General features: G+C 46.0%; 1 pseudogene; it reads left to right on the top strand.

Moving 5' to 3' along the window:
* Positions 1–31,169: 31,169 nt before the first annotated feature.
* Positions 31,170–69,993, top strand: LOC148506731 (putative serine/threonine-protein kinase DDB_G0277449; annotated as a pseudogene).
* Positions 69,994–72,089: the final 2,096 nt, after the last annotated feature.

Raw genomic sequence — 72,089 nt, 5'->3', positions numbered from 1 at the left:
CACATACACACGTACGTACTTACGTACGTACGTACGTACGTACGTACGTACGTACGTACGTACATACATACATGCATACATACATATACATACCAGGGCCTGGGCTAGTGATGTTTTGGAAGGGCACCCTTGAAGCATTCATAAGCAATCACTCTAGAAACCATGAAGGTTTTCAAAGGGTTAACTCACCATCGTGCCTGTCCGGGCTGTGGAGAGCTCCCGTGCAGCAGCGTGTGTAGAGGGGGATGGTTTTGAACGTACAGCAACGTGAGTGCAGAGAGAGGGTTCCCTTCCCTGCCTCAGCTGAAATAACAGAAGGGCTAGTTTTCTGACAGCCGGTGCAGAAGAAGGCTCGGGCTGTCCGTGTGTGTGTGTGCAGGGGGGGTTTCTAGGTACTCAGAAACCCCCCATGCGTGCGCTACTGATTCCAGAGGGTGCTGCGCATGGAGCTGCATACCCTGACAGGACCCTCTATTACTCACAGTCTCTCTCAGGGCTGCTGACTCTACTTCTCTTTCTCCAGCTCTTCTCAGACGTGTCAAACACTGATCATTTTCATTTTAAATGCCAAACTCCTGACTGAGCTTCTTTAGCCCCAAGGTCCAGTCCTAGATCCTCAGACCATGGTGACATCGCTGGAGTTGATAATTTTGGAGGTGCTGCTGGTAACTTGCAGCAATCGTCATGCTATGGCCATTTTTAAACCAAATGGATTCAAGTTTAACCAAGCCATTTTGATATTGGTATTGCCAATAGGAAGAATCTTGGCTAGCCACTCGCAGCTAGGTGTGCCAGAGCACCACCCCTTTGTGCAGACATATTTTAGGTGTGGAATGCGGGAATAGCTCAGTCTGCAGGCAGCAGTGGAGGGAGAACTATAAGAAAGCATGAAGACCGGCACAGATGGAATCCAGGACTAGAAAGTGGCAATATAGAAGATGGCGAGGTTAAGCCAGAAGACTTCAGAGCTGTGGCAGAGCAATGAGGATGGCAGTTTTTGGCAAGAGGGTAGTTGAGAATTAAAGCCCAAAGAAGGCCTGCAGTTGTGGAAGGCAAGAGAGATATGTGAATCCCCCACTGCAGCCTCTCCCAACAGACCAGGTGGGTGCCCTTGGGCCCTGACTTCTTAACTTTAATTTCCAATAGATCTTCTTCCCCACTTTTCCTTCTAAATATGTCCTGCCATCGCCTCTCAATAGATGTGCTGCATATTGGGCAGAAGACCCTTCATATTGCCCCACTTCATAGTTTACAACATTAATTAGGCTGGTTGCACATTGGTATTTATCTCTAGTTAGGATTGCTGCATATTGGGCACTTGGCTCTGATATTGCCATTTAATTAGCGTACTGTATGTATAGGCATTCTGCACTGCCTGTGTCTTATACAAGCATCAATTTCATAAGAAAAACCCAAGAGTAGGTAGAAATGGTGGGTATGTAGAAGGGGAGGAGTGTCAGTGATAGTTTTCGTGTTAAATGCCAAACTCCTGACTGAGCCTCTATAGCCCCAATGTGTATCCCCCCTACATCATGATAGAGAAATAATAATTAAGGAGTGTGAATGGCTGGCTAGTGAGGGGAGGTGGTGGCCAGAATTTTAATTAAACGATTTAATTCAGAAGTCTATTTATTTTGCACATAAGTGCCCAGGTTGCCATTATGGTTCTACATTGGTGTGATAGGTATTATTTCAGGTCTACATGGCATTTAGGTTCTGCCCATATTGGGAGATGACCCCACATTTCATCAGCAACTAGGGTTCTATGGAGTGGGTTTGGCTTGGTAACATACATACTTATATATGTAGCCCAGAGTGTGCTTGTTATTATACCTTGCTGTGCTCATTTTTTATTTGCTGATAAATTCACTTATGCGGGTATTGTAGTAGTAGCAGAGGAGTAGCAACCATGGCGCCTGGAGAAAGCGCATATCATAGCGCCCCCCCCCCCCTTTCCTTCCTCCCTGTACTGAACTGTGCCATTGGGGTATGGCCAGCCTGCGGGTGGAATACTGAAGTGAAGAGAAAACCAGCAAACAGTGGCAGTATCATGTTGGGGCATGGAGGCCCCACTGGTGGAATAGAGTGCTCTGGTGAGCTCCTTTGGCCCTGCTTTATTTATGTATAGCACCTAGGATCTGACTTTTATCTCCTTTGAATCATTGTTATTAGTCAATAGAGGAGATTGTATTATATATTCTGATCATTTTACTTAAATTGACAGAGTACATGTTCTAGAGTGAGATTCCACAGGGTGCACAGCGTATTACTGCAATTACTGCCCCAAGCAGCTTTCACTGGAGAGGGAACACCTATGGGAAGCTCCATTCTCAGCTATGCTCTTACTTCACAAATATACATTGCACCTATAGTACTACTAACCATGACATGTTCTGTCTACCACCATTTTCTTATTTCAGGTCTCCTAATATTTTTTAAAAGACCTTTAAAATAACACTTTGCGGTCATGCCTGGGAACACTTCCATTACATTAAATAGCAATGCAGTGACTTTTTTAAAACTCATAACTTATAATTGAAGTTTAGGATTTTACCTCAGATGTGTCACTTTTTAAAGTCCATTGAAACACAATGAATGCATGAGGAAAGTAGTGGGAGATCAAAGAGGAGAGGGGAGAGGAAAGTGCCATCAGAGAGGGAATGTGACAGAAGCCAGTAAGAAATGAGAGGGGAAGGGCAAAGAGTCGATGAGAGAAGGGAGCTGACAGAAGCCAATAAGAAAAGGAGAGGAGAGAGGTAGTGACAGAAGCCAATAAAAAAGGATCGGGGAAGGACAATAAGTCGATCTGAGTGCGGAGGTGACAGAAATCAATAAAAAAGGAGAGGGGAAGGGCAAAGAGTCGGTCAGAGAGGGGTGGTGACAGAAGCCAATAAGAAATGGAGAGGGGTGGTGACAGAAGCCAATAAAAAAGGAGAAGGGAAGGGCAAAGCCAAGCAGAGAGGGGAGGTGACAGAAGCCATTAAGAAAGGAGAGGGCAGGGGCAAAGAGCACAGGGTAGAGGGGAGGGAATTAAAGAGGTGCATGTAATCAATCTGAAAGAAAAGGGAGGTGAGAGAAGATGATCACAGAGGAGGGAGGGCCGGAGGGGAGGCAATGTGGGCAGCTTGAGGGAGCATGAAATGTAGAAACAGATCTCAGATCCGTAACTTATTTAGGATATAAAGAAAACAAACCGAGATAAAATAACAGACGCTGTCATACTGTGCAGTGCCCCATGAATTCTGGAACCCTGAATGGCGCCCCCTCTGTCCATTTTGGAGTCTGCAGCTCATACTCCACTGGAACCACCCTCGCTACACCCCTGAGTAGTAGACATTATAGTTAAGTACTGTTGTGTAAGTTTAGTATAGTATTGTGTAAGTTTAGGATAGTTAGTGCAGCACAATCATTGGTTAGTGCAACACATTCATTGGTTAGTGGTTATTGTTTGCACTAGGCCATTTGTTAGTTGTAGGGTCAGTGTATTGTTATATAGTAAGATGTTTAGGTGGGTGGGCACATCAGTAGACCAAGTGAATAGACTAGCTGTGTGGGTGGGCATATTGTATCTTCATACAGGGTGCTGTGCGGGCGATCAACCAGCAAGGTGACAAGTGACCAACCGGTGAGTATGTTTTCCTACCTTTCTCTATCCCTTAATCCTACTGGGCTTTAGCAATCCTTGTACACTAGTGCATGGACAAAGTGCATCACCTGGTGTGTGAGTGCTCGAAGCTGAACTGAGGGTGGCTGAGGTGCTTGTGATGACCATTTACCCATCTTGGTTAAGGATGCCATCACCCAGGGGTTTCTTCCTATCCGCAAAGAAAGCAGCAGCACTGAATTTTTTTTTTAATTCTTATTCCAGTGATGACAATCCTGTGTGTTCTCAGAGGGTCATTATGCTGTTCCATAGCTAGCTATACATGGAGGTGCATATCCTCACAGGACTCTCTACTACTTACACAGTCTCTTTTAGGACTGCTGTCTCTCATTCTATTTCTTCAGCTCTTCTCAGACCTGTCAGTTCCTTACAGGGTGGGTATGTAGAAGGGGAGAAGTGTTCAACAGTGATCATTTTCATTTGAAATGCCAAACTCATGACTGAGTCTCTTTAGCACCAAGGTTCAGTCCCCCCATGTTATGATAGAGAAAAAATAACTAAGGAGTGTGATTGGCCGGCTCGTGACGGGAGGTGGAGGCCAGAATTTAAATTAATATATTTAAATTAAAAAGTCTATTTATTTTGCACATATGTACAATAGGGATGCAATCAAGCTCTCTGTCCTACCAGAATAAGCCCTAGGTTTTACATAGAACACTAATCATTCAACACATTGTATATCAAAAGGGACACTGAATATTTAGTTATTTAGATACACCACACTAAGAAATATATTTATTGTATAATGAACCTCGAACCGTGAGATATAAAGATTTGAGACACTACCTCACTCCTTTAACCCTCTCTATAAAGTGCAGCTACTCTGTTTAGCAATAATTACAAAAAATTGGGTATGTGCGCTCTAATTATCAGAACTAGGTAAAATGTATAGGAGCAGCTAAATGGTCAGGTCACCACTTAACCCTATCATCAATAAATAAGTAAGCATAAAGCTAGGACCAGCAAGCGCTCACAGAAGCGCAGCTTGTCAGCCTGTGATAGACGAGCAAAGGACACTCTCCAACACCCGCCCCGCCACCTCCAGCGCTGATCCGGACAGCAGTGAAGCAGTCTGTGCGGGCCTTGGCTACTGCAGAGCCAGGGTTTCTTCAGTCCTACCCCTCAGATCCAACCATCTTAACAACATATGCCTTTCAAGACTGATACTGTACTGTGTTATAAACTAATTGATCCATCTCAATATACAGGACACGGTATATCCATGGTGCATCAGGATTTGCACATCATTATTAACTTTACCTTTTAACTTTCAAGTATATGGTCCACTATCATTTTACAAGACTCTGCTATAAATTTTGCCTACTACAACCACTTACCAAGCGATTGGAATACACCACTACATTATTTTGAAGTCACAAGATTGACCATTTCTTTACTTTAAGATTTGCGCATAATCAACACTACAACCGCTCGTCTATTATACAGACTATTAAACAGTTTCACTAAGATAGTGGACTACATTATAGTGATCTATTGTAGGAGCTTTTTTATTGTCCAATCTATGTGGATACAGCGCAATCCATTTTATTTTTGTTTAGTCCATTACATTCAGTTAGACAATTCATGTAGTTGGACTGATCTATCTACAACTTATTAAAATACCATTTATGTTTTTTATATGAACATTGATTCTCGTTTATATATCTTATAAATTTTATCAATGGTTTACATTGATTGATGTGGGGTACCGCAACGTGCATATTTATTGTATACAGTATCATTTAGTTGATTGTTTGTGAGTGCTTGTTGTTCCTAGCTTTATGCTTACTTATTTAATCTGTTTAGCAGCCTCTCTCAGGACTACTGTCTCTTAGTCTGCCTCTGGAATTCTGTCCATCAGTCTCCTTTAGGACTGTTGTCTCTTATTTGTAAAGTGGGAACCAGCGCTGAACCTCAGAAGCCCAGCGCAGCACACTGAGGAACTGGTGGTAAAGGGAAGCCCAGCCACCAGATATCTTACCCAGCAAGATTTTGCTAGAGGCTTAGGCCATGGTGACATCGCTGGAGCTGATAACTTTGGAGGTGCTGCTGGTAAGTTGAAGCAATCGTCATGCTGTGGCCATCTCGAATCTAACTGGATTCAAGTTTAACAAATCCATTTTGATATTGGCCAATAGGAAGAATCTTGGCTAGCCACTCACGGCTAGCTGTGTCATAGCACCACCCCCTTGTGCAGACATATTTTAGGTGTGGCATGCGGGAGTAGCTCAGTCTGCAGTCAGTGGTGGAGGGAGAACTTCAAGCAAACATGAAGACTGGCAGCCCTTCATGAGCCCAGCTGCACTTTTATATGGCTGAACATCAGTTCTCTGAGGCCCATGTAAACCAGAACGTGTACCATCTAACATCCCCAGGAATAAGGTAAGACCAAGGTAACATGTTTACTATGTGTCCTCTATATTTACACTCTGGACCAAGCACCCAGCTACATCTCTATAACACCTTAGCCCCAGTATCCCTCAGAGGATGATAGAAAAATAAGAACTAAGGAGTGTGTTGGTCGGCTAGTGAGGGGAAAAGGTGGAAGCCGGATTTAATTTTAAATAAATTATTTTATTTAAAAAAAGAAAAATGTATTTTCTAAAAAAAAAAATATTATTATGTAGGTCAGGCTTGGTAACACTCATACCCATATATAGACTTCTGGGATATTGGTAACCCACAGTGTACTTATTACCATACCTTGCTCTGCTCATCATTTATTTGCTAATAAAGTAACTTATGCGTGTATTGTAGTACAGGTTGAGTCTCCCATATCCAAATATTCCGAAATACGGAATATTTTTAGCATGACTGAGATAGTGAAACTTTTGATTTTTGATGGTTCAATGTACACAAACTTTATTAAGGCACACAATTATTAAAAATAAAGTATAAAATGACCTATAGGCTGTGCGTATAAGGTGTATATGAAACATAAATGAATTTCATGTATGTACACAAACTTTGTTTGAGCCACAAAATTATTGAAAATATTGTATAAAATAACCTTCAGGCTATGTATATCAGGTGTATATGAATCATAAATGCATTCTGTGTTTAGATTTCCGCCCTATTCCAAAGACATTTCAATATGGTATGCAATTATTCCAAAATACGGAATATTCCGATATCCAAAATACCCTTGGTCTCAAGCATTTTGGATATGGGAGACTCAATCTGTAGTAGATATTGTATTTAAGTACTGTTGTGTAAGTTTAGTATATTGTTGTGTAAGTTTAGGATAGTGCATCACATCCAGGGGCCAGAGGTTATTATTACAATAGGCCAGTTGTTAGTTGGAGGGTCAGTGTATTATTATATAGTTAGTTACCTAGCTGGGTGAGCACATCACTTGGGCTAGTGAATAGACTAGCTGTGTGGATGGGCATATTGTATCTCCATACAGGGTGATCAACCAGCAAAGTTACAGGTGTCCAGCTGGTGAGTATACACTCCATGTTTTCTTGCCTTTTTCTTTCCCCTGGCTTTGGCAGCCCATGCACACTTGTGAAAGTACAATGTACGTCACCTGAGTGTGTGAGCACTCAATAGGTGAAATGAGGGTGACTGAGGTTCTTGTGATGACCATTTATCCATCCTTGTGAAGGGCACCATCAACCCAGAGATTTAATTTAATTCAGAAGTATATTTATTTTGCATATAAGTGCACAGGTTGCCATTATGGTTCTACATTGGTGTGATAGGTATTATTTCAGGTCTACATGGCATTTAGGCTCTGCCGAAATTGGGAGATGACCCCACATTACATCAGCAGCTAGGGTTCTATGGAGTGGGTTTGGCTTGGTCACATACATACTTATATATGTAAACTTCTGGGAAATTAATAACTCAGAATGTGCTTGTTATTATACCTTGCTGTGCTCATTATTTATTTGCTTATAAACTCACTTATGCAGGTATTGCAGTAGTAGACATTATAGTTAAGTACTGTTGTGTAAGTTTAGTATAGTGTTGTGTAAGTTTAGGATAGGTAGTACAGCACATTCATTGGTTAGTGGTCATTGTTTGCACTAGGCCAGTTGTTAGTTGTAGGGTCAGTGTATTGTTATATAGGGCTCTATTTACTACAATCCCCATATTGAATGCAGATTGTAGTGTGATATTACTGAGTGAATATGCGAATTCAGGCAATATCACAGGGATTTACTACAAATCCCTTACTGGGACAGAGCTTGCGATAAAGTTCTGTCCCTGCAAATCCCCTTCGGAGCCTTATCATCGTATTTTCGCAAAAAGTACCGTGATTAAGTGCCCGCACATGCGCCGACCGGTCGCCGCTGCTACCCCCCTCGATGCTAAGCCCCGCCCCCGATGCTAAGCCCCGCTCCCACAATCATGGACCCCCCCCCGCGACCCCCCTCTCCCTTAATTACACTTACCTGCATGTTCCGGGCCTCCGGTGATGTTCTCCATTCCTCCAGGCAGGTGATCTCCCATACTGCACTGTGGCCCCATCACCTGTTGACCGGGCAGCAGTGCACTATGGGATACCAGCTGACTGGAGGGGTGTCATCACCGGAGGCTCGATCACCAGTCCCTGGAGTCAGGTAAGTAAATTTTTTTTTTTACTATTTTTTTTTTCTTTTTTTTACAGTAATCAGCTTGCGGTCTGTTTAGACCACACAGCTGATTATTGGGACCGACTCCCGGCTCTCCTCTCCCCGTTAGAGCAGGGCAGGAGGCCGGTAACCGGGGGAGACCCTGGATAATGCCACCTACATGTGGCGTTATTATCATAGGGCTTTCCCCGATATTTTTTCACATTTTATTTTTAGTAACTCTGGTCGGATCACATTTCCCATTACAATTATGGGAAATGCGATCTGCTTTACTAAAAATAAGTGATACTTAGGGGTTGGAGTAGAATTTTACGAATTCTACTCCAATTGCCCTGTAATAGCTATAGGTGATACTAAAATAATGTGAAAATGGTGTGAAAACACCCTTTTTCACTTTATTTTAGTCAAAATAATGTTAATAAATAGAGCCCATAGTAAGATGTTTAGGTGAGTGGGCACATCAGTAGACCAAGTGAATAGACTAGCTGTGTGGGTGGGCATATTGTATCTTCATACAGGGTGCTGTGCGGGCGATCAACCAGCAAGGTGACAAGTGACCAACTGGTGAGTATGTTTTCCTACCTTTCTCTATTCCTTAATCCTACTGGGCTTTAGCAATCCTTGTACACTAGTGCATGGACAAAGTGCATCACCTGGTGTGTGAGTGCTCGAAGCTGAACTGAGGGTGGCTGAGGTGCTTGTGATGACCATTTACCCATCTTGGTTAAGGATGCCATCACCCAGGGGTTTCTTCCTATCTGCAAAGAAAGCAGCAGCACTGAATTTTTTTTTTAATTCTTATTCCAGTGATGACAATCCTGTGTGTCCTCAGAGGGTCATTATACTGCCCCATAGCTAGCTATACATGGAGGTGCATATTCTCACAGGACTCTCTACTACTTACACAGTCTCTTTTAGGACTGTTGTCTCTCATTCTATCTCTTCAGCTCTTCTCAGACCTGTCAGTTCCTTACAGGGTGGGTATGTAGAAGGGGAGGAGTGTCCAACAGTGATCATTTTCATTTGAAATGCCAAACTCATGACTGAGCCTCTTTAGCACCAAGGTTCAGTCCCCCCACGTTATGATAGAGAAAAAATAACTAAGGCGTGTGATTGGCCGGCTCGTGACGGGAGGTGGAGGCCAGAATTTTAATTATAATATTTAAAATAAAAGTCTATTTATTTTGCACATATGTACAATAGGGATGCAATCAAGCTCTCTGTCCTACCAGAATAAGCCCTAGGTTTTACATAGAACACTAATCATTCAACACATTGTATATCAAAAGGGACACTGAATATTTAGTTATTTATACACAACACTGAGAAATATATTTATTGTATGATGAACCTCGAACCGCGAGATATAAAGATTCGGGACACTACCTCACTCCTTTAACCCTCTCTATAAAGTGCAGCTAATCTGTTTAGCAGCCTCTCTCAGGACTGCTGTCTCTTAGTCTGCCTCTGGAATTCTGTCCATCAGTCTCCTTTAGGACTGTTGTCTCTTATTTGTAAAGTGGGAACCAGCGCTGAACCTCAGAAGCCCAGCGCAGCACACTGAGGAACTGGTGGTAAAGGGAAGCCCAGCCACCAGATATCTTACCCAGCAAGATTTTGCTAGAGGCTTAGGCCATGGTGACATCGCTGGAGCTGATAACTTTGGAGGTGCTGCTGGTAAGTTGAAGCAGTCGTCATGCTGTGACCATCTCGAATCTAACTGGATTCAAGTTTAACAAATCCATTTTTATATTGGCCAATAGGAAGAATCTTGGCTAGCCACTCATGGCTAGCTGTGTCATAGCACCACCCCCTTGTGCAGACATATTTTAGGTGTGGCATGCGGGAGTAGCTCAGTCTGCAGTCAGTGGTGGAGGGAGAACTTCAAGCAAGCATGAAGACTGGCAGCCCTTCATGAGCCCAGCTGCACTTTTATATGGCAGAACATCAGTTCTCTGAGGCCCATGTAAACCAGAACGTGTACCATCTAACATCCCCAGGAATAAGGTAAGACCAAGGTAACATGTTTACTATGTGTCCTCTATATTTAGACTCTCGACCAAGCACCCAGCTACCCCACGTCAAGCGGGGGTATGCTGCTTTGCATGCAGGGCTGTGTTGGCCGGCTAGTGAGGGGAAAAGGTGGAGGCCGGATTTAATTTTAAATAAATTATATTATTTAAAACAGAAAAATGTATTTTCTAAAAAAAAAATATTATTATGTAGGTCAGGCTTGGTAACACTCATACCCATATATCTATAGATTTCTGGGATATTGGTAACCCACAGTGTACTTATTACCATACCTTGCTCTGCTCATTATTTCTTTGCTATTAAAGTCACTTATGCGGGTATTGTAGTACAGGTTGAGTCTCCCATATCCAAATATCCCGAAATATGGAATATTCCAAAATACAGAATATTTTTAGCATGACTGAGATAGTGAAACTTTTGATTTTTGATGGTTCAATGTACACAAACTTTATTAAGGCACACAATTATTAAAAATAAAGTATAAAATGACCTATAGGCTGTGTGTATAAGGTGTATATGAAACATAAATGAATTTCATGTATGCACACAAACTTTGTTTGAGCCACAAAATTATTGAAAATATTGTATAAAATTACCTTCAGGCTGTGTATAAGGTGTATATGAATCATAAATGTATTCTGTGTTTAGATTTGCGCCCTATTCCTTAGACATATCAATATGGTATGCAATTATTCCAAAATACGGAGTATTCCGATATCCAAAATACCCTTGGTCCCAAGCATTTTGGATATGGGAGACTCAATCTGTAGTAAATATTGTATTTAAGTACTGTTGTGTAAGTTTAGTATATTGTTGTGTAAGTTTAGGATAGTTGTATCATTTAGGATAGTGCATCACGTCCAGGGGTCAGAGGTTATTATTACACTAGGCCAGTTGTTAGTTGGAGGGTCAGTGTATTATTATATAGTTAGTTACCTAGCTGGGTGGGCACATCACTTGGGCTAGTGAATAGACTAGCTGTGTGGGTGGGCATATTGTATCTCAATACAGGGTGATCAACCAGCAAAGTTACAGGTGTCCAGCTGGTGAGTATACACTCCATGTTTTCTTGCCTTTTTCTTTCCCCAGGCTTTGGCAGCCCATGCACACTTGTGAAAGTACAATGTACGTCACCTGAGCGTGTGAGCACTCAATACATGAAATGAGGGTGACTGAGGTTCTTGTGATGACCATTTATCCATCCTTGTGAAGGGCACCATCAACCCAGAGATTTAATTTAATTCAGAAGTATATTTATTTTGCACATAAGTGCATAGGTTGCCATTATGGTTCTACATTGGTGTGATAGGTATTATTTCAGGTCTACATGGCATTTAGGCCCTGCCGAAATTGGGAGATGACCCCACATTACATCAGCAGCTAGGGTTCTATGGAGTGGGTTTGGCTTGGTCACATACATACTTATATATGTAAACTTCTGGGAAATTAATAACTCAGGACCTCATTCAGAGTCGGTCGAAGCGGCCGCACGGTCGTACGCCACCGATGTTCACTTAAGTGCGCATGCGTAAAGTTTGCAATACGCGTGCGCAAACTAGCCGCTACAATCAGAAATTTCTCTCTCCTTGAGCACAGCCAGGTCGGTAGTTTGAGTGACAGATTGAGGCGTTTGTGGGTGGTAACAGGGGAAGGTGCTTGAAAACGGGGGAGTGGAGATCCGAACGCAGGCGTGCCTAATTATGCGAACGGGAGTGCATAATTAACAAAGTAGTGTCATGGCACACGTGACATGGGAGGTTTTTACACTGACATGATCGTAGAGCTTAAGAGAGGGTATGGTCAACCTTAAGCTCTACGACCAGTTCCGATGGAGCCCGATGGTCTCGATTAATCCTTATATGCCCAGAGATGACGTGTAATGCGTACGAGAAAGGGGCGTATTTTTTGTCTTCCGGCCGCTTCCTCCCCTTGGTCGGCCAGCTGCCGATCCGATCTTAGGGACGCAACATGCGAGTGCATCATTTGCATATCCGGCCCCTTTTCCTGTACGACCGTGGCCACTTCGACCGACTCTGAATGAGGTCCTCAATGTGCTTGTGTGCTTGTTATTATACCTTGCTGTGCTCATTATTTATTTGCTGATAAATTCACTTATGCAGGTTTTGTAGTAGTAGACATTATAGTTAAGTACTGTTGTGTAAGTTTAGTATAGTGTTGTGTAAGTTGTTGTATAGTGTTGTATAAGTGTTGTGCAGCACGTTCATTGGTTAGTGCAGCACATTCATTGGTTAGTGGTTATTGTTTGCACTAAGCCAGTTGTTAGTTGTAGGGTCAGTGTATTGTTATATTGTTAGTTGTTTAGGTGAGTGGGCTCATCAATAGACCAAGTGAATAGACTAGCTGTGTGGATGGGCATATTGTATCTTCATACAGGGTGCTGTGCGGGCGATCAACCAGCAAGGTGACAAGTGACCAACCGGTGAGTATGTTTTCCTACCTTTCTCTATCACTGCTACAGTGTCTTTGTCTCTCTGAGGATGATGTCTCCCAGCCTCCCTCAGGGCTTCTATCTCTCAGTCTCTTTTAGGACCGCTGTCTTTCAGTCACCCTCAGAACTGGCTTGGACTGGACTGCTTGTAAATCGGATTATTTCCCTGTGGGCCCCACTGTACTGTGACCATGCCTCTTTCTGTGAGGGGATGGGGCTTAGCGGGCCATGCCAAGCGGGGGTACGCTGCTTTGCATGCAGGGCTGTAACTAGGGTGGTGTGACATATGCCACTGCAAAGAGCACCGCAGGGCAGGGGGGCACTGTTTGGGCCTGGCAATTTTTCAATTATAAACATTTTCACTAGTAGCTTCCTATTTTTTTATCCCACGGCATCTCCTGGGCACCCCTATCCCCTCTCTGGCCAACTCCCCCTACCATTGTCCACCTCTCCAAACACCTTCAGTCACATCTTCTTTTATTTAACACACACATTTCAAAATACTATCATACCCGGGACTCAAACCCGTCAGTCAGACACCTTACACATGACTATCTACCCCACAATTTCCTATTGGAACCTCAGCACAGAGCCACCGATTCCCGATCCAGATGTTACCAGCACACCTTGAGTACCCTTGCTGGTGAGTTCAGCTGCAGGCGCAGGGTACATACACAGATCTCCTCGGCGCTATTTGCTGCATACACACTACAAGTAGCACACTTTCTATACCGTCAGTCGGTGATCTACATTGGCATGTGCAGCTTCACCTGCACTCTCCGACATCTAGAGCTGGTAAGTTATACTGCATAATTATTATCAATGCAGCCATTGGATTCACACTGTATTTGACAGGGACACCTAGATAATAGTGGTACAGCGGGATCGGTACCACCTCATCATAGTACGGGACAAATCAGATTTGTCATTGCCATTCCCAATAAGACCACACCCCATTTTACAGGTGCACAACTTATGTGCCTATTTGAAAAATGGGAGGGGGGCGCCAATGCTCTTCACCAAACAATCTAGTTACAGCTCTGCTTGCATGTTTGGGTCATAGACAAGTCTAACTGTGAGACACAGTGGGTCACTTGGAGCTGCCCTGTGCATGGAGTGGGACTAGGGAACTCAAGAGAAACTTCTGCCAACTTGAATGTGGAGCATATGGCGCCAGCCCCAACACTGTGACACACAGTCACACAGGTACACTCCTCGCTTTCGTTATGAATAGCCGGCTGCCGCATGACCCGCAGTTTGACTCCCAACTGCGGCAGCCCGACAAAACAGCAGAGCCTGGCAACGGAAGCCCGACAGCGCTGGAAATCCCGATCATCTCTAAGGTAAGTACTTACTAACCTAACCAACCCCCCTAACCCTAACCCTCCTTAGGGGTGCCTAACCATAACCTCCCCCCCAAAGTGCCTAACCCTAACCTCCCCCCTCTAAGTGCCTAACCCTAACCCCCCCTTCCCTGCTGCCTAAACTTAAGTCCCCCGGGGGGGTGCCTAACCCTGAGTCCCCCCCGGGGGTGCCTAACCCTCCCTCCCCCTAGTATAACCCTAATCCTCCTGGGGGGTGCCTAGCCCTAATTCCCCCCCTGGTGCCCTAAACCTAACTCTCCCCCCCCCGCAGCTGTCAGCTCGCGGCGTCGGGCATCCCTTCGATCAGGATGCCGGGCGCCTGTCTCCCGGCGCCGGGAAAATGACAGGCATCTAGATTTTAGACGCCGGTCATTTATCCCTAGGCGGGATAGAGGATTCGGGAAGCTGGCGGTCGGGATTGCAGCCGCCGGCTTCCTAAACGTATCCCACACTCCTCCCTCACTGCACTCTCATTAGCGCTGCTCTCCAGTCACAGCCCTGCTATGCCTCAGTACCAGGGCATTGTCGGCACCACCTAGCTGAAATCAGATGTGCTGTACATGGACTGACATTTTGACCTGTATTTGGATATTCAATGCAACAAATAATCTATTGTAGTGAGTACTGAAAAAGTTGTTAATCACACTCCCCTTCTTTCCTTGAAAAGCAGCAGGCATTCCTTTATGGCGCGAGCATGCTTTTCTGAGCAGTGTGTGTCCTACAAGGGCTGGGAGCTAGCAGCAAACCTTCACGGAACTAGCTGTTGTAAGGATACATTACCTGGCTGCTATAATCATGGCAGCCCTTTTTTGAGCTGCTGGTCAGACAAGAGAGCCACAACATCATTGTGTTCCCATCTTGCCCACTTCTTATCTCATGTTCTCCTCTGTCTTGCAGCAGGGAAGGCTAAAAACCAATGATCAAGCAACGTAGAAAGCTGGGGATCCAATGGCAGTCAGGTCTGGGGAGTATGCTCTTACCAAGCTTTCAGGAAGGAAAAAGAGCCAGCAGTGGGGTCAGTGGCAGCTGCAGAACTGGGTCTGTTGCACAGTGTAAGCTAGCCGAAAGTAGGGAGACACTGGAGGGGTCACTGTGGTGTCAGTGATAGCATCTCAGGTTCCATGGCCATAGTCACAGTGGAATTTGTGGCTACTGTTGCAGCTACAGCTCCACTGAGAAAACACAGGTGCTTCCTGGCAGTCTGGGTGATGCTCACTATCTTGAGTAGTCTTTTTTGGGGGGCATACTGTTTTACTACAATGTAGGTTATAGTGGGAATTGTTCCATTGTCAACAAATCCCTAATAATTGTGGTGAGCCATCTGTGTTATGTTATATTGTCTTAAACAAATGTTGTTTATAAACAACCTGCATACTGTATGTGTGAACCTTTATTGTGGTAATCCAGGGGATAGTGGGAGGCTTCCTTTATAATGTGGAAGCCTTGCAACGGGGTAGTCCTGGGGTAATGCTAGTGTCATTCACACTTGGCATGTGAGGGTAAGACAGGACACATGGCGCCATCCCGCCATTGTACTCCAGATCATACAGTGTGTACAGCACGCAGTGTATCACTGCATCACATTGCACCATTGCTGGGTACACACATCGTATATTGTGTACCCAGCTTAACTCCCAGGCTTTTGCATAATTCTGATTTACAAATTACAATACCAGGATAATTAAGATATAGGAGTCCATTTACTAAGCAGTGTTAGGAGACAGAGTGAAAAGTGATAAGAAAGTGATAAGGTGCCAGCCAATCATCTCCCAACTGTCATTTTTCAAACACAGCCTGTGAGAAGACAGGTGGGAGCTGATTGGCTGGCACCTTATCACTTTCTTATCACTTTTCACTCTGTCTCCTAACACTGCTTAGTAAATAGACCCCTTCATTTCAAAGTACAATAAGAATCTTACCTACAGTATATCCCAAATCATCACATCATATACTGCTCTAGTCAACTTATTTAAAGGATCAGGGGTTATCAAGTCCCACCCATGCCCCCATATGAATGTATATGCCATGTAAAAAATATATTTAATCGGCACCAATTAGACTATAAAACTGGATAGTCTGCTGCTTTCCAAAAAGGGGATTTACTCAATCCCTATAAATAGAAACTAAAAGAAAGGGGTGGAGAAGGAAAGCGCTGACACACCGTTTTTATATATAAGAAAAAAACATTTATTGATAGCTTTCCTCAATGAAAGGATATTACCAGCTATTTAGCAATTATTACTGAGCCAAAGTAATTTGAAAAAAGCATACATTTACCATTGATAAAAACAAATCAGGAAAAATACTCATAAAAAATATTAGCTGTTTTATATTATACCTTCAGAAGATAATAATAACCTCTTGATATTTATATCACAAGATCCTTATTATTGTAGAACCCTTGACAGGCTATTATCTATGAGTAACAATAGACGATCATTATGGATGCATCCCTAACAGGTTGGGGAGGTTTCTCACAAGAAAAAGCAGTAAGGAGCGCCTGGTCAAACAAGGAATCCTGATTTTTCATAAACATTTTGTAATTATGCGCAGCAAAATTAGCCCTACAATCTCCTGCCACCTTACAGGGGCCTGTATCCAGCTATGCCTGGACAATACGACCACAGGGTCCTATATAAACAAAATGGGCGGCACCAGGTCAACAGCCCTATTCAAAGAGGCATTAGAATTGTGGGATTGGGCAGTCCAGAAAGACATACTTCTGTTTGCAATTTATGTCCCAGGGAAGTTAAACGAATTAGCAGACTCCCTATCCCACAAAAGAATCTCCCTAGATTCAGTAGCACTGAAAAGTCAAATCTTTCAGAAAATAGTTTACACAAATGCGGGAGAATAGAGATAGATCTCTTCACCAGTCACGAATGCTTAGATTCAGTGTTGGATGGATGCAATGTCCTTCCCATGGACGAACCTGACTTGCCCCTATGCTCTCCCTCCACCGCCCTACTCCTGAATGTCTTACATAAAATCAGGGAGGACATAGTACCACAAATTGTGGTAGTATACCCTGTATGGCTATCCAGAGTCTGGTTCCCTCTGATCAACTAGTTACGAATAGGACCGAAAATTCCCCTGGGGTTATCCCAAGAATGCTTTCAGGGGACCCCAGACCTATTAGAGGCACTTCCCCAATGTATGTGGATGGTAATATTACTAGGCTGTTAACAGATGTAGCTCTAGAATCCCCTACAAAAGCCCTAATAAATGCCTCCTTAAGGTCCCGGACAAGGGCTAGATATTGTACAATCATTAAGGAATTTAACCTTTGGTGATCCACAACAAACCCCACTCACCAGTCTTCACTATTCCATTTAGCTTTAGATTTCCTAGCCTCTAAATACGAGTCAAGCCTAGCGTCAGCTACCATTAAATCATATGGTTCTGCTTTAGCTATTATGATTCCAAATTGAATGGACAACAAGCTATACCTACGTTTATTAAGAGGCATATATCTCTCTAGGCCCATAGTTCCAAAATATTCACATACTTGGGACATTGAGCCTTTCCTCTCTATCCTGGCTTCCTGGGATACAGACTCCAACATTTTATTTTTATCCCATAAGTTAGCATCTTTGTTGGCTCTAGCCATAGTGGCCAGAGGAGCTGAACTAACTCTTATACATGTCTCTGACCCCTGATTAGTGCAGACTCCTACAGGATTCCAAATTATCCTAAAAAGCCTGACTGCTCTCAGGAGAGACAATATAATGCAGCACTTCATTACCTGTAGGAAACCCTTTCACCCAGCAAGATCCTCAACTATCAGAGGATGGATTGTAGCATCCATGAGCGAGGAAGGGGTAGACTACAAACCAATTCAAAAGTCATTCCCTACATGGGTCTGCAACCACAAAAGCATCAGCTAAAGGCATCCCTTTGCAGATGATAATACTAGTAGTGAGATGCTATTCAGCTCGTACCTTCGCTAAGCGCTGTTGGAGACCAACTGGTCTACAAAAGATCAAGTTTCTCGTAGCAACCACCAGCTGTTACTAGCTGTTGCTAGGTAGCAAGCTTCCAAAACACTGGTTTGCAGGAATCTATGATCTGCAAACTGTATTTGTTCTAGGGAACAGGATTGCCACCTAGCAACAGCTCCCACCCTAACCACCCTTTCTCCTTTGCTAGGACTGTTGTTTCCTCTGGAGATTCTATGTTTTGGCTATTAATAGCTTTTCTCCTATTATCCCTCAAGGTGCAGCAAGGGACCCGAAGAAGCCTCAAGCAGTCACCAATAAGGACCAGAAATAGCCTACCACCCAACATTTAACTCTGTTCCAGAAAGTTGCAACCCATACTGTTTCCACTTTATTTCTTTAGTTCCAGTTCCGATCTCATTGCATAAGCAGTTTCCAAGAGATATCTGTTAAAGTTCAATAAACTTGTTCTTGGTTGGAAATCACTTGTGTCCTAGTCTTCCAACACAGTGTAGTGTGATTGTCAAACAAACTGAAAAGCAGTTCATCAGAAGGAGGTGGCTAGCCCCCATGAAAATGTAATGCACAAAGAAAAAAGAAGAAAACTGGGAGCTCTAATCAGAAATATTTATTAATAACAGTGTACAATTGTGATCATTAATTTGAATTAAACTAGAAAAATAAAAAACTGTCAGTACAAAATAATCACTAGAAACATGCAATGATCAGAAAATATGTATATGATCAGCATATAAATAATTAAACAACATTAATGTAACAAATTAGCATCACAGATAAAAATGTATCAATTAAAAGTATTAAGCAACAAGTCATCTTATGAAAAAAATGCAAGTTGTAATAAAAAAGACATTACCAGGAGTCTTTCAATCAGAATCCTCCACAATAATGGCATATATTAAATATTCAATATGCAAATTGTTACTCCAAACAGCACTGTGTCAAAATTGATCTCACACGATCCGTGGGTCAGTAAACATTATAACAGTCTCACAAGTTAAGCACGATCCCCTTTGTAAATGGAAATATAAAAGAGTCTCTTACCAAGGAAAAGTACAAAACCAAAAGGGTCAGAGCTTGCTGTGCAGGAGGAGAGACAGGTCCACTCGTATGTTTAAGTCCCGGCCGGGCTGTAATAGGCGGAAATATGAAGTGGGTACCTGCTTTGGATGTCCTTATGTAGCCGCGGCATGGCTGTATCAGCTCCTGCAAGCCACTATGCACAGTGCGGGTGCTCGATCAATACATTAAGGGAGGTCCAGAAACATAGCGGCAATCAGGATATGAATCAATCAGTCCCGCTTATGAGGCAAATACCACTAACGCGTTTCTTAGCCCACTATGTACTGGCTGTTTCATCAGAGGTAATTGAGCCTCACTACAACAGACCTGTTTTATAGCTCCAGAGCTAATTTAAGATAATTACATGCAAGTGTATGGCAGCACAGATTTCTGTTTGTGTGCAAAAAAGCCTCCTTATTAACTCAGAGAAAAATTTGTTACCTTCTCATATTTAAATAACACCAGATACATACAGAAAACATAATATATGCAATCAAATAACTATACAATATCTAAAGAAATTTTATGCCTCAAAATGTATAATAGGATAATATTTATCACATAGTCAACCTTAATCAGAAAATCTATAAACTGACATTCTGCATGCTGACAATAAAATAAAAAAATAAAAAATGATGATGATGGGCAAGGACAGATGGAGGTCATGTTCACTCCAAGGTCTGGTAACAGGTATCCAAATTTCAATGGGCAGATGCAGAGGCAGGTCAGGTACACTCTCAGGTGTGGTAACAGGTATCCAGATATCAATAGGCAACTATAATGGCAGGACAGGTTCAATCAAAAGACTAGTAGCAGGCACAGGAGTCAAATATAGGAGTCAAACATCTGTGAGAAGATGAAAAACCTACCAATTTGTGTTAGGTGAGGCACACTTAAGTAGTTTCATACAGCCTGCTCTTTGTACCAGCCTGAACTCACTATATATATATATAATGTACCAAGAACTGTGAAACATATGAATTTAGAGCACTGCCTCACTTATTCAAGCCGCTCTATAATGTGCAATTAGTCTGGTTAGGAGTCTCTTTGGGATTGCTGTTTCTCTGTCTCTCTCATGACTGCTGTCTCTCAGAGGCTCTGAGAAAGGGTCTTCAAAAGCCCATCATGGGGCACAGAGGGACTGATAGAAGGTGGAAGCTTAACTGCCTAATATTGCTTGAGCTGCAGGTCATGGTTACATCGCAGGAGCTACTGCTTCGGAGATACTGTTGGTAAGTTGCAGCAATCTTCGGATTCAAGTTTAGCCAATTACCAAGATCCATTTTGAAATTGGATTTTAGTGTCTGTGACTCATTTGGACCCATATCAGGGCCCGAGGCAGTTATGTGGTTAGAGGCCGTGTGAAGGAAACTGGAGGGTTTAATAAAGCTTCTCATTGATGATAAATAATATAGGTTTTAAACAGAATATTGTCAGGGCTCACAATAATATCACTGGTTACAAGCAGGACTGGCGAATATAATCTAGTCAGGAACTGTGGTGAGTGCCCAGCACTAAAACATGCAGTGGCTGATTTTGCCTAGGGGTTGAGAGGCTGCAGCCCCCCCAGTAAAATCTGCCACCTCAGTGTAGTCACTGCAGTCCATGACTGCACTGGCTACACTGTGACTGGCACTGGCTTCCCATTGGAAGTGCTACCTGCCAGTCACAAACAACAAGCAGTCTCAGGGGGAGGAGACACCTCCCCCTGGGACTCGCAGTCCCGGGCTGCTATTAGCACAGAGCCTCTTCTCTGTCTTTCCACCAGCCCTAACAGGCTCCTAGGGGCTGCAGAAAATGCAGCCCATTGGATGCGAATTTATGCACATGTGCGGCTCCCGCAAATCCGAACCCCCCCCCCCCCCGAGCCCCCCGATCCGAGCCGGGAACCGAGTCCGGCTCGGGTTTTCCCGCCAGACTCAGTTTTTGGAACAAAGCAAAACGTCATCATCCTAGTGTCGGATTCTCGTGAGACCCGGACTTTGCACATTTCACACCTCCCTCCCCGCCATCTTCACTCCAGTCCTGGAAAGGGAAGTGAGAGGATGTGTCTAGTGTCTGTGGGAAAGTGGCTGCTGTATCAGTCTTGGAGTACCTGCTCTGCTGTATCAGTCCAGTCCAGTGGTGCTGTGCTGCTGTATCAGTCTGAGGGTGACCTGCACTGCTGTATCAGTCCAGTCCAGTGGTGCTGTGCTGCTGCTGTATCAGTCTGTGGGTGCTCTGCTCTGCTGTATCAGTCCAGTCCAGTGGTGCTGTGCTGCTGTATCAGTCTGGGGGTGACCTGCACTGCTGTATCAGTCCAGTCCAGTGGTGCTGTGCTGCTGCTGTATCAGTCTGTGGGTGCCCTGCTCTGCTGTATCAGTCCAGTCCAGTCCAGTGGTGCTGTCATGTGCAGTATATACTATAGTCAGTTACATTTTTTTTTACAGGGGCTGTCCTGTGTGGTGTAGGGGTACGCTGCCCTTCATAAAAAAATCATTTTTACAGGGGCTGCCCTGTGCAATGTAGGGGCACGCTGCCCTTCATAAAAAAATTTTTTTTACATGGGCTGCCCTGTGTGATGTAGGGGTACGTTGCCCTTCATACAAATAATTTTTGCAGGGGCTGCCCTGTGTGGTGTACGAGTATGCTGCCCTTCATACAGATAATTTTTACAGGGGCTGCCCTGTGTGGTGTAGGGGTATGCTGCCATGCATAAAAATAAATGATTATTACAGGGGCTGCCCTGTGTAGTGTAGGGGTATGTTGCCCTTCACACAAATAATTTTTACAGGGGCTGCCCTGTATGGTGTAGGGGTACACTGTCCTTCATAAAACATTTTTTTTACAGGTGCTGCCCTGTGTGATGTAGGGGTACGTTGCCATTCATACAAATCATTTTTATAGGGGCTGCCCTGTGTGGTGTAGGGGTTCGCTGCCCTTCATAATTTTTTTTTTTTTTTACAGGGGCTGCCCTGTGTGGTGTACGGGTACATTGCCATTCATACAAATCATTTTTATAGGGGCTGCCCTGTGTGGTGTAGGGGTTCGCTGCCCTTCATAATTTTTTTTTTTTTACAGGGGCTGCCCTGTGTGGTGTACGGGTACATTGCCCTTCATTCAAATAATGTTTACAGGGGCTGCCCTGTGTGGTGTAGGGTATGCTGCCCTTCATAAAAAAATTATAATTACAGGGGCTGCCCTGTGTGGTGTAGGGGTACTTTGCCCTTCATACAAATAATTTTTACAGGGGCTGCCCTGTGTGGTGTAGGGGTACGCTGCCCTTCATAAAAAAATAATTTTTACAGGTGCTGCCCTGTGTGGTGTACAGGTACGTTGCCCTTCATACAAATAATTTTTACAGGGGCTGCCCTGTGTAGTGTAGGGCATACTTGCCGACAATCAGCTCCAGCCTTCCGGGAGGGAGCTGATTGTCGGCTAATAGCAGGGGGCGGGGAATGACCTGACTCAAGCTGGCAGTGTCTGAACTGACTTCACGTGTGGCAAGTTCGAAGGGCTGGAGAACCTTGCAGAACACGGAAATCATTCTCCACTGCGCTTGAGTCAGGTGCATACCCCCTCCTTTGCCTATGTCATAGGTGGATGTATAGGCTTGAATGGCCTTTTGCTGCTCCTCCATCCTCTGAAGCATATAGAGGGTTGAGTTCCACCGCGTCACAACCTCTTGGTTCAGGTGATGGCGGGGCAGGTTCAAGAGTGTTTGCTGGCGCTCCAGTCTTCGGCACGCAGTCGCTGAATGGCGAAAGTGGCCAGAAATTTTTCGGGCCACCCAAAGCATCTCCTGCACGCCCCTGTCGCTTTTCAGAAAATTCTGCACCACCAAGTTTATTGTGTGAGCAAAACATGGGACGTGCTGGAATTTGCCCAGATGTAATGCCCGCACAATATTGGTGGCGTTGTCAGATATCACAAATCCCCAGGAGAGTCTAAGTGACTGGGCGATGATTTCCCTCAGTTTCTCTAAGAGGTTGTCGGCGGTGTGCCTCTTACTGAAACCGGTGATACACAGCGTAGCCTGCCTTGGAACGAGCTGGCGTTTCTGAGATGCTGCGACTGGTGACGCTGCTGCTGTTGCTGCGTAAGGTGATACATCTACCCAGTGGGCTGTCACAGTCATATAGTCCTTAGTCTGCCCTGTTCCACTGGTCCACATGTCCGTGGTTAAGTGGACATTGGGTACAACGGCATTTTTCAGGACACTGAGGACACTTTTTCTGACGTTTCTGTACAGTCTCGGTATCGCCTGCCTAGTGAAGTGGAATCTAGACGGGATTTGGAACCGGGGACACACTACCTCCATCAATTGTCTAAATCCCACTGCACTAATGGTGGATACCGGACGCACGTCTAACACCAACATAGCAGTCAAGGCCTCAGTTATACGTTTTGCTTCAGGATGACTGCTGTCGTACTTCATCCTCCTCGCTAAGGACTGTTGGAGGGTCAATTGTTTAGTAAAAGTAGTGGTGTTCCTACTTCCTCTCTGGGATGATGAACGACTCCCAGCAGCAGCAACAGCAGCAGCGGCAGCAGGAGGCGTAGCAATGCAGGATCCTCCGGAGGAATCCGGGATAGGAGAGTCATTCATGCCAGTGACATGGCCTGCAGGACTACTTCCGATCCTGACTAAGGAGGAAATTGACGAGAAGGGAGTTGACGGTGTGGTTTGCAGGCACTTGGATACAACAGGACAACGGGATTTAGGTGTCCCTGGACTGCTTACGGTCTTAGCCAAAGTTTCTGAACTTGACAGTAACTTATTATGAACGCGCTGCAGGTGCCGTATAAGGGAGGATGTTCCTAGGTGGTTAACGTCACTACCCCTACTTATTCCACCTTTACATAAGGTACATATGGTAAGACAGTTGTTGTCCGGATTTGGATAGAAATATTGCCAGACCAAAGAGGTGGAATGTTTGGTCTTCTGCCCAGGCATGACCGTGATGGGCTTTTTCATCCCACGGACAACAACTGTCTCCCCCGGAGCCTGATTTAAACAAACCACATCACCATCAGAATCCTCCTCGCCAACTTCCTCCTCAGCGCCAGCTACACCAGTATCCTCATCCTGTTGTACTTCAACAGTGACATCTTCAATTTGCATATCAGCAAGTGGACTGTGGGTGCTCCTTTCAGCACTTGCAGGGGGCGTGCAAATGGTGGAAAGAGCCACCTCTTCCCGTCCAGTGCTGGGAAGGTCAGGCATCGCAACCACCACCACACTTGGACTCTCCTTGGGGATTTGTGATATCTTCTTAGAAAGCACAGTTCTTCGCTGTGCTTTTGCCAGCTTAACTCTTTTGATTTTTTTAGTGGGAGGAGGGCTTCCATCGTCATGTGAAGCTGAACCACTAGTCATGAACATACTAGGGATCGACCTTAGCCGTTCCTTGCCACTCCGTGTCGTAAATGGCATATTGGCAAGTTTACGTTTCTCTTCAGCTGATTTAAATGTTTTTTTCAAGGTCATTTTCCTGAACTTTGTCATTTGGGATTGTATGTGCCCTCTATTATGACATTGGGCATCGGCCTTGGCAAACGACGTTGATGGCATGTTATCGTCTATGTCATGACTAGTGGCAGCAGCTTCAGCACTAGGAGGAAGTGGTTCTTGATCTTTCTCTATTTTATTTTTATCGGAGAAAGTTTGGTCCTCCATTTATGTTATATCGATTTGATATATACGTGCGGCTAAACACAGAAAATATTTTTTTATTTTTCCTGGAGAGTAGTGCACTTTGTGGGTTACACTAGCCTTTAAGAAATGAGCCAGCCGGCCCTTTACTTATGGGACACAGGCGCACGCTTGGCGCTGCTCCTTTGTTGATGCACGTGCGGCTACTGCGCACACAATTCACAAACACAGAAAATATATAATTTTTTTAGCACTTGGGGGGAGCACCCCTGATGGACAGAGCACCCCCTGGACAACACTACAGCACCCCTTTAGGACTGGGACACTGCACAGGACTTTGGAGTGGACACAGCCCCTATGGAGAACTGACTGCACAACACAGTCCAGCCAGCCCCTATGGACTTTGAAGTAGTGGACACAGCCCCTATTAACAACAGCAGCACAGCACAACACAGCCAGCCCCTATGGACTTTGAAGTAGTGGACAACAGCAGCACAGCGCAGCACAGCACAGCACAACACTACTCTGCACTACACTACACTACACTACACAGCCCAGCCAGCCCTAACTCCCACCCTCCCTCTTCACTGTCCACAGCCGAGTGAGAAACTGGCGCCGACGCAGGTACCTTATATAGGATCCAAAACCCGCGAGACTCGGAAGGCGGGATGATGACGTTTTGCCTCGATTTCAGATCCGAGTCAGGCGGGAAAAGTCGAGCCTGACTCGGATCTGCCTCGGATCCGGGGGGCTCGGGGGGGTTCGGATTTCAGAAATCCGTACCCGCTCACCCCTAATTATTATTATCATTATTATTATGCTTCCCTCACTGTGCCCTCCCTAACAGCAGCGGGTGGATGGAGTGCACAAGGATTCAGTAGATGGATGTGAAATCCTTCTTGGCCTAGTGGCAGAGCGGTGGTTATACATTGCCAACATCCAGGGTTCAAATCTCACCACAGCCCAATATTATTTTGTAATCATGATTACTTTAGATTCATTCCTCTATATATTTTTTTTAATAAAGTACAATGGTGGATCCATCCACACTAAACAAGTTTCAGACACAAGTGTCAGGTTTAAGACGCACAATCAGCATCAGGGGCTTAGGGGTATATTTACTAAAGTGCAGGCTTTTAGAAGTGGAGTTGTTGCCCATAGCAACCAATCAGATTCTACTTATCATTTATCTAGCACCCTGTAGAAGATAATAGCTAGAATCTGATTGGTTGCTATGGGCAACAACTCCACTTCTAAAAACCAAACACTTTAGTAAATATACCCCTTAGAGGGGTCAGAAGCACTCACAGCATGTTGGGGTTCAGGGGCTCAAACGCAACCCCGGAGACTATTTCTGTGTGAGTAACAGTCTGTCACTCTCACACGCACATGATGCTGTGCTGCGGCCGCCTGCGCTGACTGCCACTGACTGTTCTGACTGCCACTGACTGTTCACAGCTGGCCAGCTCAGCCTGCTGACAACAATGACAGACAGTCACATACTAATGAATGTTGTAGACAGGGCTTCCGGGAAACGGGGCTATGTGTACGGGGGGCGAACGCCCTAATCGCCCTCCAGTGGATCCGCCACTGGCTTGTAACAATATTCAACCCCCTGAAAGTCAACAAATTTGTCTGTACTACAAACAACACACAGATTGTTCCAGGTGGTATTTTTTTTTAAATAGTGTTATTTGTAATAAAGACATATCTGTAGACATTTAGGGGGGTATTCCATTAGCCGCGGGGCAGGGCCGGCTTGAAGCATGTTCAACCAGTGTGGTCGAACAGGGGCACCACCCCATAGAGGGCGCACTCCTCCCAGCCATTCCCGATTTCAGCGGGACTGTCTTGTTTTTTGGGCACTGCCAGCGCTGTTCCACCCGCAGGATGATTCGTCCCACGGGCTGGGCACCTCCACCATCGCAGCTGTGCGGTGGTGCCAGCCCCGGAGAAGAGGAATGGATTGCGCGCACATGCATGCGGCATTCATTCAGTGCAGGAAGAAGGCTGGTGGAGGCCCAGCTACTGATGTAGTGTTGGGCTTGCCTCCAGCCTGACGTTAACGGGAGGCGTGCCATACGGGCACGCCCCCAAATAACATAATTTAAGGGGCCTGGCCTATGGAAATTAGGCCACGCGGTAAAGAGGCGTCATGTCCCGGTCCCGCACAGGGCACGGCTCACCCTGGAGCCGGCCCTACCATGGGGTTTCCTCCTTGACTAATTAACATCAAAAATTCCTGTGGCACGGGGAAGGGCTATTCAATTAAATATCCATTTTCCCACACTGAAAAATCGGGATTCAGGCACGGAAACTCACTGATTCCGCGTAAACTGCGGAATCAATGTTTTTTTTTCCCGCACGCGAACCCGATTTTGTGTTTTTTTCCGTGGACTTTACCTCACACCTCCATGAGCTGCAAGGTTTAGTCCAACTGTGGGGGCTCGTCCGCGGGGTAATCCCCACTAATTGAATTGCTCCGGTGCGGCAATTAGAAACTGGGTAAACCCCGCGGCTAACTGAATACCCCCCCCTAGAGGGTTGAATACCTTTGCAAGCCACTATAAATCATGGAACAAATTAGTTTGCATTTAGTTATTTTAAGAAATAGAATACAGTACTGCAGCAAGAGTTCTAATATAATGTATCCACTTATACGTTCTTTATTATTGAGCAAAATATACCCAGATATGTTAGAAATGAGATTTGAGATAATAAAATCTTTAGGATCGCTGGTATTAGCAGAATTAATCCTCCAAAGTGCGGTTTGAGTCCCATAAAATGATTGAAGTATTTGCCTTTTGTGTGCTCCAATAGTCACTATAGCTCATGAGCCGCTGAGCTGGATGTCGCTGGAATTACTGCACCACAGTAGCGAGGAGGAAGCATTATGCTCTGCACTGCTTGTGCAAATGGTTCTGTGCATCATAGTGGTTGGCAGAGAATTGGTTCAGTGATCGTGGTTTCTTCTTTTCCACCCAGAATTTTACCAAGCTCTCAGTGGAAAGGAACAAAATGCAACGACTGAACCCTCTGACAACCACTACAGTATGTATTAGTTTCTTGTACCCTCTGATTTGTTATAGTGAATTGTGGTCTGCATACTACATTTGTTATCAACCATATATGCAGTAAGACATGGTAATGTGCAGTTTATCTACCTTCATCTAAAGCAGTGATGGTAAACTTCTTTTTTACAGACTGCCTTTACTGAACCCTCATACTGGGTGGTTGTATTTACAACCCAAATGTTCATCCTTACTATTGTAACCAATACATGGACCCTGACAGATGATAGGAGTAGAGGAGAAGATGTGCCAGAAAGTAAAGAAGCTTTCACAAAGTTAGGAAGCAAGTGAAGGAATGAAGAGTGTGCAGGAGATGAGCATAGTAAACTGTATTGAAAACAGCATAGAAGTGAGAGAGGATGAGTATGGAGAAGTGTCCTTCAACTTGGCTGTGTGCACACTGTTGGGCTGCTCTCAGCCAAGTCGTAGGGTCACTTCTCACACTTTAGTATTGGAAGTTGCAGTGGAACATAGAGGGTTGAAGAGGGAGTGAGAGGAGAGAAAGGGGTTTAGCAGTTGTATACAAGCCTTTCATGTAGTTTAGAAAGAGATGGAGGAGATAGTGGTCATAGAGAAAGTTAGAGATTAGTTTGAAAACATAGGAAAGTGCCAGTGGGGATACAGCTGTTGATGGGCTAGCACTGGGGGGGGCGGACAGAAATGGGATCCAAGGAGACAGCTTGGAGAGGAGAAGAGTGTGAGTACCAATGTCTGTTATAACTGGAGAGAAAAAACTGCGAGTCAATAGGGGAGTGGAAGAGAAAGTGGGTGTGGGAGATTTTATTTGTGATACTGTAATTAGTGTACGCAATGATTATTAAACTGGCTTATGTTTAAAAGATAAAACAAAACCCAATATGATACTTGTGTATAGTTAGCTATATATGCATCACTTAACATGAAGGAGGATGAGCTGTGCCGGACAAGCCGTCTGACTGCTTTAGTTTGCAGCCTGTCCCAAGACTCACTCCTGACATGCAAGTGGTAGCAGAACTTCTGAGTTATAATAGTGGTGTCTATACCGCATAATAAATAGGTTCCTATGTGAACACTAATGTTATTATACCACCAGCCATTTGAAGACTACGAGAACCACCTACACAGAGGATGAGATTGGTGGATTAGAGCAACGGCAACCATCTTTATTGCAGCCTTGCCAGTCAGCTGGCAGGTGATAAATTTATATTTTACAAAAGACAAGTGTGTGTGAGAGGCTGGGAAGTGGGTATTGGAGGAAGGAGAGGCGGTATGCCGAAACATAGCCCAAGGAGCCAATAAACCTTCTCCGTCCTATTATCTGTGTTTCTACTTTTATGGCACTCTCCTCGAGTGCTTGTGGTATCCTGCAATGCTTTGTATCTGGTTACACTAGCACCCTGATAGCAGATGCTGTTCTTATCTGTATTTCACTGAGCCAGTGCTGGAGACTCTCTTCCCATGTTTCATTGCCCAGGCACAGCATAAACACCGAGGTTGGATTCATAGTTTGTAGTAAAGCAACCTTGGGGAAACCATGTTGCACTGCAGTGGGGCAAAGTTTAAATGTACATATTCATTCTAAATTACAGTACAGAATAAAAATAAAGCCAATAAAGGTGCAGTGGCCTGTCTCTTAATGCACCTACCCAAGACAGAGTCACAGACCGCTAGAAAAGTGCTACGAGCCCGGGACTGTGCAAAAGCATTCCGGTCTGTGTCTATTATAACATCCATCTAATAGGAAGTGAATGACTGCATATAGATACGTTTATCTCCTGATTAATGGTTGGATTAATAATGGGAAATAATTTTTAATGTTGATACACTATGAGTCAGTGGTGGAACTAGCGGCGGTGTAGCGGTGGCTTGCACCGGGGCCCCCTGTGGTGCAGGGACCCATAGCTACCTGCATCCAACAGTGCCACTGCACCCGCTGCCAGTGTCCCCTAGGCCCCACAGTATTTAAGTGTAGTTCAGACCACAGTGAGAGTGGTCCGCACTACACAGTAACAAACAACGCCACCAGCTGCTCTCATTGGCTGCTGAGTCCACGGAGGGAGCTGGGCTGGAGCTCACTCATGAGCTTCGCCTTCCGGCTCCCCCTGCAGCAGGTGATGGGAGAGACATCATGACGTCGCTCCCATAGCGCAGAGTGGGCCGGGAGGAGCGGACAGCGGCAGGAGCGGTAAGTTGTGTGTTGTTTTTTTTTTTTGTGTGTGTGTGCGTAAAGGGCACATGCACTGCATAGGGGGGGCGCTACTGGGGGCACTGTAAAGGCTGGGTGGCCGATTCTAGGGGCACTGTATAGGAGGGTAAGCTACTGGGGGCACTGTATAGATGGGGTGGTCGCTACTGGGGCACTCTATAGAGGGGACTACAACTGGGGGCACTGTATGGGGGGGACTACTACTGAGGGCAATGCATAGGGGGACTACTGAGGGCACTGTGTAGGGGGGACCACTTCTGAGGGCACTGTATAAGGGGCACTACTGTGGGCACTGCATAGGGGGACTGCTACTGGGGGCACTGTATATGGGGCACTACTGGGGGCACTGCATAGGGGGACCACTACTGGGGGCACTGCATAGGGGGGCCCAAAGCATATTCTTGCACCTGGGCCCACCATTCTCTAGTTCCGCCACTGCTATGAATTCTCCTTCATGCTGTTTTAATTGCTGACCGAGTGCTGAGTTTATACAATATTTTTGTTCAACCCCTTGAATTAAAGCTGAAAATCTGCACCTCAATTGTATTCCCATTGTTTAATTTAATATCCATTGTGGTGGTGTACAGAGCCAAAATTATGAAAATTATCCAAATATATATGGACCTAATTGTATATACATATAAGTATCAGTTTACTCTTATGTATTTTGTATTGATGACCACAAATGTAGTTACTGGATAACTTTCTTTTGTCTTCTTGTTCCTTTATGTGGTTGTATATTGTTGCCTATAAAGCTATAATTCGGGTAAAACATATATACCTATAGGACATATTGTACTTCTTTGTATATGTGTATATTATCCATAATGTGAAATCACAGGTCGCCTTATGTAATAGGCTGCGAGATGCAGCCATGGACGCAATTCAAGAGAGTCAGCACATATTTCAAAAGTGGTAATAATTTAAACGGCATAACCAACCCGGTATAAAAATACGCTTTAAAAATACATGGGGCAATACCGACTGATGTTGGGCGCATTCCTGCATCTCACCGGCTATTACATAAGGCCCAGAAGCTGCCTTAGAAACACATTACAGCCAGTACAGGGAGCAGGGAGCTGGTCTCACGGCCACTGACATCACAGGATTCCATCAGCCTGAGTGACAGTTGGTTGTAACTGACACCGGAGCTGAGCAGCCAGAAGATGGAGCCCAGTCACGGAGAGCGAGGAGACCAAACGGAGGAGAAGGCGATTAGAGGAGAGATGAGGAGCAGTGATGCTGTGACACCCAGCCAGCTCCAGCATCCCAATGCTGTAGATGTCGCAGAGTTGAACATTATTACCATCAATGAGCTTGGCGAGTATGAAGAGATTACATCTGGTGGAAGAGAGGACAGGACCAATGTCACCCCAGAGGGTCACCAGCGTGAAAGAGAGAGTTCCCATGAGGCTGTGGGTGGCAAGAAGAAGAGAAAGCGTCAGAGGGAAGAAGAGACAGGACAGCGGAAGAAGAAAAAGAAGACGGAGAAGAAAAAGAAGAAGAAGGAGAGGAAGGAGGAGAGGAAGGAGAGGAAGGAGGTGAAACAGCATGAGGGTGATGTGCATGGAAAGAGGAAGAGATTACACCAGGATGTGGCCGAGGTCCGAGAGAAGAAGGTCAGGAAGGACACTGAGGACGGCGATTTCCCTCATGAATGGGACAGACCAGGTAATGAGGGATACGTGATTCTCAATATGGAGAACTTGCTCTCCTACTGCATCTAGTTATAGATCAAGCTGTAGCTGGTGGTCTGTCAAATGTTACCTAGTGGTTACTGGGTCACGTTTCACTCACGTAGAGGGAGGTATTGTGGCCGCCATAAATTAGCTATGAGAATAGTCAGTTATTACAGGTGCTACTTATGCTACTTATGTAATAGTGCCAAATTCTCATATAGGTCATATGTCATCACTTCAGAAATAACAAATATACCACATTGCAGGACTTTCTCAGTGTTGTAGGTTGTTACAGTATTGTAGCTGTTAAAAATTTGCTTTGGCATTATACATATGAAAGATGGTTACTCTTTCCCAGATACATGTTATAAGTAATGGTAAATGCTGCCTAAGGGGGAGATGTCCTAAGCCTTGGAGAGAGATAATGTGTAGAGTGCTAAAGTACCAACCAATCAGCTCCTAACTGTCTCTTTACAGGCTGCGTTTGAAAAATTACAGATAGGAGCTGATTGATTGGTACTTTAGCACTCTACACTTTATCTCTCTCCAAGGCTTAGTACATCTACCCCTAAATGTTATATGTATAGGGCTAAAAAATAGACCTCATGCAATAAGGAGTATAATACCAAATGGAAAGAATCAGCACAGAAGCCTCTACTGGATCATGGGTATATTTAGAGAACACTAATCAAAGTCACTGATTGGTGAAAAACTGTATCCGAAACCCATTTTGAATCTATCAAAATAATAGCAGTAATAATATAATATACTGTAGACATTTTAGTGCGCTAACGTCCAGCCAATGTCCTACATGCCTCTAGGTGGGAAGTCACCATTTGGTAGGGAAAGTCTGATACTCAGTCTAATGAAACAGCCATACGATATACTGAATGGGTCTCTAGTACTTTGTAGCTCCTCAATTGGACTTTTTCCTGCTTATATAACAAAATATCACAAATGTAACATGAAATCAGTTTGATGTAAACTGTTCTAGAAAGTTTCCTTTTTATGTTCTGTGATTCATCCTGTGATACTTGTTTGTGCAATGTGCAAGAATAGTGTCTGAGCCTTATGTGGCCCCTGACATGGCACGTGGCTCATCCCATTCACACATTACAACATATGTAACAGAATCATGTAGGCTGTAAAATAGAAATGTTTACTTATTTTTCTGTATTCTTATTCCATCTGCCAACAGTGCACAAAACAACAAATAATACTGTTCTAGCTAGAAAATTACATTTGTAATGTTGTCCCCTAAATACCATCTACCCAGGGCTGTATTAAGGTCTGTGGGGACCCCTGGGCAACAAACATGTGGGGACCCCTATTAAATATGGACAAAATGAGGGTATGCACAATGGAGACCATATCGCTCATAAGTGATACACTGACAAACAGCAATAAACTAAGCTTAGCACTGAAAAGAGGACATATAGCAAGTGACATAACCCCTTTAGAACAGTTTCCTCAGAGAAATCAAACTTCAAGCACACACAATAAAAAAAATACACAATAAAAACACACATATAGGAACCCACATGACATATTATTCGCCCACCTTACCTTACACACATCTGTAATACTTAGCAAGACTGCGAGACCAGCAGTAACATGGAGTACAAACGCAGCCACACACACACTTGCACAAGCTCTGACCTTACTCTGAAATTACTAACCTCATCACACAGAGTGAAACCCCAAGCTGCAAAAGGCATCGCAGTGGCTAATTTATACACGCCCCTGTCACAGCATTCAAATGCACTGGCATGCCTGCATTTCGCCGACCAACCCCCTGTCACTTCCCCCAAACGGTACTTCCTGTCAATCGCTCTGCGATGGGCCTGCGTAATCACTACTCAGTCCCAATCGCAGTCCCAATCGCAGTGGAGTGTTCATGCACGCACACTGCGATGCATACACATGCACAGAATGCAACAATTGGCCGATTGCGTGCGTAATCGTAGCTGCGATCAGTAATGAATCAGGCCCTTAATTAGTACCTCAGTCAATTTGATTTAACTACCTGTGCTCAAATATGGATATCTCTAAAACCTGAACTGTTGGGGTGCCTGGAGGATCGCATTTGGGAACATTTGTGGTAATGTTACGAGTAGAACTTATATAAAAGAAAAAAACTTGAATTAAGGCTTAAAGATTATTTTCATTGAGTCTTACAAGATCCCGTAGGGCCCATATGCCACAGCTGAATACTGATTTGTATAATATATAATATTTTCTATCATCTGACCCTTATTTTATATAAAGAGCAAATGTATAACCTATTCTTATGTTACCCCATTAGGAGGAAGCGGAGTCTCCCCAGCAGGCCCTGGCCACAGAACCCCATTATCTATCAGGAGGTTCATTTTCCACAAAGTGATCGGCCAGGGCAGCTTTGGAAAAGTAAGATTCTGGTTTCCATCTGGTTTGTCATGATGTAACCATTATGCCTAACTGTATATACAGTTATACACACAGCTATATGTACCTATAACAAACCTGCCACCATGGGCGTATCTATAGTGGGTGCAGGGCAGAGCCGTAACTAGATTTTTTGGTGCCCTGTGCCAGAAAGAGCATTGGCGTCCCCCTCATTTTTCAAAGGGACATAATGCACCCAAAAAAGGGCCCTGGCTTCATCGGGAAGGGTCAGGGAAGAGATAGGGGAGGCCAGGAGATGCTGGGGATGAAATAAGAGGAAGCTACAAGCAAGAATGATAATAAACAGAAATTTAACAGGCCCAAACAGCGCCCCCTGACCTGTGGTGCCCTGTGCGATGGCACCGGCCGCACTGCCCTAGCTACGGCTCTGGTGCAGGGTGTGCGGGGCACACAGGCCCCCGGGTCCAGGGGGCCCCGCACCGCACACCCTGCACCCATATTATTTAAAACTCACCTGTCCATGGTCCCGCGTCGGGTATCAGCGCTGCACAGAACACCAGAAAATGTCCGCCGCGGCCATTTTTCCGGCATTCTGCACATGCGCAGTAGACTCTGGGCACACTCTAGTGCCCATAGTCTACTGCTTCTGTGGTGGCCGGCCGCCGGGGAGAGAGGAGGGGGCCCTGCACAGGGAATACACACGGGCCCCCTCCTCTCTTAAGACGCCCCTGTCTGCCACATTGACATTTGGTTACACAATAGTCATTATAAATGTTTGTGTCCATATCCCATTTGTGTCTGTGTCTAAATGCAGCTATTGTTATTGATGTGAATAGTGTTACATGTGCAAATGTCAGTGTGCGCCAGTGGGAAAAGTTGTATTTTCTGCAGGAAGGAGTTGGGCAGATTGGGGCATCTGTACATACATCCATGCTGATCAACGTATAGGATAAAAGTTCAATCAAATAGTAATTTAGGAGAATGCTATTTAGAAATCTTAAAAGTTTATGTTATTGAACGGGAGTATATTAGACTCTGAATTGGCATTGTTTTGTTTGCTGCATACCTATTTTCACTTCAGTAAAAGTAGACACACTCAAGGACATAGAAGGGCTGCAACATGCCCTGGGCCAGCCCTGCTCCTAGCATGTGGTGTCATTATGTCACAACAAGGGGGTGTGGCTGCTGGACCAGGGAGAAGTTGAGAGTACTTAGGAAAGTCCTAAAGATGCTCTGGGCAGCAGCTTCGTAGGCTGTAGGGTGCCAATTCAGGCACCCTGCATGCCAAATACAGGTGGCATGTGGCAATGACTGTGTCATCCCCTAGACCCTGTGCCCCCAGTGGTATAGCTTGACCACTCCTAGTTATGGCCATGGCTGCACTGTTTATTTATAAAAACAAGGAACTGGACAGCACCTTCAAATTCACTTCACAGAATAATACATCCATTTATGTTAAGAAAGCATTCCAGCACTATGAAGAACAATAATATATTTACTTTTTTCTGTAGCAGAAAAGTAAACCCTAAAGGCACACATCCACTAGAAGACATCAAAATGACTGCACGATTACGACATTGTAATCGTGCAGTAATTTCTCAGTCTGTGATGTGTCTACACTGAACGAGCAGTCGTTCAGTGTAGGCACATTAATCATCTGCAAACATGTTGAACCTGACATTATCATCAGGTTGTACAACATATTTGTATGATGATAGATGTCTAAACGACCAGCAGGAGCGCGCATCGCTGGTCGTTTTAGACTTTTTTTTAACGATCTGTAAAAGATTTTCAAATGATTATTGAACGATAATGATATCGTTATCGTTCAATCGCTAAATTTAATCATCTGTGTGCCTTAAATGTGCATGTTATTCTGTGTATATCAGGAGAAAATGCCCATCATACACAGCTCCTGGTTACTCACATATAGTCCCGGCCCCAAACATATGGTGTTATCTGGTTAACATCTATGGCAAATACCACCCTATAATATACAACTCAACATTGGAGGGAATTGGATCAGGACAGGGACATCACATCACGGATCGAGTGTCTGCATCATGGGGGGGATATGTGAAGATCACTAAGCTACCCCTTTTTCCCAATCTGGTTTCCCTCCTTTTGACCTCCCACTGCCCCATGCACCAGTGAAAAGCACATGTAGCACCCATGTACCTCTCCTAAGCAGAGCAGCAGTGAGTGGACATAACTCCCCATCAGGACTATGCATTCACTATCCTGACTTTAACATACAGCTCTCAAATCTGAACTACTCTGCCAATATTGGAATGGCTGGAAGGTATGCTACAGCCCCATTGTATATTCATAGAGCCAAATATCTCATTATCTACTTCTGTAGTCAGGGCCGTAGAGAGCTCTGCCGTGCCCAGGTACAGAGGGGATGTGGCCTAATCGCAGGAGACGTGGTCACGCCCCCTTGAACCCCCTAACAAAAATAAACACTTTTGCAGTCTCCCATTGCAGCTCAGCACACACTGTGTGCTGGGCTGCTGTTTTGGAGAGAGAAGGGAGTGGGGACGGCGCCAGACCCGGGCCCCCGCCGGGCCCCTCAGGAAGCCCGGATAAACAGTACCCGCTCCCCCCCCCTCCTCTCTCGGCACCCCTGTCTGCAGTGCCATGATTTAGGGGCCTATTCATCAAACGATAAATGGCCCGTAACCATGCAGAAATGCCAGTTTCCTAATTTCTAAGTTACCGGGCCATTCATCATTAGGGGTCCCTTCGATGATGAATAGGCCCCTTGTGCCTCTATAGAATTCTTATATCAGAGCACTCACCTCCTAACATCCACATTGCTGCCTATGTGCTCAGAGACAAGTGATGTATTAACCTATAAGTAAATATAGTGCATCATAGCTTGCACAGTGTTAAGTTTGCATACCCTAAAACAGAGGTTCCCAAACACAGTCATCAAGGCTCCCCAACAGTTCAGGTTTTAGAGATATCCATGGTTGAGTGCAGGTGACTTAATTAGTACCTCAGTCAATTTGATTTAATCACCTGCGCTCAACCATGGATATCTCGAAAACCTGAACTGTTGGGGAGGCTGGAGGACCCTAAGAACTTATTTTAGGCTGGATATCACTACTAGGTAGTACATGTAATATTTAGATTAAGGCCCGTAATCCCAAAAATCTGTGTAACACTTCCTATAAATATGCACATACTGTATATATATATATTTGTTGGTGCCTTCCTCTCTGCAAATGGCATTTGCAAGAATACATGATCCACTCAGTGACACCTACCTGTTGGATTATATATCTATATATATATATTTATCCCAGGCTGTTATATTTCAGCACTTTTTCATTTATTCAATAATGGTTCACTTACATTCCCTTTTCTCCTGACACAGTGTTATCATTACTTAGTGTATGACCCATACCTCATATGTGAGTCAGGGAAGCAGTTGGGAAGCCGGCAGACGCAATGCCGACCGCCAGCTTCCCAGCTGCTTAATCCCAGCAAGGGTTAAATGACAGGCGTTGAAATCCCGACGCCTGTCATTTTACTTATGCCAGGAGAACGGCGCCCGGCATCCCGATCGAAAGGATGGCAGGCGCCAGCCGTGGACAGCAGCAGGGGAAGGGGAGGGTTAGGTTTAGGGCTCCCGGGGGGGACTTAGGTTTAGGAACCCCCCCGGGAGGTTAGGGTCAGGCTAGGGGAAGGGGGGTTAGGCACCCCCGGGGGGAGGTTAGGGTTAGGCACCCCCCCGGGGGACTTAGGTTTAGGCGGCGAGGAAGGGGGGTTAGGTTTAGGCACTTAGAGGGGGGATTAGGGTTAGGCACTGGGGGGGAGGTTAGGGTTAGGCACCCTAAAGGAGGGTTAGGGGGGGGAATTAGATTAGTTATACTTACCTCTCTAGACAATTGGGATTTCCTCCTCTGTCGGGATGCCGCTGCCGGCGGTAACTCATACTGATCCCATGAGTCATATATATCTGTCTTTCCTACTGATGCTGTAACATCTCTCTGTACTGTACAGGTGTTAATGGCATCTGACACTGTGACCAGGAGACAACTTGCAGTCAAAGTCAACAAGAAGAGGGAGGTGCTACAAGCAGACGTGGTGAGAGAGGTGCTGGTGGAGCGAGAGGCCCTGCACGATGTCTCTGGGACGGCATTCATCATTCGAGGGCTATTTGCCTTCCAGACTGAGGTACTTTCATGAATACTTAGAACTGGCCCATAAAATAAAGGTGCACTGCTGAAGGGGTGTGGTCAGCTGTCAGAGAGTCGTGTCCAGGCACCACACTGACCCTGTGACCTCACCTGACTGATTCCTCTATCCTTCAGGCAGTGTCACTAAGGTGACCAGGGCAGTGATTCTTCTTGTCTTCAAAAGTACCGAATGAGATACATGGTGGATGGAGTGCAGGAAGGGCAGGAGCAAATGTATGTATTTTAGAAGGGTTGGGCACGCTATGCTGCCAGGGTGGGAATGACCATCGTGCAAGGGAAGAGGTTATATTTTTTAACCAGTGCAAGGTTGCTATCCAGCCCCCTTCTCTTCCACTTCTAATACACAGGCAATGCTATGTGCCCTACTGTTAGGTGCACACATCTCTCCCTTCATGAGCAGAGCAATGTGATGTGGGATATTCTAAGGAAACCACTGAATGATTATTGAGGGGCATAAATGTGTCAGTGGTTTGGCAGCCTGGTGTATATACCACTGATTGTCCCACCGGAGGCTTGAAACACATCCAGCAGAATTCCCATTCCTTAGCAGAGGTACTTGTGTCCCTGATGGCTTCATCTTGATAGCTGCATGACCTGGGCATCCAGCAGCTGAGATACCAGGGGCACTGCACATACCATAACTAGTTGCTTGAACTGAGCGTAGCTGGATCTCTGTGCATGTGAGTCATGATCCTTATCTATCTGCTTGCCTAAATAATTACTAATAAAGCTGCAACTGCATTGGAGTACATTATAATTCAGTATTTACATGTTGGTGATCTATTCATTATCAGTGAAACCGCTGTGCATGGCTACTAACATTGGTTTTGGCCGCATATAACAATAACTCATGCTTTGCTTGTTATATTTGATTATCAGACTGATTACTTATAAACCTCTGATTGTGATGTGGTTAAAGATTATATATTTTTATTACTGTGATAATATATATTGGTTTATTTATACATTGATCAAGTATTTATTAATTTTTGTATATGTGATCAATAAGTTTTTTCGTTTGACCTACAGCCCTTCCTATAATTTGTCTTATGATGTGTCCTTGCAGTGTGGACAAAGAGGTATATTTACTAACACACAGGGCCTGATTCAGACTTGGGAATAGTGGGCCTGATTCAGACCCAGTCGCAAGCGTTGGGCGATCGCAACCGGGTCGATGTTTGCCCACTGGGCATGCGCACGATGGAGCTGGCTCCGTCGTGTGCATGCGCGAGACCCGGCTAGCGACGGGTGCTCTGTCGCTCCGGGTCTCACTCTGAAGGGGGCGAGCTGTCGATGGTGATTGACTGCTCGCCCCGTTTGGTAGGCGGGCAGGGGGGGTGGCTAGGCAAACGGAGGCGTTCCTGAAGGAACGCCTGCCGTTTGGGGGCGGCCCCACTGACATCACCAGTGATGTCAGTGGGAGAGCTTCCGGCTCTATTAGAGCCAGAAGCTCTCTGGGGCTTGCGGCCACGAGACCCTACCACAAGGGTCTCGTCGCAAGCCCGATGGTCGCGATGGTCTTGACCATCAACCTGGCCGCTTGCAATAACTGTGGGTGGTCACCCACAGCTATGCGAGCGGCCAGGAGGCCGAACAAAAAAAAATGCCCTGATTCAGAGCGAGCGCTCGTTCAGAGCGTCCGTCTCTGTATCAGGCCCAGAGAGAAAGATCTCTCGCAACTGATCATCTTGGTGAAACCATGCTGCACTGCAGGTGGGGAAAATTTTAAATGTGCAGAAAGATTTAGATTTGGGAGGAGTGTTTCCAAACTGACATCTAAATTGTAGAGTAATAATAAAGCTGTGCAGTATATGTGGGCTACATGCAAAAGCAGCCAGTATTTACCCCACATGTAAAAAATTTATGTATTTACTAGGGGTGAGCGGGTTCGGATTTCTGAAATCCGAACCCCCCCGAGCCCCCCCGATCCGAGTCCGATCCGAGTCAGGCTCGACTTTTCCCGCCTGACTCGGATCTGAAATCGAGGCAAATCGTCATCATCCCACCTTCCGAGTCTCGCGGGTTTTGGATCCTATATAAGGTACCCGCATCGGCGCCATTTTCTCACTCGGCTGTGGACAGTGAAGAGGGAGGGTGGGAGTTAGGGCTGTGTAGTGTAGTGTAGTGTAGTGCTGCTGTTGTCCACTACTTCAAAGTCCATAGGGGCTGGCTGTGTTGTGCTGTGCTGCTGTTGTTAATAGGGGCTGTGTCCACTACTTCAAAGTCCATAGGGGCTGGCTGGACTGTGTTGTGCAGTCAGTTCTCCATAGGGGCTGTGTCCACTCCAAAGTCCTGTGCAGTGTCCCAGTCCTAAAGGAGTGCTGTAGTGTTGTCCAGGGGGTGCTCTGTCCATCAGGGGTGCTCCCCCCAAGTGCTAAAAAAATAATATATTTTCTGTGTTTGTGAATTGTGTGCGCAGTAGCCGCACGTGCATCAACAAAGTAGTGCCAAGCGTGCGCCTGTGTCATAAGTAAAGGGCCGGCTGGCTTGACCGTTAAAGGGTGCTGTAACCCCCGAAAGTACACTCCAGTCCAAACCAAAAAAAAATTATTTTCTGTGTTTGTGAATTGTGTGCGCAGTAGCCGCACGTGCATCAACAAAGTAGTGCCAAGCGTGCGCCTGTGTCATAAGTAAAGGGCCGGCTGGCTTGACCGTTAAGGGTGCTGTAACCCCCGAAAGTACACTCCAGTCCAAACCAAAAAAAAAATTATTTTCTGTGTTTGTGAATTGTGTGCGCAGTAGCCGCACGTGCATCAACAAAGTAGTGCCAAGCGTGCGCCTGTGTCATAAGTAAAGGGCCGGCTGGCTTGACCGTTAAGGGTGCTGTAACCCCCGAAAGTACACTCCAGTCCAAACCAAAAAAAAAATTATTTTCTGTGTTTGTGAATTGTGTGCGCAGTAGCCACATGTGCATCAACAAAGTAGTGCCAAGCGTGCGCCTGTGTCATAAGTAAAGGGCCGGCTGGCTTGACCGTTAAAGGGTGCTGTAACCCCCAAAGTACACTCCAGTCCAAACCAAAAAAATAATAATTTTCTGTGTTTGTGAATTGTGTGCGCAGTAGCCGCACGTGCATCAACAAAGTAGTGCCAAGCGTGCGCCTGTGTCATAAGTAAAGGGCCGGCAGGCTTGACCGTTAAAGGGTTCTGTAACCCACAAAGTACACTCCAATCCAAAAAAATATATATTTTCTGTGTTTGTGACTTGTGTGCACTGTGGCTGCACGTGCATCAACAAAGGAGCAGCGCCAAGCGTGCGCCTGTGTCCCATAAGTAAAGAGCTGGCTGGCTCATTTCTTAAAGGGTGGTGTAACCCACAAAGTGCACTACTCTCCAGCAAAAATAAAAAAATATTTTCTGTGTTTGTGTGCGCTTTAGCCGCACGTATATATATCAATATAACATAAATGGAGGACCAAACTTTCTCCGATAAAAATAAAATAGGGAAAGATCAAGAACCACTTCCTCCTAGTGCTGTTGCTGCTGCTGGGAGTTGTTCATCATCCCAGAGAGGAAGTAGGAACATCACTACTTTTACTAAACAATTGACCCTCCAACAGTCCCTAGCGATGAGGATGAAGTACAACAGCATTCATCCTGAAGCAAAACGTATAACTGAGGCCTTGACTGCTATGTTGGTGTTAGACGTGCGTCCGGTATCCGACATTAGTGCAGTGGGATTTAGACAATTGATGGAGGTAGTGTGTCCTCGGTTCCAAATCCCGTCTAGATTCCACCTGCATCCTCAAAGCAGCAGCGACAAGCGTGCGTCTGTCTGTTAAAGGGTGGTGACACCCTCAAAGTGTGCTACACAAACAATTAAAATATTGTTCTTTTTTTTTTGGTCTTTGTGAAATGTGTGGGCTGTAGCCGCACCTGCATCCTTAAAGCAGCAGCGACAAGCGTGCGTCTGTCTGTTAAAGGGTGGTGACACCCTCAAAGTGTGCTACACAAACAATTAAAATATTGTTCTTTTTTTTTTGGTCTTTGTGAAATGTGTGGGCTGTAGCCGCACCTGCATCCTTAAAGCAGCAGCGACAAGCGTGCGTCTGTCTGTTAAAGGGTGGTGACACCCTCAAAGTGTGCTACACAAACAATAAAAATATTCTTCTTCTTTTTTCTGTCTATGTGAATTGTGTGGGCTGTAGCCGCACCTGCTTCCTTAAAGCAGCAGCGACAAGCGTGCGTCTGTCTGTTAAAGGGTGGTGACACCCTCAAAGTGTGCTACACAAACAATAAAAATATTGTTCTTCTTTTTTCTGTCTATGTGAATTGTGTGGGCTGTAGCCGCACCTGCATCCTTAAAGCAGCAGCGACAAGCGTGCGTCTGTCTGTCTGTTAAAGGGTGGTGAAACCTCAAAGTGTTCTACACAAACAATAAAAATATTCTTCTTCTTTTTTCTGTCTATGTGAATTGTGTGGGCTGTAGCCGCACCTGCTTCCTTAAAGCAGCAGCGACAAGCGTGCGTCTGTCTGTTAAAGGGTGGTGACACCCTCAAAGTGTGCTACACAAACAATAAAAATATTGTTCTTCTTTTTTCTGTCTATGTGAATTGTGTGGGCTGTAGCCGCACCTGCATCCTTAAAGCAGCAGCGACAAGCGTGCGTGTCTGTTAAAGGGTGGTGTAACTCTCAAAGTGCTCCAAAAAATAAAAAACTATTTTTTTAATGTGTTTGTGACTTGTGTGCGATGTAGCCGCACTTGCATCCTCAAAGCAGCAGCGACAAGCTTGCGTTTGTCTGTTAAAGGGTGGTGACACCCTCAAAGTGTGCTACACAAACAATAAAAATATTCTTCTTTTTTGTCTTTGTGAATTGTGTGGGCTGTAGCCGCACCTGCATCCTTAAAGCAGCAGCGACAAGCGTGCGTCTGTCTGTTAAAGGGTGGTGACACCCTCAAAGTGTGCTACACAAACAATTAAAATATTGTTCTTTTTTTTCGGTCTTTGTGAAATGTGTGGGCTGTAGCCGCACCTGCATCCTTAAAGCAGCAGCGACAAGCGTGCGTCTGTCTGTTAAAGGGTGGTGACACTCTCAAAGTGTGCTACACAAACAATAAAAATATTCTTCTTCTTTTTTCTGTCTTTGTGAATTGTGTGGGCTGTAGCCGCACTTGCATCCTCAAAGCAGCGCGACAAGCGTGCGTCTGTCTGTTAAAGGGTGGTGTAACCCTCAAAGTGTGCTCCACAAACAATAAAAATATTCTTTTTTTTTTTCTGTCTTTGTGAATTGTGTGGGCTGTAGCCGCACTTGAATCCTCAAAGCAGCAGCGACAAGCGTGCGTCTGTCTGTTAAAGGATTACATCGGTGACAGCATCCAAGTAGGCATGTCAGACAGTCCGTACCTGTACTGGCAGGAAAAAGAAGCAATTTGGAGGTCCCTGTACAAACTGGCTCTATTTTACCTGAGTTGCCCCCCCTCCAGTGTGTACTCCGAAAGAGTGTTTAGTGCAGCCGGGAACCTTGTCAGCGAAAGTCGTAGGAGGTTGCTTCCACAAAATGTGGAGAAGATGATGTTCATAAAATGAATTATCAACTCTTCCAGGGAGACCAGCCTCCAGAACGTACAGAGGGACCTGTGGTTCCAGCAGGGATGAATTAATACTCTGTGAGGATGAGGATGTACACACTGAAGAGGGTGAGGAATCGGTGGATGAGGAGGATGAGGATGACATCTTGCCTCCGTAGAGCCAGTTTGTGCAGGGACAGATAAATTGCCAGCTTGTTTTGTGGGGGCCCAAACGAACCAATCATTTCAGCCACAGTTGTGTGGCAGACCCTGGCGCTGAAATGATTGGTTTGTTAAAGTGTGCATGTCCTGTTTATACAACATAAGGGTGGGTGGGAGGGCCCAAGGACAGTTTGGGGCCTAGTTTTTCAATGCCATCCTGTCTGCCACTGCAGTTTCACGCCTAGATGGGTCACGTGTTTGTGCCGCCCACTCGTGTCGCTTAGCATAGTCATCCAGCTACCTCGGTGCAACCTTTTGGACATAAAAACACTATTGTGAGGTTTGAGGTATTCAGAATAGACTGGAAATGAGTGGAAATTAAGGTTATTGAGGTTAATAATAGCATAGCAGCAGAAAAACCTACAAATTCTGTGATTTTAGCTGTTTTTATGCTTTTTTTCAAAAAAATACAGATCCAAAACACAAAACCCAGAACCCAAAACACGGAAGGGTGGTTTTGGCAAAACCAATCCAGATCCAAAACACGAAGAAAGATCCAGATCCAAAACCAAAACACAAAACACGAAAAGTGGCCGGTGCACACCCCTAGTTTTGGATCTGTATTTTTTTGAAAAAAAAGCATAAAAACAGCTAAAATCACAGAATTTGTAGGTTTTTCTGCTCCTATGCTATTATTAACCTCAATAACCTTAATTTCCACTCATTTCCAGTCTATTCTGAACACCTCACACCTCACAATAGTGTTTTTATGTCCAAAAGGTTGCACCGAGGTAGCTGGATGACTATGCTAAGCGACACGAGTGGGCGGCACAAACACGTGACCCATCTAGGAGTGACACTGCAGTGGCAGACAGGATGGCAGTTAGAAAAACTAGGCCCCAAACTGTACATAATGCAAAGAAAAAAAGAGGTGCAAGATGGAATTGTCCTTGGGCCCTCCCACCCACCCTTATGTTGTATAAACAGGACATGCACACTTTAACAAATCAATCATTTCAGCGCCAGGGTCTGCCACACAACTGTGGCTGAAATGATTGGTTCGTTTGGGCCCCCACAAAACAAGCTGGCAATTAATGTGTCCCTGCACAAACTGGCTCTACGGAGGCAAGATGTCATCCTCATCCTCCTCATCCACCGATTCCTCACCCTCTTCAGTGTGTACATCCTCATCCTCACAAAGTATTAACTCGTCCCCACTTGAATCCACCACCACAGGTCCCTCTGTACCTTCTGGAGGCTGGTCTCCCTGGAAGAGCTGATAATTCATTTTGATGAACATCATCTTCTCCACATTCTGTGGAAGCAACCTCCTACGCCTTTCGCTGACAAGGTTCCCGGCTGCACTAAACACTCTTTCGGAGTACACACTGGAGGGGGGGCAACTCAGGTAAAATAGAGCCAGTTTGTACAGGGGCCTCCAAATTGCCTCTTTTTCCTGCCAGTACAGGTATGGACTGTCTGACATGCCTACTTGGATGCTGTCACCGATGTAATCCTCCACCATTCTGTCAATGGTGACAGTATCATATGCAGTGACAGTAGACATGTCAGAAATTGTTGCCAGGTCCTTCAGTCCGGACCAGATGTCCAAACTTGGTCCTGCCTGCCCTGCATCACCGCCAGCGGGTTGCTTAGGATACCTAAGTTTTTTCCTGGCAGCCCCAGTTGCGGGAGAAAATGAAGAAGGAGCCGTTGACGTGTCACGTTCCGCTTCAGCTGACAGTGTGTTCACCAGCAGGTCTTTGCACCTCTGCAGGCTTGTGTCGGCCGGAAAGAGAGACACCACATAGGCTTTAAACCTAGGATCGAGCACGGTGGCCAAAATGTAGTGGTCTGATTTCAACAGATTGACCACCCTGGAATCCTGGCAAAGCGAATGAAGGGCTTCATCCACAAGTCCCACATGCCGAGCGGAATCGCTCCGTCTTAGCTCCTCCTTCACTTTCTCCAGCTGCTTCTGCAAAAGCCTGATGAGGGGAATGACCTGACTCAAGCTGGCAGTGTCTGAACTGACTTCACGTGTGGCAAGTTCGAAGGGCTGGAGAACCTTGCACAACACGGAAATCATTCTCCACTGCGCTTGAGTCAGGTGCATACCCCCTCCTTTGCCTATGTCATAGGTGGATGTATAGGCTTGTATGGCCTTTTGCTGCTCCTCCATCCTCTGAAGCATATAGAGGGTTGAGTTCCACCGTGTCACAACCTCTTGCTTCAGGTGATGGCGGGGCAGGTTCAAGAGTGTTTGCTGGCGCTCCAGTCTTCGGCACGCAGTCGCTGAATGGCGAAAGTGGCCAGAAATTTTTCGGGCCACCCAAAGCGTCTCCTGCACGCCCCTGTCGCTTTTCAGAAAATTCTGCACCACCAAGTTTATTGTGTGAGCAAAACATGGGACGTGCTGGAATTTGCCCAGATGTAATGCCCGCACAATATTGGTGGCGTTGTCAGATATCACAAATCCCCAGGAGAGTCTAAGTGGGGTAAGCCACTGGGCGATGATTTCCCTCAGTTTCTCTAAGAGGTTGTCGGCGGTGTGCCTCTTACTGAAACCGGTGATACACAGCGTAGCCTGCCTTGTAACGAGCTGGCGTTTCTGAGATGCTGCTACTGGTGACGCTGCTGCTGTTGCTGCGTAAGGTGATACATCTACCCAGTGGGCTGTCACAGTCATATAGTCCTTAGTCTGCCCTGTTCCACTTGTCCACATGTCCGTGGTTAAGTGGACATTGTGTACAACGGCATTTTTCAGGACACTGAGGACACTTTTTCTGACGTTTCTGTACAGTCTCGGTATCGCCTGCCTAGTGAAGTGGAATCTAGACGGTATTTGGAACCGGGGACACACTACCTCCATCAATTGTCTAAATCCCACTGCACTAATGGCGGATACCGGACGCACGTCTAACACCAACATAGCAGTCAAGGCCTCAGTTATACGTTTTGCTTCAGGATGACTGCTGTCGTACTTCATCCTCCTCGCTAAGGACTGTTGGAGGGTCAATTGTTTAGTAAAAGTAGTGGTGTTCCTACTTCCTCTCTGGGATGATGAACGACTCCCAGCAGCAGCAACAGCAGCAGCGGCAGCAGTAGGCGTAGCAATGCAGGATCCTCCAGAGGAATCCCGGATAGGAGAGTCAGTCATGCCAGTGACATGGCCTGCAGGACTACTTCCGATCCTGACTAAGGAGGAAATTGACGAGGAGGGAGTTGACGGTGTGGTTTGCAGGCGCCTGGATACAACAGGACAACGGGATTTAGGTGTCCCTGGACTGCTTACGGTCTTAGCCAAAGTTTCTGAACTTGACAGTAACTTTTTATGAACGCGCTGCAGGTGCCGTATAAGGGAGGATGTTCCTAGGTGGTTGACGTCCCTACCCCTACTTATTTCACCTTTACATATGGTACATATGGCAAGACAGTTGTTGTCCGGATTTGGATAGAAATATTGCCAGACCAAAGAGGTGGAATGTTTGGTCTTCTGCCCAGGCATGACCGTGATGGGCTTTTTCATCCCACGGACAACAACTGTCTCCCCCGGAGCCTGATTTAAACAAACCACATCACCATCAGAATCCTCCTCGCCAACTTCCTCCTCAGCGCCAGCTACACCAGTATCCTCATCCTGTTGTACTTCAACAGTGACATCTTCAATTTGCATATCAGCAAGTGGACTGTGGGTGCTCCTTTCAGCACTTGCAGGGGGCATGCAAATGGTGGAAAGAGCCACCTCTTCCCGTCCAGTGCTGGGAAGGTCAGGCATCGCAACCACCACCACACTTGGACTCTCCTTGGGGATTTGTGATATCTTCTTAGAAAGCACAGTTCTTCGCTGTGCTTTTGCCAGCTTAACTCTTTTGATTTTTTTAGTGGGAGGAGGGCTTCCATCGTCATGTGAAGCTGAACCACTAGTCATGAACATACTAGGGATCGACCTTAGCCGTTCCTTGCCACTCCGTGTCGTAAATGGCATATTGGCAAGTTTACGTTTCTCTTCAGCTGATTTAAATGTCTTTTTCAAGGTCATTTTCCTGAACTTTGCCATTTGGGATTGTATGTGCCCTCTACTATGACATTGGGCATCGGCCTTGGCAGACGACGTTGATGGCATGTTATCGTCTATGTCATGACTAGTGGCAGCAGCTTCAGCACTAGGAGGAAGTGGTTCTTGATCTTTCTCTATTTTATTTTTATCGGAGAAAGTTTGGTCCTCCATTTATGTTATATCGATTTGATATATACGTGCGGCTAAACACAGAAAATAATTTTTTTTTTGGTTTGGACTGGAGTGTACTTTGTGGGTTACAGCACCCTTTAACGGTCAAGCCAGCCGGCCCTTTACTTATGACACAGGCGCACTCTTGGCACTACTTTGTTGATGCACGTGCGGCTACTGCGCACACAATTCACAAACACAGAAAATAATTTTTTTTTGGTTTGGACTGGAGTGTACTTTCGGGGGTTACAGCACCCTTAACGGTCAAGCCAGCCGGCCCTTTACTTATGACACAGGCGCACGCTTGGCACTACTTTGTTGATGCACGTGCGGCTACTGCGCACACAATTCACAAACACAGAAAATAATTTTTTTTTTGGTTTGGACTGGAGTGTACTTTCGGGGGTTACAGCACCCTTAACGGTCAAGCCAGCCGGCCCTTTACTTATGACACAGGCGCACTCTTGGCACTACTTTGTTGATGCACGTGCGGCTACTGCGCACACAATTCACAAACACAGAAAATAATTTTTTTTTGGTTAGGACTGGAGTGTACTTTCGGGGGTTACAGCACCCTTTAACGGTCAAGCCAACCGGCCCTTTACTTATGACACAGGCGCACGCTTGGCACTACTTTGTTGATGCACGTGCGGCTACTGCGCACACAATTCACAAACACAGAAAATAATTTTTTTTTTGGTTTGGACTGGAGTGTACTTTCGGGGGTTACAGCACCCTTAACGGTCAAGCCAGCCGGCCCTTTACTTATGACACAGGCGCACGCTTGGCACTACTTTGTTGATGCACGTGCGGCTACTGCGCACACAATTCACAAACACAGAAAATAATTTTTTTTTTGGTTTGGACTGGAGTGTACTTGGGGGTTACAGCACCCTTTAACGGTCAAGCCAGCCGGCCCTTTACTTATGACACAGGCGCACGCTTGGCACTACTTTGTTGATGCACGTGCGACTACTGCGCACACAATTCACAAACACAGAAAATAATATTTTTTTTGGTTTGGACTGGAGTGTACTTTCGGGGGTTACAGCACCCTTAACGGTCAAGCCAGCCGGCCCTTTACTTATGACACAGGCGCACGCTTGGCACTACTTTGTTGATGCACGTGCGGCTACTGCGCACACAATTCACAAACACAGAAAATAATTTTTTTTTTGGTTTGGACTGGAGTGTACTTTCGGGGGTTACAGCACCCTTAACGGTCAAGCCAGCCGGCCCTTTACTTATGACACAGGCGCACTCTTGGCACTACTTTGTTGATGCACGTGCGGCTACTGCGCACACAATTCACAAACACAGAAAATAATTTTTTTTTGGTTAGGACTGGAGTGTACTTTCGGGGGTTACAGCACCCTTTAACGGTCAAGCCAGCCGGCCCTTTACTTATGACACAGGCGCACGCTTGGCACTACTTTGTTGATGCACGTGCGGCTACTGCGCACACAATTCACAAACACAGAAAATATTTTTTTTTTTGGTTTGGACTGGAGTGTACTTTCGGGGGTTACAGCACCCTTAACGGTCAAGCCAGCCGGCCCTTTACTTATGACACAGGCGCACGCTTGGCACTACTTTGTTGATGCACGTGCGGCTACTGCGCACACAATTCACAAACACAGAAAATAATTTTTTTTTTGGTTTGGACTGGAGTGTACTTGGGGGTTACAGCACCCTTTAACGGTCAAGCCAGCCGGCCCTTTACTTATGACACAGGCGCACGCTTGGCACTACTTTGTTGATGCACGTGCGACTACTGCGCACACAATTCACAAACACAGAAAATAATATTTTTTTTGGTTTGGACTGGAGTCTACTTTCGGGGGTTACAGCACCCTTAACGGTCAAGCCAGCCGGCCCTTTACTTATGACACAGGCGCACGCTTGGCACTACTTTGTTGATGCACGTGCGGCTACTGCGCACACAATTCACAAACACAGAAAATAATTTTTTTTTTGGTTTGGACTGGAGTGTACTTTCGGGGGTTACAGCACCCTTAACGGTCAAGCCAGCCGGCCCTTTACTTATGACACAGGCGCACGCTTGGCACTACTTTGTTGATGCACGTGCGACTACTGCGCACACAATTCACAAACACAGAAAATAATATTTTTTTTGGTTTGGACTGGAGTGTACTTTCGGGGGTTACAGCACCCTTAACGGTCAAGCCAGCCGGCCCTTTACTTATGACACAGGCGCACGCTTGGCACTACTTTGTTGATGCACGTGCGGCTACTGCGCACACAATTCACAAACACAGAAAATAATTTTTTTTTTGGTTTGGACTGGAGTGTACTTTCGGGGGTTACAGCACCCTTAACGGTCAAGCCAGCCGGCCCTTTACTTATGACACAGGCGCACGCTTGGCACTACTTTGTTGATGCACGTGCGGCTACTGCGCACACAATTCACAAACACAGAAAATAATTTTTTTTTTGGTTTGGACTGGAGTGTACTTTCGGGGGTTACAGCACCCTTAACGGTCAAGCCAGCCGGCCCTTTACTTATGACACAGGCGCACGCTTGGCACTACTTTGTTGATGCACGTGCGGCTACTGCGCACACAATTCACAAACACAGAAAATATATTATTTTTTTAGCACTTGGGGGGAGCACCCCTGATGGACAGAGCACCCCCTGGACAACACTACAGCACTCCTTTAGGACTGGGACACTGCACAGGACTTTGGAGTGGACACAGCCCCTATGGAGAACTGACTGCACAACACAGTCCAGCCAGCCCCTATGGACTTTGAAGTAGTGGACACAGCCCCTATTAACAACAGCAGCACAGCACAACACAGCCAGCCCCTATGGACTTTGAAGTAGTGGACAACAGCAGCACTACACTACACTACACTACACAGCCCTAACTCCCACCCTCCCTCTTCACTGTCCACAGCCGAGTGAGAAAATGGCGCCGACGTGTGTACCTTATATAGGATCCAAAACCCGCGAGACTCGGAAGGCGGGAAGATGACGTTTTGCCTCGATTTCAGATCCGAGTCAGGCGGGAAAAGTCGAGCCTGACTCGGATCGGACTCGGATCGGGGGGGCTCGGGGGGGTTCGGATTTCAGAAATCCGAACCCGCTCACCCCTATCCAAAACACAAAACCCAGAACCCAAAACACGGAAGGGTGGTTTTGGCAAAACCAATCCAGATCCAAAACACGAAGAAAGATCCAGATCCAAAACCAAAACACAAAACACGAAAAGTGGCCGGTGCACACCCCTAATATAAACCCACATTTTAGTAACTATACCCCCTGGTCTCTATTATCACTCTGCACTGACTGCTATAGGGGGCCCTATTCATCATGATAAAAATATCATGTGTGATAGTTTAGTTTTGAACTCAAGTTCTTTGTTTAGCTAAGTCCTATTCATCATCCTTGCAAGACTAAAGTATCACTTCAGAAAAGATGCTATGGGCTCTATTTATTAACATTATTTTGACTAAAATAAAGTGAAAAAGGGTGTTTTCACACCCTTTTCACATTATTTTAGTTTCACCTATAGTTATTACAGGGCAATTGGAGTAGAATTAGTAAAATTCTACTCCAGCCCCTAATTATCACTTATTTTTAGTAAAGCAGATCGCATTTCCCATAATTGTAATGGGAAATGTGATCCGACCATAGTTACTAAAAATAAATTGTAAAAAAATACCTGGGGAAGCCCTGTGATAATAACGCCACCTGGAGGTGGCGTTATCCAGGGTCTCCCCCGGTTGCCGGGCTCCCACTCTGCTCTAACGGGGAGAGCAGAGGCGGGAGCTGGTACCAGTAATCAGCTGTGTGGTCTAAACAGACCGCAAGCTGATTGCTGTAAAAAAACATTTTTTTTTTACTTACCTGAATCCAGGGACTGGTGATCGGGCCTCCGGTGATGGCTCCTCTCCGGTCAGCTGGTCTCCCACAGTGCACTGCTGCCCGGTCATCAGGTGATCGGGTCCCAGTGCAGTATGGGAGATCACCTGATCGGGAAGCCCGGAGAAGATCACCGGAGGCCAGGAGGATGCAGGTAAGTGTAATGAAGGGAGGGGGGGGGGGTCCGCGATCGCGGGGGGCGGGGCTTAGCGTCGGTGGGGGGGTAGCAGCGACGGTGGGTCGGCGCATGCGCGGGCTCTTAGTCGCTGTATTTTTCTGAAAATACAGCGACTAGAGTGCGGATGGGATTCACAGGGACAGAGATTTATAGTAAATCCCTGTGATATTGCCTGAATTCGCAATGCAAATTCACTCAGTAATATCACACTACAATCCGCATTCAATATGCGGATTGTAGTAAATAGAGCCCTATGGGTCTATTTATTACAATCCGCATATTGAATGCAGATTGTAGTGTGATATTAACGACTGAGAATTCAGGCACTATCACAGGGATATTGCGATAAAGCTCTGTCTGATAGAGCCAATATCACAGGGATATTGCGATAAAGCTCTGTCTGATAGAGCCAAAAGCACTCCTACCGCAGGGTCTCATCGCAAGCCAGATGGTCGCGATGGTCTTGACCATCGTGACCATCATTTTGGCCGCTCGCTATAGCTGTGGGTGGTCACCCACAGCTATGCGAGCGGCCAGGAGGCTGCTCCAAAAAGGAGCAGGGACGGCCCTGATTCAGAGCGAGCGCTCTGTCAGAGCGTCCGGCTCTGACTCAGGGCCTGTGTCCCCACTCTGCCCAGTCCTCTCTGAGGTGCCCTCCCCCCCCCACTGCCGGATCATCCCTGCCTCATCTGTCCCCCTCCCCCCGCGCGTGCCCTGAGTTATACCTGTGCTGACCACCCCACCGTGTCGTACTGGTGCCGGCTGCTCTGTGTTCCATGCTGCCAGGTCATGTCTCCAATGTCCACCGGTTCCGCTGTCAATGCTACCTCCTGCTGGGTCTTGTCTCTGATGTCCACCCCGCCCACACCACTGTCACGCTGCCACCTGCTGGGTCCTGTGTCCGATGTCCGCCCTGCCAGCTCCACTGTCATGCTGACGCCTACCGAGTCCTGTCTCCAATGTTTCCCAGCTTCACTGTCTGCAGGAGCTGCGCTGGTAAGCAGTCACTGACAGGCAGCCGAAGTTCCCTGCCACTTCTCCCCCAACTCCTCTCTCCTTCTAGCCCGAAGACCTGATTCAGAGCCGGACGCTATTTGCGGCCGCTCGTTCAAAAAAAGGGTCTGGCTATTTAAATAAAGCGCTCACTCTTTGCGGTCTGTTGACGCCTCTATGTCTAAACGAGCGAACAAAACATGCGCTCACGATTTTGGAAAAAACGCCCCTTGGCCACTCGCATCATGCGTCATCTCCGCTATTTATTTGATTAATCGAGAACATCGAAAGGCGTATGAACTGCTCGCAGTGCTTGTGGTTGGATTTTCCTACCGCAATCATGCGAGCAGTTCTGGCTAAAAGACAACCAAGTGATTTGGTCGATGACGCTGCTTTGTTAATTATGCACACGCTTAAAACGCCCATTTTGACCGTTTGGCATGCCTGCGTTCGGATCTCCACTCCCCGTTTTCAAGCACCTTCCCCTGTTACCACCCACAAACGCCTCATTCTGTCACTCAAATTAGCAGGCATTCGCTATTTTGCGAGCACACGATTTTCGACCGCAATGACTGGTTGGCGCATGCGTACTAAAACCCATACGCATGCGCAGATGTGCGAACATCGCTCGGAGCGAACGAGCGGCCGCTTACGAGCGGCTCTGAATCAGGCCCCCAGTTAGTAGGTGAGCCCTGGACTGACTGGTCATGCGGCAGATGGAGCAGATGAGTGGGGAGGAGGGAAGACAAGAAATGCAGGTAGGACTCAGACATTTTACACAAGTTCAAAAAAAAATGCTTTTTTGAAACTTGATGAATTACATAATTTCCACATCCCCATACTAAGTATGGAGACTGTGGAAATTATCGGGGGAGAATTGTAACCGGGGAATATCTGTGATATCTCCTGCGTTACAAGCTTGATGAATAGCCCTGATCCTTAATTTTTACAAAAGTAGGTGAAAGTGTTAATTTTCACCTACTTTTGTAGAAATTAAGTCATGAAGAATATGGCCCTTAGGTCTTTTCTTCCTTCTGACTGTCAGACACAACGAGGTGATATCTGAATATGGGATATCACATAAGGCAGTATGTTACATAGGGCTCTATTTACTACAATCCGCATTGGTAATGCAGATTGTAGTGTGCTATTACCGACTGAATTCGCATTGCGAATTCAGGCAATATCACAGGGATTTACTACAAATCCCTTGCAGGGACAGAGCTTGCGAAAAAGCTCTGTCCCTGCGAATCCCCTTTGGAGCCTTATCACGGTATTTTCGCAAAAAAATACCGTGATTAAGTGCTCTCACATGCGCCGACCGGTCGCCGTTGCTACCCCCCCTCCGGCGCTAAGCCCCGCCCCTGGCGCTAAGCCCCGCCCCCACGATCGCGGACCCCCGCGACCCCCCTCTCCCTTACTTACACTTACCTGCATGCTCCAGGCCTCCGGTGATGTTCTCCATTCCTCCGGTCAGGTGATCTCCCATACTGCACTGGGGCCCGATCACCTGATGACCGGGCCGCAGTGCACTGTGGGAGACCAGCTGACCGGAGGGGAAACATAACCAGAGGCCCGATCACCGGTCCCTGGAGTCAGGTAAGTAATTTTTTTTTTTTTACAGTAATCAGCTTGCGGTCTGTTTAGACCACACAGCTGATTACAGGGACTGACTCCCGGCTCTGCTCGTTACAGCAGGGCAGGAGGCCGGTAACCGGGGGGGACCCTGGATAACGCCACCTCCAGGTGGCGTTATTATCACAGGGCTTTCCCCGATATTTTTTTCACACTATTTTTAGTAACTATGGTCGGATCACATTTCCCATTACAGTTATGGGAAATGCGATCTGCTTTACTAAAAATAAGTGATACTTAGGGGTTGGAGTAGAATTTTATGAATTCTACTCCAATTGCCCTGTAGTAACTATAGGTGATACTAAAATATTGTGAAAAGGATGTGAAAACACCCTTTTTCACTTTATTTTAGTAAAAATAATGTTAATAAATAGAGCCCATAGTCCTGAGCAACAGGGGTGAGGTGTTACCAGTGTATTACATATGTTTACTGCAGTTTCTTTTCTTTCTCTGCCAGCTTCTATGCAGCTGAAATTGTGTCTGGTTTGGAACATCTCCACTCAAAGGGCTTTATCCATCGGTAAGTATGTTTGTTTTCTCATTGTAGTTGGTCATGGTTTCCTATCTCAGTTCTGCCATTGTTATTACATTTCTTTGTACACTTGTGTCTTATTCACAATGAGGAGTGCAGTAGACTGACCATACACAGACAGGGCCTGATGCTGAGTCGGATGGGAATTGCCTGTATGTTGCGTACATGGAAGAAATGCATATGTTCTCTGTATGCAGAGCTGTACGCATCTTGTGGTGCACCCGCCTCCTAGGTGTATGATTGGTTTGCTTCTAGTCACCGTCATCATTGCACACTTGTATCTACCTGATACTAGGTGTAAAAGATAAACCTGGAAATAGCCATATATATTCTTATGCCATGACATATTTGCCTACTCTCTTGATTCGGCCGTGAGCCTCCCGAAAATTATGTGGCACTCCCAGCCCCCTGGAAAAGCAGGCAAGTCTCCCAGCTGAGAAGAGAGAGAACAATATGTGCTTCTTGAAAACACTGTTTAGTGTAAATTGTATAAGAGATGAGAATTGCACCATTTTGGTTTATTATGTCAGACAGCAGAATACTGTAGTTATCCCATGCTCTGTGTTCAGCCTCCCATAAATTATACTGATGGATGGGGAAACCTTTGTCCCATACATGCCTACCCCGCCGGACGTCGGGGCTCTTGTGTGCATGCGTGACCTGTATGCATGCGCAGTCCCGTCACTGCTCTGACAGGAGCAGTGAATGGATTCACTCCTCTGAAAAGGAGCAGTGAAACCACTCTCGGGGGCAGCTAATATCACATCAGCTGCCACCGACATAGGCAAACGCAGGGGGGGGGTTCCGTCTGCCTGGAAACCCCCCTCCCCAGCCCACACTATGACCACAATAGAGATAGTAATATAATAGATTGTTACTAGGGGTGAGCGGGTTCGGATTTCTGAAATCCGAACCCCCCCGAGCCCCCCCGATCCGAGTCCGATCCGAATCAGGCTCGACTTTTCCCGCCTGACTCGGATCTGAAATCGAGGCAAAACGTCATCATCCCGCCTTCCGAGTCTCGCGGGTTTTGGATCCTATATAAGGTACCCGCGTCGGCGCCATTTTCTCACTTGGCTGTGGACAGTGAAGAGGGAGGGTGGGAGTTAGGGCTGTGTAGTGTAGTGTAGTGCTGCTGTTGTCCACTACTTCAAAGTCCATAGGGGCTGGCTGTGTTGTGCTGTGCTGCTGTTGTTAATAGGGGCTGTGTCCACTACTTCAAAGTCCATAGGGGCTGGCTGGACTGTGTTGTGCAGTCAGTTCTCCATAGGGGTTGTGTCCACTCCAAAGTCCTGTGCAGTGTCCCAGTCCTAAAGGGGTGCTGTAGTGTTGTCCAGGGGGTGCTCTGTCCATCAGGGGTGCTCCCTCCAAGTGCTAAAAAAATAATATATTTTCTGTGTTTGTGAATTGTGTGCGCAGTAGCCGCACGTGCATCAACAAAGTAGTGCCAAGCGTGCGCCTGTGTCATAAGTAAAGGGCCGGCTGGCTTGACCGTTAAAGGGTGCTGTAACCCCCGAAAGTACACTCCAGTCCAAACCAAAAAAAAATTATTTTCTGTGTTTCTGAATTGTGTGCGCAGTAGCCGCACGTGCATCAACAAAGTAGTGCCAAGCGTGCGCCTGTGTCATAAGTAAAGGGCCGGCTGGCTTGACCGTTAAGGGTGCTGTAACCCCCGAAAGTACACTCCAGTCCAAACCAAAAAAAAAATTATTTTCTGTGTTTGTGAATTGTGTGCGCAGTAGCCGCATGTGCATCAACAAAGTAGTGCCAAGCGTGCGCCTGTGTCATAAGTAAAGGGCCGGCTGGCTTGACCGTTAAAGGGTGCTGTAACCCCCAAAGTACACTCCAGTCCAAACCAAAAAAAAAATTATTTTCTGTGTTTGTGAATTGTGTGCGCAGTAGCCGCACGTGCATCAACAAAGTAGTGCCAAGCGTGCGCCTGTGTCATAAGTAAAGGGCCGGCTGGCTTGACCGTTAAAGGGTTCTGTAACCCCCAAAGTACACTCCAAACCAAAAAAATATATATTTTCTGTGTTTGTGACTTGTGTGCACTGTGGCTGCACGTGCATCAACAAAGGAGCAGCGCCAAGCGTGCGCCTGTGTCCCATAAGTAAAGAGCCGGCTGGCTCATTTCTTAAAGGGTGGTGTAACCCACAAAGTGCACTACTCTCCAGCAAAAATAAAAAAATATTTTCTGTGTTTGTGTGCGCTTTAGCCGCACGTATTTTATATATCAATATAACATAAATGGAGGACCAAACTTTCTCCGATAAAAATAAAATAGGGAAAGATCAAGAACCACTTCCTCCTAGTGCTGTTGCTGCTGCTGGGAGTTCTTCATCATCCCAGAGAGGAAGTGGGAACATCACTACTTTTACTAAACAATTGACCCTCCAACAGTCCCTAGCGATGAGGATGAAGTACGACAGCAGTCATCCTGAAGCAAAACGTATAACTGAGGCCTTGACTGCTATGTTGGTGTTAGACGTGCGTCCGGTATCCGACATTAGTGCAGTGGGATTTAGACAATTGATGGAGGTAGTGTGTCCTCGGTTCCAAATCCCGTCTAGATTCCACCTGCATCCTCAAAGCAGCAGCGACAAGCGTGTGTCTGTCTGTTAAAGGGTGTTGTAACTCTCAAAGTGCTCCAAAAAAATCAAAAAAATTTTTTTAATGTGTTTGTGACTTGTGTGCGATGTAGCCACACTTGCATCCTCAAAGCAGCAGCGACAAGCGTGCGTCTGTCTGTTAAAGGGTGGTGACACCCTCAAAGTGTGCTACACAAACAATTAAAATATTGTTCTTTTTTTTTCTGTCTTTGTGAATTGTGTGGGCTGTAGCCGCACTTGCATCCTCAAAGCAGCAGCGACAAGCGTGCGTCTGTCTGTTAAAGGGTGTTGTAACTCTCAAAGTGCTCCAAAAAATCAAAAAAATTTTTTTAATGTGTTTGTGACTTGTGTGCGATGTAGCCACACTTGCATCCTCAAAGCAGCAGCGATAAGCGTGCGTCTGTCTGTTAAAGGGTGGTGACACCCTCAAAGTGTGCTACACAAATAATAAAAATATTCTTCTTCTTTTTTCTGTCTTTGTGAATTGTGTGGGCTGTAGCCGCACCTGCATCCTTAAAGCAGCAGCGACAAGCGTGCGTCTGTCTGTTAAAGGGTGGTGACACACTCACAGTGTGCTACACAAACAATTAAAATATTGTGGTTTTTTTTCGGTCTTTGTGAAATGTGAGGGCTGTAGCCGCACCTGCATCCTTAAAGCAGCAGCGACAAGCGTGCGTCTGTCTGTTAAAGGGTGGTGTAACTCTCAAAGTGCTCCAAAAAATAAAAAACTATTTTTTTAATGTGTTTGTGACTTGTGTGCGATGTAGCCGCACTTGCATCCTCAAAGCAGCAGCAACAAGTGTGCGTCTGTCTGTTAAAGGGTGGTGACACCCTGAAAGTGTGCTACACAAACAATAAAAATATTCTTCTTTTTTCTGTCTTTGTGAATTGTGTGGGCTGTAGCCGCACCTGCATCCTTAAAGCAGCAGCGACAAGCGTGCGTCTGTCTGTTAAAGGGTGGTGACACCCTCAAAGTGTTCTACACAAACAATTAAAATATTGTTCTTTTTTTTTCGGTCTTTGTGAAATGTGTGGGCTGTAGCCGCACCTGCATCCTTAAAGCAGCAGCGACAAGCGTGCGTCTGTCTGTTAAAGGGTGGTGTAACTCTCAAAGTGCTCCAAAAAATAAAAAACTATTTTTTTAATGTGTTTGTGACTTGTGTGCGATGTAGCCGCACTTGCATCCTCAAAGCAGCAGCGACAAGCGTGCGTCTGTCTGTTAAAGGGTGGTGACACCCTCAAAGTGTGCTACACAAACAATAAAAATATTCTTCTTTTTTCTGTCTTTGTGAATTGTGTGGGCTGTAGCCGCACCTGCATCCTTAAAGCAGCAGCGACAAGCGTGCGTCTGTCTGTTAAAGGGTGGTGACACCCTCAAAGTGTTCTACACAAACAATTAAAATATTGTTCTTTTTTTTTCGGTCTTTGTGAAATGTGTGGGCTGTAGCCGCACCTGCATCCTTAAAGCAGCAGCGACAAGCGTGCGTCTGTCTGTTAAAGGGTGGTGTAACTCTCAAAGTGCTCCAAAAAATAAAAAACTATTTTTTTAATGTGTTTGTGACTTGTGTGCGATGTAGCCGCACTTGCATCCTCAAAGCAGCAGCGACAAGCGTGCGTCTGTCTGTTAAAGGGTGGTGACACCCTCAAAGTGTGCTACACAAACAATAAAAATATTCTTCTTTTTTCTGTCTTTGTGAATTGTGTGGGCTGTAGCCGCACCTGCATCCTTAAAGCAGCAGCAACAAGCGTGCGTCTGTCTGTTAAAGGGTGGTGACACCCTCAAAGTGTTCTACACAAACAATTAAAATATTGTTCTTTTTTTTTCGGTCTTTGTGAAATGTGTGGGCTGTAGCCGCACCTGCATCCTTAAAGCAGCAGCGACAAGCGTTCGTCTGTCTGTTAAAGGGTGGTGTAACTCTCAAAGTGCTCCAAAAAATAAAAAACTATTTTTTTAATGTGTTTGTGACTTGTGTGCGATGTAGCCGCACTTGCATCCTCAAAGCAGCAGCGACAAGCGTGCGTCTGTCTGTTAAAGGGTGGTGACACCCTCAAAGTGTGCTACACAAACAATAAAAATATTCTTCTTTTTTCTGTCTTTGTGAATTGTGTGGGCTGTAGCCGCACCTGCATCCTTAAAGCAGCAGCGGCAAGCGTGCGTCTGTCTGTTAAAGGGTGGTGACACCCTCACAGTGTTCTACACAAACAATTAAAATATTGTTCTTTTTTTTTCGGTCTTTGTGAAATGTGTGGGCTGTAGCCGCACCTGCATCCTTAAAGCAGCAGCGACAAGCGTGCGTCTGTCTGTTAAAGGGTGGTGTAACTCTCAAAGTGCTCCAAAAAATAAAAAACTATTTTTTTAATGTGTTTGTGACTTGTGTGCGATGTAGCCGCACTTGCATCCTCAAAGCAGCAGCGACAAGCGTGCGTCTGTCTGTTAATGGGTGGTGACACCCTCAAAGTGTGCTACACAAACAATAAAAATATTTTTCTTTTTTTTGTCTTTGTGAATTGTGTGGGCTGTAGCCGCACTTGCATCCTCAAAGCAGCAGCGACAAGCGTGCGTCTGTCTGTTAATGGGTGGTGACACCCTCAAAGTGTGCTACACAAACAATAAAAATATTCTTCTTTTTTTTGTCTTTGTGAATTGTGTGGGCTGTAGCCGCACCTGCATCCTTAAAGCAGCAGCGACAAGCGTGCGTCTGTCTGTTAAAGGGTGGTGACACCCTCAAAGTGTTCTACACAAACAATTAAAATATTGTTCTTTTTTTTCCGGTCTTTGTGAAATGTGTGGGCTGTAGCCGCACCTGCATCCTTAAAGCAGCAGCGACAAGCGTGCGTCTGTCTGTTAAAGGGTGGTGTAACTCTCAAAGTGCTCCAAAAAATAAAAAACTATTTTTTTAATGTGTTTGTGACTTGTGTGCGATGTAGCCGCACTTGCATCCTCAAAGCAGCAGCGACAAGCGTGCGTCTGTCTGTTAAAGGGTGGTGACACCCTCAAAGTGTGCTACACAAACAATAAAAATATTCTTCTTTTTTCTGTCTTTGTGAATTGTGTGGGCTGTAGCCGCACCTGCATCCTTAAAGCAGCAGCGACAAGCGTGCGTCTGTCTGTTAAAGGGTGGTGACACCCTCAAAGTGTGCTACACAAACAATTAAAATATTGTTCTTTTTTTTTCGGTCTTTGTGAAATGTGTGGGCTGTAGCCGCACCTGCATCCTTAAAGCAGCAGCGACAAGCGTGCGTCTGTCTGTTAAAGGGTGGTGACACCCTCAAAGTGTGCTACACAAACAATAAAAATATTCTTCTTCTTTTTTCTGTCTTTGTGAATTGTGTGGGCTGTAGCCGCACTTGCATCCTCAAAGCAGCAGCGACAAGCATGCGTCTGTCTGTTAAAGGGTGGTGTAACCCTCAAAGTGTGCTCCACAAACAATAAAAATATTCTTTTTTTTTTTCTGTCTTTGTGAAATGTGTGGGCTGTAGCCGCACTTGAATCCTCAAAGCAGCAGCGACAAGCGTGCGTCTGTCTGTTAAAGGATTACATCGGTGACAGCATCCAAGTAGGCATGTCAGACAGTCCGTACCTGTACTGGCAGGAAAAAGAAGCAATTTGGAGGTCCCTGTACAAACTGGCTCTATTTTACCTGAGTTGCCCCCCCTCCAGTGTGTACTCCGAAAGAGTGTTTAGTGCAGCCGGGAACCTTGTCAGCGAAAGGCGTAGGAGGTTGCTTCCACAAAATGTGGAGAAGATGATGTTCATAAAATGAATTATCAACTCTTCCAGGGAGACCAGCCTCCTGAACGTACAGAGGGACCTGTGGTTCCAGCAGGGACGAATTAATACTCTGTGAGGATGAGGATGTACACACTGAAGAGGGTGAGGAATCGGTGGATGAGGAGGATGAGGATGACATCTTGCCTCCGTAGAGCCAGATGTGCAGGGACAGATTAATTGCCAGCTTGTTTTGTGGGGGCCCAAACGAACCAATCATTTCAGCCACAGTTGTGTGGCAGACCCTGGCGCTGAAATGATTGGTTTGTTAAAGTGTGCATGTCCTGTTTATACAACATAAGGGTGGGTGGGAGGGCCCAGGGACAATTCCATCTTGCACCTCTTTTTTTTCTTTGCATTATGTACAGTTTGGGGCCTAGTTTTTCAATGCCATCCTGTCTGCCACTGCAGTTTCACGCCTAGATGGGTCACGTGTTTGTGCCGCCCACTCGTGTCGCTTAGCATAGTCATCCAGCTACCTCGGTGCAACCTTTTGGACATAAAAACACTATTGTGAGGTGTGAGGTATTCAGAATAGACTGGAAATGAGTGGAAATTAAGGTTATTGAGGTTAATAATAGCATAGGAGCAGAAAAACCTACAAATTCTGTGATTTTAGCTGTTTTTATGCTTTTTTTCAAAAAAATACAGATCCAAAACACAAAACCCAGAACCCAAAACACAGAAGGGTGGTTTTGGCAAAACCAATCCAGATCCAAAACACGAAGAAAGATCCAGATCCAAAACCAAAACACAAAACACGAAAAGTGGCCGGTGCACACCCCTAATTGTTACTAGTGCTGCATGTTCTTCTCAGTATCACAAATTAAATAATTAGCACCACCTGTGGATCTTTTAACATGTATCAGCCAGTAATAAATAACCTGTGCACCAACTACAAGATCTGGAAAATATGCACTGCTATAGAGCCCAATATGTACATATACAGTATGTCCAGGGCAGTGCTAGGTTCTAATACTGCCCTGGACATACTGCTCTAATACTCTGGAATGGTGTCCACATCTAAAATAAATACGTTCAGCTCAGACAGGATGGCCTACATCTAATGGCTTACTGAGATCACTGGTCCTGTATATGCTGGAATTATTACACACAATACACTTTGTATGATGCTTATTAAAGCTGGTTAAGTACTAATTCTGCCCTCTTCATTGACACGCCACACCCGCTCTAAAATAAAGCATCTGGAAACCCCCCTCTGGAAATCCTGCGTTTGCCACTGACCGAGCCGGAGCAATGATGAATTGCTCCGGCAGCTGCGGCGAGTTAGGACCCCAATAATTAACATGATGAATAGGCCCCTTAGTGTGTTTTCTTCAACAAGTACATTTTACTAACTGCTTTGGGGCTTGTTTACATTCGGATGTGTAAATCAATTTATAACACGCCTCTCAGATGTAGCAGTACACGCCCACTTTAACGTGCGCTCAAAGGTGCTGCTTTCATAATCAACCTGAAATGCTTTTTCAAAAGTAGGCAAGTATGGCATAATTTATTGATAACATCAAAGAGAGATGCAAAGAAAATGTTTGCAGGAAAGAGGAGATGGGCAGATCAGTAACAGACTGTCAGGCACTGCAACCCTGCAGCAGCCTCAAAAGGTTATATAGAGAGGACAGCATCCTGTCCGGTATGTATTGCGGCCGCCAGTCACAATCATGACGGCAGAATGCCGGCTAGGGATCCGTGATAGGTGTCGAGATAACGACGCCTATCATAATCCCGACGCCGGAATCCAGCATGATGCGGGCCCAAACGAGGTAAGTCCGGGGGCCCGTCCTCTTAGCCGCGGGGGGAGGGTTAGGTTTAGGGCACCCCGTGGAGACTTAGGGCTAGGCCCCCCCCCCGGGAGGGTTAGGTTTAGGGTGCGGGGAGGGGGGTTAGGTTTAGGCACCCCTGGAGGAGGTTAGGATTAGGCACTAGGGGGGAGGTTATGGTTAGGCACCCCTAAGGGATGGTTAGGGTTAGGGGGGGAGAGGCGAGGGTTAGGTTACTTACATGCCACTATCAGGATTTCCTCCCTAAACAGCTGCCGGCATTTCAATCCCATTCCATCCTGCCCTCCCCACAAGGCATACTGAACTTACACAACAGGGAAATATATACATTCAGGGAGTGAAGGTTGCTTATAAAAGGTGTGTATTAAGCTATACTTGCCGTCATTCTGGCTGCCCTCTCCAACCCTTAATAGATTAGTATATTATTCCTACTAGAGGAAGACTAGATCATACAGAGGATATCTATACTTAAAGATTTATAAAATTGAAGTTGCATTTATTATAGATTATCAAGGTATCTGTAGTTCATATATAAATTTATATACATACTTTATGTGGCTCATGTTCTTTCAACATGTATCATATAGCGTTATCCCATTTGAAATCTTTCTTTACTTAGAAAATCAATTATAAAGTATATTATAATAATATGTTGATATAAATATTTATAGAACAGAAATAAAATGTAGAATCTTCCTTTTCACAGAGACATCAAACCAGAGAACATTCTCATAGATGGTGCCGGCCATATGAAAATTGCAGATCTGGGCCTTGCATTAAACAACATGCATGAAGGTGCATATGCCTTTGGGTGTGCAGGAACACCAGGCTATATTGCCCCGGAGGTGAGTTATAGAGGATGTTAGTGATTTTCTCTTATATGCATATTTGCCAATATTCTGGCTTTTCCTTCTGGGAGGGAGTAGTCAGATCAGCATTGCAGGGGGCGTGGTTGGTCAGTTTGTGGGCAGAGCGGGGCATGGCCACACGATCGCTACACAATGCAGAAATACGGCATTGTGAAGGAGGTGGTGGGGCCAAAATGATGCGATTCAGCTTGAATCGTGTCATCGGCCTCCCCCACTGCGGGGTTTCTCTTATAACTGCAGGGGGGCGGTAGCTGTCGAGAGGCTTGTCTGCCTTTCTGGAGGGCTGGGAGCGGCACCCGATTTTCGGAAGGCTCCCAGCCGGATCGGGTGAGGGTAGGCAAGTATGCTTATATGATATTTACTTATTCTTAATAGCGAGTACACTTATACAGATAATAATCATATCTTACTCAGGGTGACCTAAGCACAAGTAGAAAAACAAGTTGTTGTACAGGCATGGTAAACTTGGGGCTCCCAGCTATTGTACAACTACAAGTCCCAGTCCCACAATTGTGCTGCTAGGGAATGCTAAAACTGTGGCAGGGCATGCTGGGACTTATTATTTTGGTGTCACCCCGTCAGATGGTGTCACCGTAACATGGAGAGAGGAAGGGGGAGTTTGTGGGCTGCCCCAGCAGCTGCAGGAGCGCTGGGAAAGCCCATTGTGTGCCGAGAACGGGAGGCATTAACGCCTCCCGGATCGGCACACATAGGGGGCGTGGCTTTGCAGTCAAAGACACGCCCCTTTCGTGAAGTCACACCCCCTTTTGAGCGTGCAAAGCATTTCAGTCCTGCCGCACCAGGTGTCACAGAGGTAAGTGACGCCTCTGCATAGCGTCATCTAAAGAATTACATTTACATTATTGAGAATACTACTATAGCATGTAGTAAATTATGTCTTTCTCTTGGCAGATGGAAGGTCACCTCGGGTACAACAGGGCGGCAGATTGGTTCTCATTTGGAATTGTACTTTTCGAAATGTTAACCGGAGAATCTCCGTTCCTGTGCAGGCTACTCGACTTACCGGGCTTTTTACTAGATTCTGATGCTGAAGACATCATTGAAAAGGTGAGTGTGAGTAAGTGCTGAGTATGCTGCTCAGGTTACAGGGTCACTCATTTAAAATGAGAAACAGGAAATGTAAATGATAAATGTACATAGAAATGTTTACAAACAGTAACACATTAAGGGGCCTATTAATCAAATGATAAAGGGCCCGGTAACCATGTGGAAATGCTAAGAAGTAGCTGCGATACTAACCACAGGGACAACTGCTTTTCGGAGCAGCTGTCCCCTCACCGGAGCAATGCTGAATTGCTCCGGTGTCAGGTTTAAGTATCCTTTCAGCGAGTTCAATACTTCATCATTGGAAGTCATACGGCCTTCGATGATGAACAGGCACCTTAATAAACACAAAAGCAGAAGTGACACAGGGCCTGATTCAGAGCCGGACGCTATTTGCGCTCGCTCGTTCAGAAAAAGGGGCTGGCTATTTAAGTTGAGCGCTCGCTCTTTGCGGTCTGTTGATGCCTCTATGTCTGAGCGAGCGTCCGAAACATGCGCTCGCTATTTTGTAAAGACGCCCCTTGGCCGTTCGCATCATACGTCATCTCCGCTATTTATTAGATTAATCGAGTACATTGAAAGGCATATGAACTGCTCGCTATTCTTGTGGTAGCATTTTCCTACCGCAATCATGCGAGCAGTTCAGGCTAAAAGACAACCAAGTGACGTGGTTGATGACGCTGCTTTGTTAATTATGCACACCCTTAAAACGCCCATTTTGACCGTTTGGCACGCCTGCGTTCGGATCTCCACTCCCCGTTTTCAAGCACCTTCCCCTGTTATCACCCACAAACGCCTCATTCTGTCACTCAAATTAGCAGGCATTCGCTATTTTGCAAGCACACGATTTCCGACCGCACTGACTGGTTGGCGCATGCGCATTACAACCCATACGCATGCGCAGATGTGCGAACATCGCTCGGAGCGAACGAGCGGCCGCTTACGAGCGGCTCTGAATCAGGCCCACAGTTTATAACACACCATAATAACCCTACAAAATAATTCTAAATTCCATCAAAAACAAATGTATTAAGCACATCTTCAGTCACAATGGAATATGTTAGTGCGACAACAGAAAAGGGGGAAAGTAATGACAGTGAGACACGTTATGTACCTACATATTTAGCATCATGTAACTTTGCACCTATATGGCTGCACATAGCATGCAGAGTAAACCTGGCACACTAATACTGATACAGCCTATGACTGCTGCCCACTGTGCCAGTGCTGGTGATACATGAATGCAGCACTTACATTTCCTGCAATCACAAAACATATCATATAATGGCTGATTTTTCTAGATCAGTGTATCTCAATCATTTTCCTCTTGGGTACCACCAACATTTCCAAAGCAGTGTCAGCCTACTTATCGTTCAGATCGATTAGTTGGGAAAAATCAAACATGTTTGATTTTTCCAACTAGTTGGAACAACCGTTTTTGCCACTTTTCAGCGTGTGGGAGCATAGGAATAATTATCGTTTGCTCCCACACACTGACCGATTGTCATTCCAACCAGCCAACCAGAGCCGCCACTGACTGTCATACACTTAGCACACTGTCACTGAGGAGGGACTTTCCAACTCTATTTATATAATATTTACAAACATCATAAACTTTTTTTTTTCAACTGTAGAAAACACCAGTTGACAAAGGAGGGGTGTGGGGCAATATATGGCCATAGAAGTGTCAAACACTATATGGGCTCAGAATTTAAGTGACTATATGGATGCAAAGGGTGACAGGAGAGGGTGTGTCATGTGCCCAGGTAACATAAGGCAATGCCAGGTACTATATGGAAGTTAGGTGAGCAGGTCCTATAGCACAACTGGGGTGGGGGTATATGGCTGTACAGGATCTTAAGGGGTGAAGTTGTAGGGGCTGATCCTGTAGCACAGCTGGGGTGGGGGGTTGATGGTATATAGTTGTACTGGACTGTAAGGGGTAAAGTTACAGGGCAGGTCCTGTAGTACAGTTAGGATGAGGGCTGTATATAGCTGTACAGCAAAGTAAGGGGTAAAATTTGTGTAGTAGGTTCTGTAGCACAATTGGCGGGGATGTATAGCTGTACAGGATAGTAAGAGGTGAAGTTAGTGGGGAAAGTCCTATAGTGTAGTTAGTAGGGGGTATATGATGGTAGATGGGGTGAAGTTAGAGGGGCAGGTTCTAGGAGGTTTGCAGTTCTCCCCCATCATGTTTATGAAAGTCAGCCCACTGTCACTCTTCTGGATCACTGCCACTGGGTGATCTCAGCTGCAGCCACCAAGGGATTTTCTGTTGCTGCTTAATGCTCCTGGTTGCCATGAGTTGGGCCAGGGACACAGAACACAGGAGCAGCCTGGGGTAGTCAGCCACCCGCAGCTGGGACAGAGGTCAGTGCTCCTCGGGGTCCATCTGCAATGCTCTGTGTTCCTGCATCCGCCGGATCAGTTGCACAAGCCGAAGCCCTGTTGGAACAGAACACCTGGAAGCATCTCCAGTGCTGCTTGGGCTATCGGAAGTACTACAGCAATGGACCCACTCCTGGTACTGAGGGGGCAGAGGGAGAAAGAAGGTCTTCGGGACACAAGACTAGGCTCCCCTGACATCCACTGTAGTGTGTCAAAAGTAGGTGGACACTATGGGCCAGTGTCTGCTTACTAATCATTCAGTTGGGGGAAAGTCCCCCCTATACTAGAATAATTAGTTATTAGTTGGGAAAAATCAAACATGTCTGATGTTCCCCACTAGTTGGGACAACTGTTTTTTTGCCATTTTTCAGTGTGTGGGGGCAAACAAACGATTATTGTTTGCACCCAAATACACTGGCCGATTATCATTCCAACTAGCCAACTAGTTGGCTGATTGGAATAATATCATTCTAGTGTATGGCCAGCTTTACTCCTGTTACTCTGATCAGTCCTGAAGGTCAGTCATGGAGCATTTCCTCCCTGATACCACTAAGAGGAGAGGGGAAGGGGCAGGAGGAATGGGCACAGTATATATTTTTTTTAATTGATCTCCACATTTACTGATGGCAGCTCTGGTGACTGCTATGTGTGTTATGCATTATGTATGGATGTAACTCCAGTCCAGACATGTAGCATACTGTATGTATGGAATCAGTATGTAATACCCCCGACAGGGGTGAATATCCCAATCTATAATTTGGGTAAGTACCCATAACCTTACCCCCTACCCCAACCCTAACCCTCCTTTAGGGGGGCCTAACCCTAACCTCCCCCTAGTACCTAACCCTAACCCCCTTGTAAGTGCCTAAACCTAACCCCCCCTTTCCCGCAGCCTAAACCTAAGTCTCCAGGGGGGGTGTCTAACCCTAACCTCCCCCCGGGGGTGCCTAACCCTTACCCCCCTTCCCCTAGCCTAAACCTAACCCTCCCAGTGGGGTGCCTAAGTCCCCACGGGAGCCCTAAAACCTAACCCTCCCCCCTGCAGCTGTCCGCGCCCGATGCCCAGCTTACCTTTGTTCGGTATGCAGGGCGTCGGGCTCCCGGCGTATGTGGGGATTTCGACGCCTGTCACTTGTACCTTGCTGGGAGTTGACAGTCGGGAAGCCGGCGGTCGGCATTTCGACCGGCAGCTTCCTGACAGCATCTTGTATGTATTTCCTATCTGTGTCATGTTTTAAATGACCAACCTGGCAACCCACCATACTTCATTTATAACACAGACATCATATACACATTTTATGACAATTATAATTAGTGTTATGTCTGAAACATTATTCAGTGTAGATGACCTGTTATTTGTCATACATTTTATTCTTGTGCTTACTGGATATGGCAAAAGGCTGTTTGTCACTTGTTTGATCTTACAAGTGTATAATGGCTACAGAATGTATTGATATAAGGGTCACAATTTAATTTGCAGCACAACAGTTACATAGTTATGGTCTTAGTTATGGTTTTGATGTTCTTTTCAGCTCGTGTGTGAAGATCCAGACAAACGTCTTGGTGCGGATGGTGTAATTAGATACCACCCCTTCTTCTGGAGTATTGATTGGGTGAGGCTAGAAGCCCTCCAGGTACCACCCCCATTCATACCCAGCAAAGTAAGTGCACAGTTATAATGTCAGAGAGTCTGTGTGGGTCTGTGCTGTGTGTGTATAACATTGATGATTGTTAAACAGAATAGTAAAGCTGCCATAACTCTTTTCTTACTGATATTTGGTGTAGTTGTTACATAAATTACAGTCAGAGGATAAAATGCCTTAATTAGGGAAGGTGAATGGGATTTCCCCTATTGTGAATAAAATATTATTATAAGTATATATTGTCTGTCTGACACATATAAGGGTGTTTCCTCTCACTCTTTATATGAAATACATGTCTCCTATTTCTTCTCCCTACAGCCATCTGAGAAGTCACTTCCGCACCTGGCGTTAGACGATCTTCTGTCAGGTACAACATCAGCCTGTGCCCCTCCAATAAGTTTTTTCCACCAGAAACTTTTCCGGGAATTTTCATTTAACACCAGCATATAGCCGCCTGCTGCCAATTACACCTGGCAGTCCTTCATGAGCCCTGCTGCACTTTCATATGGCAGAACATCGCCCACCAGTTCTCTGAGGCCCTTGTAAACCAGAACGTGTACCATCTAACATCACCAGGAACAAGGTAAGACCAAGGTAACATCTTTATTATGTGTCCTCTATATTTACACTCTGGACCAAGCACCCAGCTACGTCTCTATAACATCTTAGCCCCAGTATCCTTTAGAGGATGATAGAAAAATAAGATCTAAGGAGTGTGTTGGCCGGCTAGTGAGGGGAAAAGGTGGAGGCCGGATTTAATTTTAATTAAATTATTTTATTTAAAACAGAAGAATGTATTTTATAAAAAGATGTATTATGTAGGTCATTCTTGATAACACTCATACCCATATATCTATAGACTTCTGGGAAATTGGTAACCCAGAGTGTACTTATTACCATACCTTGCTTTGCTCATCATTTCTTTGCTAATAAACTCACTTATGCGGGTATTGTAGTAGCAGACATTGTATTTAAGTACTGTTGTGTAAGTTTAGTATTTCTACTTCAGGGTCCATAGGGTATCCACAGGATACCTTGGGTATAGGTGTGACGTCAGTCGCAGGGCACCAAAGAGTTAAGCTTTCAGCCTCCCAGGATGCACTAGGTCCCCCTCCTATACCCCGCCCCCGGGCCAAGGCACCTCAGTTTAGTTTGGTGCCCGGCCGGAGTCGGGTGCACCTGTTGGAGTGGGGGCTAGAAGAGCCCCTGAAGCTTTTTCTTCATGCAGCGGTGGCTGCACATCTGGATGAACAGCATGGACAGTCAGTCCTGACGTCCATGCTGTCTTCCCTACACCCCGCCGGTACCAGAACGCCGGTACTGATCCGGGGATGCTGGTGGGCGTCTGGGGTCACAGCTAGCGGTGACCCCAGATGCTCCGGACCATGGCCGGATTCAAGGGGGACAGAGGTAAGCAGCGGGGTCCCGCGGTGGGTCCCCGCTGATCACATGGTCCTAAGTCCCCAGGCAGGGGGCTCCCTGGGGACTGGCTGCAGCGTGGAGCCAGGCGACCAACCTGCGCTTCCACTACCCCCTGGGACAGCGGACCGCAGCAGCGCGGTAGCGCTGCGGCGTCCCAGGGGTTAAATGCATGCCAGGGGAGCGCGCCTTCCCTGTCTCACAGCCGGCGCCTCCCCCGCTGCACACAGCCCTCTCTGCACTGTGCTGACTGGTCCTGTGTCAGCGCTCCTCCCCCAGGCCAGCTTCTCTCTGCTCCTCGGCGGCCATCTTCTCTGCAACGCATGGTGAACGCTGCTGGAAGTCTGGAAGGAAGCATCGTGGTCTGGGTCCCCCCGCATACCTCTCCTCCGCTGTGGCTCAGGTCTGTGTATGCAGCGCTGTGTCCTACCAGGCCCTGTGTCTGTGTAGTTGAGTGATCAGCGCTGTTAGTGCAGGAATTGTTATTTCTCTGCATTGTATGTGACTGTGCTAGCGCTGCCTGTAACTTTTCTTCTCTAAACTGTCAGCTTTATTACTGTCCCTGTTCTTTCTGCTAAAGCCCTTGCGGTGCGGTGCTGCAGGGTGGTCTCTCGCCTATTTTATACTTAATTGGTGAGAGAGGTCACATACATGGTGCCATCATGTCTGAAAGTGATTTTCCCCTCCGGCTACAGTGTACCACGTGCAAAGTACCGTTAGCGGAGGGGGAGGGTAGCGCGGAGGGCCTTTGCCGGCAGTGTTTGTCCATGGCGCGGCCTATTACGGTTACAGCACCGGTACAGGAGCCGCCCTGGGCTTGTTTCGCTCAGGCGTTAACAGCTTTAGTGGGCCAGTTAGCTCCGCAGCCCGCGTTTACTCCGATGGGTTTGTCCCAGCAGTCTGTGGTGTCGTCACCCATGCAGGGGTTCCCACGACAATTGGTGGTACCCCACAGTCTCCCTATTTCCCCGCTCCCGGGTTCTCAGGAGCCAGCGTGGGTTAACTCCCTGACGAGTTCTGTACAGCACTTGTCGGATGTGTTGCAAGGGGAGTCTGTGATGCGGCCTCATAAAAGGCCGGTGGCGTCTCTGTCCGCTCCTTATGAGGATGACGAAGGGACGTCTGAT

This window comes from Taudactylus pleione, unplaced genomic scaffold (genome assembly GCF_031769625.1).
Source record: "Taudactylus pleione unplaced genomic scaffold, aTauple2 ptg000397bl, whole genome shotgun sequence".
In the NCBI taxonomy this organism is placed as follows: domain Eukaryota; kingdom Metazoa; phylum Chordata; class Amphibia; order Anura; family Myobatrachidae; genus Taudactylus; species Taudactylus pleione.
Note: the sequence above shows the minus strand (reverse complement) of the source record. Positions and strands in the feature narration are given on the sequence as shown.